General features: G+C 40.3%; 1 protein-coding gene across 3 annotated transcripts; it reads right to left on the bottom strand.

Moving 5' to 3' along the window:
• Positions 1 to 1000: 1000 nt before the first annotated feature.
• Positions 1001 to 20556, bottom strand: C2H21orf91 (chromosome 2 C21orf91 homolog). Of its 3 annotated transcripts, none has more exons than XM_074813779.1 (5): positions 20470 to 20556; positions 19927 to 20056; positions 6374 to 6907; positions 3090 to 3152; positions 1001 to 2030 (listed from the first exon to the last, which is right to left on the bottom strand). In XM_074813779.1, the coding sequence occupies exons 2-5, from the start codon at positions 20048 to 20050 to the stop codon at positions 1870 to 1872; spliced, it is 882 nt and encodes a 293-aa protein (XP_074669880.1). In that variant the 5' UTR covers positions 20051 to 20056; positions 20470 to 20556; the 3' UTR covers positions 1001 to 1869. The 3 variants fall into 3 exon arrangements, with proteins under 3 accessions (XP_074669880.1, XP_074669889.1, XP_074669896.1); XM_074813788.1 differs by having other exon boundaries at positions 20462 to 20522; XM_074813795.1 differs by lacking the exon at positions 20470 to 20556 and adding an exon at positions 20397 to 20416.
• Between the last annotated feature and the right edge of the window lie 51533 nt (positions 20557 to 72089).

Consider the following 72089-nt stretch of genomic DNA (forward strand, 5'->3'; position numbering starts at 1 on the left):
GAACCCCCCTCAACCTTGCCTGGATCAAACACCTAATCTAATGTTAATGAAAATAAAATACTTTGAGATGCAGTAAGGACTTAGTGTAGATGCCATGCTTTTAATTCCCACAAAAGCAAACAGAAAAATTCTCCTCACTATTGAGTGAAGTGAAATTAAGACCCTCAAGTGTCTGATTCTAGATCCTGCCTCACTCAGACTGTATGACGGTCATTTTCACAGCTATGAGTGACAACAGTATTTCTCCTTTCACCTTACACTTGCAGTTATCTTAGTCTGTATTAGTAAGATTTACAGTCAGCCTTGCACATGGAGATTAACCCATCTTCTGACAACTATAATTAGGGATTAGCTAGTGCATATTTACTTACAGGCCCACTTGCATACACAAGCAATGACGCTACTGATTTTTTCAGCTCCCGAATCACAAAATACCCAGACACAGACAAGTTCAAGTCCCCATTCATGCATACTCTCAAGCTGTTCTAAACTCCTTTCAGGGCCCTTCCGGAATGCATTATGGAAGAACAACAAAATTAATCAGCCTATTCTATATAGTCCAGATATCACTATAGGGAGGGCAATCAGTAAACCTAGTCTGAACTTCAGCTTACTTCTCAGTTCTATTTTAAAACCAAACGTAAACCTTTCTTCACGCCAGTCATTCCTTCAGCTCAGTTCTATAAATCCCTCCTTGCTTTCACTTAAAGCAATAAAATCAGAAAGCACAAAGACTTTAACTTTAGCAGGGGGGTTGGGGAGAAAGAGTTTTTCCCCCCACCCCTGACTTTTTCAGTGCAACTCAGCAACTTTCAAGTTACACAAATAGCTCTACAGTCTTTTTGGCAAAGATTAACTACGATTTCTCGGTATGGTAGACTGATAGACGTTTTAAAAAAGCAGAGTCTGTTCTGTTTTATAATGCATCATTACTATTTGCATTTCAAAATTAAAACACTTAAGTCCAATCCAACTTTATAAAAAAATCATAACAAGATAATGCAGTATTACAAATTTATTTAGTTTCATCAAAGTAATTTTTCAGCATTGAAAGTTTCACACATATAAAACAACTTCAACTTCTATGCATTAAAGTATGGAATTTTTTTCTGCATTTAAAGGAAGTGCTGTGCTTTTTTTTTTAAAGATCTCTCACAAACCAAATTCTTCAGTTATAAAGCTGATAAAAATAAGTGATGCACCACCATATTTTTTCTTTAGCATGTGAGATTCATTTCTTTGGGAAACTTTTTTTTTTTAAATTGTATCATGAAAGATACAGACCTGAAAAAGGATAAACAATCATACACAAGGCATAAACATTACACAGAGTAATTCTGACATTTTATAAAGAGATCTGGAAAAGTACCTAAAATAGTGGTATTTATTTAGTATAAAATTTCAATAATAAAATATTGCTCATAATAAATAAGAAAACATGAGTTTTATTAATACTGTTCTCCCCTTAAAGCTCTCTTGGATGTAACATGATCAGACCTGATCAAAACTCAAATTTTTATTTTTCTTCTGCATGAAGGAGGCATGTTTACAGGCTTCAGGTCATTCTTTGTTAGAAACAATTTTATCATCAACAAAACACAGAATTCATTTCAAGGCTCATGCGTAGTTATGGAAAAAAAAATAAATCCCTAAATGGGAATAAACCTTATTACAGTAGATTTTAATACCTAAAATATTTGCCTTTTTTGTTAAAACCAAAGTGGAATAAGACTTCTCATGGATTACAAATGCAAAGAGAAAGCTGCCCGTTTCCTCAAAAGCTTCTAAATATCTGTGCATCTGTTCTTAACGGTTATCAAAGCTGTTAGGGAAAGTTAGCTCTCTAGGGGGATAGAAGTTGTATCCCCTTTATATGGGGACATTTGATTTCATCCCTGCTCGTCCCATCTGTAGACACGGCAATTTGGAGTAGTTCTTCAGCAGCTGCTCAATAGCAATATGACGGACGTTGAGCTCCGAGGCCAAAGAGTCCTTTTCTTGGACTTGCTGTGTCAGCTCTTCAAACACATCTGCAAGAACATTACTAGGTTAACACACTTGGTCCCTGTACTTTCATAGAGTTAAGAAGCAGTGCTGAACATTACTATGAAAGAGGCAAAGACATTTAAGTGGGTTCATGCATAACACCACCACTTTCTCTGGTTCCAGTGCAGCTGTAAACTGAACAGTATCACCCATTTATAGTTTTAGGTTACCTGAAACAAGGTGGATCAGTTTAGAGACTCAAAATGAAGTTGATTCAGATTGTATCAGAAATAGCATGGCCAGCAGGGACAGGGAAGTGATCTTACCCCTGTACTCGGCACTGGTGAGGCTGCAACTCAAACACTGTTCAGCTTTGGGCCCCTCACTACAAGAAAGACATTGAGGTGCTGGAGCGTGTCCAAACAAGAGCAACAAAGCTGGTGAAGGGTCTACAGCACAAGTCTTCTGAGGAGCAGCTGAGGGAACTGAGGTTGTTTAGTCTGGAGAAAAGGAGGCTGAGAGGAGATCTAATTGCTCTCTACAACTACCTGACAGGAGGTTGTAGCAAGGTGAGTGTTTGTCTCTTTTCCCAAGTAACAAGCAATAGGACAAGAGGAAATGGCCTCAAGTTGTTCCAGGGGAGGTTTAGATGGATATTAGGAAAAATTTTTTCACCAAAAGGGCTGTCAAGCATTGGAACAGGCTGCCCAGGGAAGTGGTTGAGTCACTATCCCTGGAGATATTTAAAAGACATGTAGATGTGGTGCTTAGGGACATGGTTTAGTGGTGGACTTAGCAATGTTAGGTTTACAGTTGACCCCAATGATCTTAAAGGTCTATTCCAAGCTAAATGATTCTATGATTCCAGTCAAAAAAATCTGAAGAAAATACTGTATTCTTCAAGCGCCAGTTTGCAATACCCAAGGAGGTTACATAATAAAAGCACCTAGAAGTTTTTTTTTTTTTTACATGGAAACGTGATATATAGAGATTTCACTTCAAAACTTAACTGATAGGAAAGCCATCACGATTTCTTTTTTCGAACAAGATCTTTATTACAAAGCAACACAAACCCAAAACAAAGAGTATTGAAATATTCTCACCCTGGATTTGCTTGAGCAGTTTTTCATTAAGTTGCTTTAACTCTCCAGGAGTCATCATAGTCACTGTAACAATAAAATCTGTTATTACTACTACTGAAGTCATACAAGCATCCCTCTTATTTTCTCAAATTGTTGTCGCTTGCATCCTAATAATCAACAGATGTGTGGAAGTAAGTCTGAGGCAATATTATTTATCAGTCATTTGGGGAAAGTTTGAAAATTCTCTTCTATATTGACACAGACCAGGATTTACTCCATAAGAAAGCCCCCTCTTCAATGCCAAAAAGCTGGAAACTCAAGCCCTCAAAACAGTAGTGTCCAGGATCAGAATTACTCGTAAATTGCTTTACACTTTTAAACACCGTCCTCTGACTGCAAAACATGATTTCCACAATGTAATCCTTTCAAGTACGCCTGTTTAATTGCAGGCAAATGGACAATTCTGAGGTAAATCCTGCACACTTGCAAGCCTACAGGAAAGAGTTTACAAACAGAATTTTCACCATGCAGCTACCTGTTTTGGCTATCAAGTTTTGTGCTTTATGCATATAAGAATAACGTGTACAGTTTCCACTGAGTACCTCAGTGACAAATGAAGAAGAAACATCTCAGTTTGATACAAAGTCCAGCATATAAAAAGAGGTTTACTTCTCACTTCCTTGTGGTATGCTTCTAGTGAGAACTAAAAGATCCTCCGCATCATTCAAAAGTCCTTCTGTACCTCAGGTTATGTGTACATTGATCATCCTCAGAAAAAAACATATATTAAACCTGAGTAGAAGGAACTGTGAAAGTATTCTACACTGCCCTTGATCAACAGCAGCAAGTAGGGAAGCACTGGCCTGCTTCCCAGAAATCCCTCAACCCAGCAGTGGTGGGCACAGGTTGGTGCCATGCCTGCTGCTGAGACTCCCTCAGCAGCAGAGTGAAAAGCAAAAATCCTGATCACCACAGGAGGACACAGAGCATGGAAACAAGCTTTAAGACCCTGCAATTTTTAAATATTGTTTTTAAACAATGCTGCAGCTTAGCAAAGCTCTCACTTCATACTTGAGAAAAACCTATGCTGCAATCATGCAGCTTTTGTTCAGAGGTTTCTCAGTGCAAGAGGTTGCTATATTGTAAATTTAAAGCTTAAGTTCTGAAAAGGATGTTTTTTACCTACCCATATGACTATTTGATTATCGTAAGCCTTCTCTTTCAAACCTTCTCAAATCTTGCAGTTGTGGGTTATTACCTTTCTGTCGGTATTGCCAAACCAAAAAATCTGGCAATAGCTAAGATAGCCTACTTGGTACTCAAGACACAAGGCCACTTAAGAGTGTAACAGATTCACCTTTCTCCTGCAACAGCCAGGTACAGAGGTGCTCCTTCTCACCTTTGGCTATCAATATAACTGAAGATTCCTTTCTCACATCTTACCACCCTTTAAGCTCCATGAAAACCCCAACTGGATTAAATATAGCAATTGACAGCTTTATAAAAATGTCAAGATTTTTTTCCCCTTTTTATAACCAGTGGTAGGATGTTACTTTCCATTTCTTCATTATTTTCATCAACATTTTATCAACTGTAGCAGATAGGCAGGTTCAGACATTTCATGTGTGTGTATCAGGACAGGACTGTTTCATGTCAGAAAATTCTGATATAGAAGGGAAAGGGAGAAGGAACAGAACACTGAATTTAAATGCTAAAACATTATTCTATCCACAGCTGAGGTAAATTATAAAGAAATATTGACCAAGCTTTTTACAGTTACATTAACAATACTTTCTTTTAGTAGACTGCTATGTCATTACAGTGGAGGTACTGCAATGAGAAGGAACCTGATTCTGGTAGAGAAAGCCTGACTAAGTTTTTCTCTAAAATACAAACTTTATATAGTCAAGAGTCTCCAAATGAATGTCTTTTAAAGCTAAATATTGCAAAAAGATTAAACAAATACAGACAATACAAAGCAAAAATCCCTCAAAAGTGCATTATGCAGTCACAATAGAAGAAAAAGATCTGTTACTATGCTCAAAACAGCTTTGTGTTCCCCTGTCCCGAAATCAGAGATCACAGAGATAAATTTCAAGTCACTAACTTCAGTTAGATAACCCCATAAAACAGTTCAAGCTTTCATGATTCCTCTGTTAACTGCTATCCTGATTTATGTAATCCCAATTTATGACTCCAGAGGACAGGTGGTCAAACAGCACAGCATACCCGTTTTGATTTATGGCTTTAAGCTTACTAATTCACTACAAATGCAATATGAAGCATCATACAGCAGTTAAATAAAATCCTTTTATAAAAAATGAGAAATAACCGAACTTTGCAGGGACAGGTTTGTTAGTTTGTTAAAAAAAAAGGGAGCCTAAAGAAACAGATTCCAACTTTTTACAGTACCTCTTTCTCACTCTGTCTTCCAACATTCCGAATTCCATTATTGCCTTTTCATCACCTAATTTTCCACTGAATATTTTACCAGCTTTTTTGTCTTCTTTCTCAGGTCTTTTGAGATTCAGAAACCCTCTCTAACTACTTTCCTTACCAGTTTAGGACCAGGCACTGTTCTAAAAGCAGGACGGTAATTGCAGAGATCTCCAAGAACATAGTACCAACACATTTCATGTAAGCTGATTCCAGAGACACTACAATATCCTAGATTTTTCTAAAGACTTCTTCTAGTGACCACCTTCTTAAGTAATGGGAAAACTTATTTTTCTACTACTTTCAATATCAGAGTAATTTTCTTGCTCAATAAACAGAAAAAAAAAATCTAGCAAAATGCACAAAGAAAATCTGCTACTACTAAGAATGTTTAACTTTATGTTGTTTCACAAGTTTGCTCTGCTACCTTACCTCTAATTTCTCCTATTGCTTAGGGTACCTCTCTGTAAAATGTAACTCTAGGCACCACACAACTTCAACAAAACTGATTTTCAGGAGTTTAGTAATCTCCGCAAGGCAGAGCTGTGCAACTGCCAGGACCGACACATTGAAGTGACTGCAACCAACTGTAGCAGTAACTTTTCTGTATAAATTAGGCATGTCCTGTATCACATTGGGGTATAACTAATAGAAAAATTAAAAAAACCCAACCAAACAAAACCCCCATACCAACCAAACTCTCCACACTATTTGCTTAGCCATGTAGCCTTTTTCACAGCTTTTACAGTAACTCCCAAACTGTTAAAAGCTGGATGTGAATTACCGCCCTGTGGGAACATTAAGCGGTCAGGAGATATTCAAAGAATGCCCTTGCTTGCTAGGTTGTGTGCAAACAGATATATACTTACATTCTTCCCTGCTGTATTGAGGATGCCTTCTACGAACATTGGGAAGTGAATCACCTTCAGCTTTTTCAGCTTTCTGGACTTGGTTGTGACTAGACCACAAAACACTGCTGCAACAGAAGGTAGCACCTGTTTCTTGTAACACACCAAGTCTGAAATCAGTGGATTCTCTTTGTTCCAAAAGAGTTTGTGAGCAGCTCGAGATGCCTCCAGAATTCCCATCTATCCATTTTGCAGAGTATCTAGGTACTGGAGAGTCAAACTGCGGGAGTAATTTTCTATCAGTCTGATGCCTGAAGTTAAAAAGCTGGTGTTGGGATGTTTTTGAGCTTTCAGGATCAGAGTCTAAATCCTTGTTTTGTGCATACTGTATGATCCAGTTAATTTTTTTGCTCAAGATATTTTTTACTTCTGCATATGGACTTTTAGAGAGCTTTGATCGCGGACAGTCCTGATTTGCTATCAAGTGAAATTTCTCAAAGCAGTCTCTGTGCCCCCTTAAAGATCTTGTATGTAGAAGATCTGACTTTGGTACTCCTGTAAAGACACAATAGAAAAAAGTTCACTTATTGTATACTCAACCAATTTTTCAAAACCTTTACTTACAAGCAACCAAGAAAACAAAAACTTAACTGATGCTTTCCTATTAACAGTATAATCCCTGAAGTAAACGAGGATATGCGATACTCTAAAATTTTTGAAATTCGATGTGGTCCTGAGTCCTTAGCATACAAAGTGTTTAGCACACAGCAATCTCTAGTGTAGGATTTACAGATTACCTGCACGTGTCTCTCGGATGATAATGCAGATGAAGCAAACTGCTCTGTACATATGGCATTACACCTATACACAAGTGTACAAGCTGTAGAAATAGATAATCCCCACTATTTATCAGAAAGTTACACAGAACACCACCGAAGAGCATTTTGAGTGTAGTCATTCATGCACCTATCTTCTGTGGGTAACATTATGAGCCATCTGCTCAACATATACTGCAGTGTGCAGGCTTGTGTCATCCAAGTGGTCAAACATAATTCCGACTTCAGTCTTAGTTTATTATTTTGCATTGGTACAAGCCTGTAGTTTAGCTAGAGAAGCAAGTTCCAATACCGTCGACACTTGCCAATGTTAAACTATCCTGAAATTTGCTTCATGTAAGATGGTTGCTTATTCTCCTCTTTGTTTGTCCTTCAAAGATGATGCAGATAGCTACAGCAGGTAACTTACTCAAACCTCAAAGTAATTGATAGCGACTGGTATGTTAAAAAGGAACACAACCTGTTAAGATCTGCAGTTGGTGAGTGAACACAGATGGTATGAGAAATTACTATTTCAGAAAATTAATAATAAAGTACAAAATTACTTTCTGCAACTTCAGTGGATATTTTTTTTCAGATTCATCTATGCAGTAGACTGAGTACCCAAGTCCACAATACTGAACAGTTTGACATTTATCTCAACACCCAGTCTATACTTGGGAGGTTCCCAATATAATGAAAATCAGTTCTGTCAAAAGTTCCTCATTGCAAATAACAAATAATATACCTGTGAACCACTGGTTTAAAGCGCTCAATGTTTACTGAAGTCAGAATATTTAAATCAACATATGGTAATGTAATTTGATCTTTGAAACTAGGTGATATGAACCAAGCAGCAGCCATTTTACCTTTTAGCACAGAAGGATGTACCATAAAAGTGCTTAAAAGAAAAACCATGAAATGCAACAGGACACAAAATTTGGTAATAGAGACTTTAACAAGCAATCAGCAGAAAGCTACATATTACAACAATTCTCAGTTATATCTGACTTACCCTCTTAAATTCTTGTGGTAAACTTTAAGCCCGCCACCCCAGATGATTAACAAACGATAAGCTGTTTTAAGTGATTAAATGCTGCAAAATCACAAATTACTCTCCAAACTAAGCTACAAAGGCAAAATTGTTAACATGAAACTAGTGAAAACAAAGCAAAGCACTTCATTTTGATTATCTCACTTGCTGGTAACTGCTGTTTCAAGTTGGGGACTTCAAACATTTAGAATAGCTACTATAAATTTTTGATTTTCCACTCTTTGGGCAGCGTTGAAGCTCCAGAGCATTACTGTTCTGGTCAAGTTTGTAAAAGCGTATACAAAATTTATGGGAAAAATGACAAAAAGAGTGGAAAACACAAGAGGACAGCAGTGGAATTAATTTTGTTCTTGCAGCAGGAGAGAAAGGTAGGGTCACGGAAACAGACACTCCTTCAGTCTATGAACTAACTATTAGAACAAACAAAAAACCACATCCTAACCAGAGGCACCTTTTAAGAAGGAAGTTCGCAAGTTAAGTACAAAGACAGATTTTGTCTTCATGGGTACAGGGTCAAGATGCTCACTCTGCATCGCAAAATCTCTTTCAACCTCTTCCAGCAGATAGATGTTCACTAACTTTTCTTAAGTTCTACATGATCTACTGCCTACTTGCAAGGCTATTTTTCCCTCTCTATCTCTACAGACACTTTAAAGAAACCAAAATAAACATTTCTAGTGAAAACAAGGAAAGACAAGTCATTTGTTTTCATAACTTATCAGTAGAATTTAAAAGTAGCAAGTCTGCTTAACTCAAGCAGCATGATGGAAGCCCTTAAATCTTTAAACCATCAAGGAAGAGCAAATACTGTCAATTGAAGTTGTAAGGCATATATTCACAACACTGCAAACCCTACGAAAACAGACTCATCTGTTCAATGTTATTTGCTTTACCCAAGTGATTCTTCAACTTCCTATGCTGCTGATGCTTACAGTGCTTTCTTTTATTTACAGAAATATCATCAGATTGACTGAAGAACAAGCTTTACACAATTTTCTGTACAGTAACACTTGGGAACCCACCTAACAGACCATAAGATGAATGAATGAAGCCAATGTCTTCTGATCACAGGACAGGGTATCCTGTCTAAAGCAAATACCTGAAGATTTGGTGAAGAAGAGGGAAGGGAATTGCGGAAACCACAGTTAGTAAATCTAGGACACACACAGTTTTGCACATACTGTTTCTAGTTAATGGCTGCTAATAAGTAACTACATCTGTTTTGCTCTCAGGATGCCACCTTCTCCTAACTCAAAAATCAAACACCTAGCAAGTTTTCACTTCTCCTTGTTCTCCCTAGCATCCCCTCCTTCCCCCAAACTAGGGAAAACTACTGCACTGTTTCTATTAAAAACAGAAAAAAACCGTATCTTGTAAGTTTAATGAAATATTTCCAGAGCTGGCTCTAGAGGCATGGCCTCTTGCAGTTAGGTCCTCTGCCTGGCTCATCTGAAGAAGATCAGACTACATTTCCTCATGTATACACACTGTCACATCTGGGGCAATCACAAGAGAAACACCTGTGCAGCAAATGACAGAACACTGCAGTCTCACTTAAAAAAAAAAATCCTTTGAGGCTGCTTCATTATTTCAATGAAAATAACATGTTACTTGTCCAATAGGACAAGGGTGTGAGAACACAAAAAAAATAAACACCACACAATTTCAGTTACACAAAAAAAGAACATGTGCATCATGACATATGAAGCCCCATCTGATTTTTGTCTAAGCTATAAACTCAAGATTATTCAAGTCTTTCCTTCTGACAAATTTATCTTTAAAAAAAAAAAAAAAGAGTTAACATTGTTAACTTCCCCACTCTAGAGGCATGCTGTTCAAACAAATCTATTTTACCAGAACTCAGTAATATCAGGTATGCCTGAAATTAGCAACTATTACAGAAGAAAAAAATGTTACTTCAAAAATTTAAGTTTTGCTATTTATATGCCACATATTAGCCACAGCACTATTTCTGAACACAGAGCAAGGTATTACAAAACAGTCCCAGTATAGAAGAATAACCCCCGTCACAGACCAGAAATCCTTCCCCATCTCTTACTCCACTGAAGAAGAAGAAAAAAAAAAAAAAAAAAAAAAAAATCAAAAAGGGTCTATCTAAATACTCTTCAATACAGTAAGGAACAGAAAACATACAAAACCAAACTTGTTTTGGACAAAATTGCTAACAGACTTGCTTCAGCTTTTACATAACTGGTTTGTTTTTCTACCATAACAAACACATGCAAAAAAAAAACCAACCCCAAACCCGAAACAACCCTCAATCTTTCTTTTGTACTAAGGTAACAATTAGTCCTTTCCTATACATAGAATGTGAATAACATCAGCCACTAACTTTCTGGAACTACATCCCAAGAGCTGAGCATTCACAGCAGCTGCTGTTCCAGCACAAACTAGCAATGACATACCAGTATTACAGCGAGTACATTTCTCTGACACAAATCCTTCTGTTGTGGGCAATACCATCAGCTTTATGAGGCAGAAAAGATGCCTCTTTTTGGTACGTCTTAATATTCCACTCAGATTACTTAATTTTTTTCCTTCATCACAATTGCAGAAAAATCTACCAGCTGGTAAATTGGCATGGATCAAACAAATGATATATAAACATCATTCAGTTTTAGAAGACACATTACTTTATTCAACACTATACACAAAGAGACAAATAAAGCAAGGTGAGACTTCTGTACCCCACAAGAAGTAATACTGTAATTTTGATAAAAAGCTATTGTCCATTCTGGGGATTTTAACAAGATTTCAGTTCTGTCTCAACATTTCTTTTTGCTAATATCTCAACCTTTTTAATTTTTGGCTGATTTCCAAGTCAGCAATCATATAACCATTAGCATTTTATTTTTCCACATTTGTAGGTATGTATACATTTGTCCCTTGTCTTACTTTCCAAGAACAGGACTGCAGGCTATGTCCAAGTATGTCCCACCCTTCACACTTATTTTTTCAAAGGAAAAAGAATCTCAAAAACCATCAAAAAGCCAATAACCATCCAGAGCAGGAAAGTTTTATCTGTAGGGAAAAAAAAAAAATCCACCAAAATCCAGTAACATCTAGAAGACCATATCTAAAAACAGCAAGTGCTATCAGTAAACAAGCTCATGCCAGAGATCATTCCTCAAGTGAGCTAGACTCACATGATGGTGCCAAACCTCAAGATAAATCATAAAAGAATGGAAGTGTTTACCACTCATTATTTGCTTCTGATTCGGGTAACCCATGTGTCCTAGATGAAATATGAATGGTATCATTTTACTCAGCAATATCTTTGTATGTTGAGCACTTGTAGGAACAGGACTGCTTATTTAAGAGCCTAGTATTTAGACAAAAAAAAATTTTGACTATTTCAATTTATAAGCTATACAAGGCAGAAACTCTTCCTCTATAGTGGTACAGTTCTCAACATAATGAGTCCTAATCTGCTCCTGCAAACTAATTTTGTAAATGAATGACTAGCAATCAGGCAATTTATAAAGCAGTAGGCATTTCTGTAACTTCTGGTTATTCATAAGTGCAAAGTAGCAGAAAGCAGGGAGAATATTTACCGTTCACCAGTTATATAGTCACATCTCAATAAACTCTATCCCATTTTAAAGCATTCGTACTTGAAAGTAAATCAGTTTCCATCATATTAAAGTTCTGGGTTGGTTTTTTTTTTTTTTTTTTTTTGAAGGGAAGGCGGCTACAGAGACTTCATTTTTGCCTTTGCAACTGATTCACCAAGAACTATGTATAACTTTTCTTCATGATAAAGATACAGAACTAAACTGAAATGTTTGATCACATTTATATATAAAGCTGGCTAGAATAGTTGCCTTATTTGGAGATTATAATAATAAACAAGTTCAATTCAAAAGGAATGCTCTTGAATACAAAGAGTACTTCACATCCCTTCACAAATGAATGTTTTCATTAAAAAAAAAAAAAAAAAAAAAATCAGTGATCATTAGCCTGCTTACCTTCCACAGTGGTTTTTTTTATTTGTTGTTCTTTTTTAAAAAAGCTTCTTATTTGGTCTTTCAGCTCCATCAGTTGGAAATAATGTTAAAGAAAGCCTGCATTCCTTTCTAAGCAATTTGTAATGCAATGCTGGGAACTAATTGTTTTTGCAGTGGTGAATAACCTTAGCTTGAGCAGCTGAAGAGGGAAAACAAACCCCAGAATTTAAGGTGGAATGAACTAAAAGTAACAAGAATACTTCTAGACACGTGAATAGTCAATTATAAGTTTGTACTGCGACATTAGTAAATGAAAGCCATATTAAAATCCCTTTAAAGAATTTAAAAATACTTATGGCTAAGATTTATACCTGACCACAGAGAAAGGACAAGAAAAGCTGCCTTCTTGGTATAATGCTGGCATCCACCACACATACAGCTTCCATAAAGCAAAGTACAAGTGGTTATTAAGGACAGTCAAAGGAGAGTGAACGCACTTCATAACACAAATTTGTACAGTACTGGCAACATGGGTGAAATTATCTAAGTCAGAACACTTAGAAAAGGTACACCTCTAGCTTTAGCTAGCTGTGGAGACTGCCTTCATAGCCAGTGAAGAAACGCTTCTCAGGCACAATTCACCTCATCTTAAATAGTTAACTCGAGAAAGATTTGTCATAGGCACCTATGCTTTTTCCTTTAATTCTGTAACTAAGCAAGCCAGTCCACGGCTGCCTACTTGAAGAGCCCCGGCTTTCACTATACCTTCAGAAATGTTCCAGTTGCTGCTCCCCTCAGCTGCCCAGCTCACATGAATACAGTAGGGGTCTGTCCACAGGGATGTTAGCCAGCTCATGAAACAATGAAACAGGTCCTGCATGTCTGCTAGTATCCACTAGGAACACGAAGATTAGATGAGCTCAAGTTTGGGTCACCTGGTGTACAAGGCTGCAGCAGACAGGGAAATGCTTCACAAGACATTAAATGCTCATGTCTGTATTTTAAGCCCCCTCTGCATGTTAGTCTGCTTATTAAGAGTGCTGAAAGAGGGGGGCTCTTACAATAGAAAAGCAGATCCCAAGACCTGTTCAAAATACATTAAATAAAACCAGCCCATGATGACCTAAGATACCCAGTCATCCACACGCCTAAATGGCAATGGGTGAGGAAAACATACTCTTCAGTTGTACAATTCTGCCAACACTGAAAAATGGGATCGTTAGAGACATACATCTCCAATACATCTGCCTGACAAGACTTAATGCCAACTGCTATTTTTAAAGTGTATGCATGCAATTTAATTTGAGAGTTAAATCTTATGATTTGTTAGATTGGCCAGAAGGAAAACACCAGTGCCATTCCTTAACCTCCAAAACCAGACACCTGGTAAAGACTAGATAGTATCTTGTTCATAAATCAAAGTTTTCTCCTCGCTTTCGTACGATAAAGCCAGTGCATTCCACATCAAGTGTGCACACATATCATCTCCCACTGCATTTCTATTAGCTCATTTGTATTTTAGCACATAGCAAAGACATACTATATAAGACAGAGCAGAGATCCAATTGACCCTTTAAACATCTTCTCAAAATTCATGTTCCCTATAAACTACTGTACTATCTAAGAAGAAAGTTTTCCACTGTATTAGACAAGGCAATACATTCTGATGAAAACTTTACTACAGTTAAAGATGTCTTAGACTTTGTAAGAAAAATCAATTAAACTGACCTAGAAGAGAGTGGAAGCCATAAGACAGTATTTCTGTATTCTGGATGATGACAGGTAAGTAACATAACTGCTCAATTTATTTGTTTGTGTGTACAAACCTTCCAAATTTACACACAGAGAACTCAAAAATGTACTTTTAGAACTGGCCACACGGTCCTACTATTACTCAGCACTACTTATACCGCACTTAAAAGATTAAGAATAGAAACTCAAACTACATTTGGACTTGAATTTGTAGTTAAGAGGTTTACTGGAAACTGCAGCTAGTTCCACAAGTCCATTCAAGTTTGCAGAAATGAGTCATACCCCTGGACTGCAAATGCTACCTTGAAAGAAGTTCTCATCTGCCTAGCCTAAAGGGCAATGATAAATTTTTTTAGCTTTTGGTGCCAAAATGATATATTTTAGTGGTTACTATTTCATTAACATTGAAAAAATAAGAATGTGTAATATTTTGGAACAGAATGAAACTAAAACGGCTGTTTCCAATCCTTTCAGCTACACCTTACAACCCATTTTATTTCAGTGAGATTTTCTTCTGTAGGGTGTAAGAGGAAAAAAGTGAACTTCGGGTGCTTACAGCTTTTAACAACTAAACACCCCCTCCCCCCCCCCCCCCCCCCCCCTTTTTATTAAGATGCACACAAAGAACACAGAATTAAGATACTACACAAGATTTTATAGACCTTAACAGGAAAAGCAGCTAGCAATAAGACAGATTTGTTTATAGCATCTTTTTCTCAACAGGGAGACTGGGATGCACCAACCTGATGCTGAAATTGCCTCAAACACTGTAAGTCTATCAGCATTTGGAAGGGCCATGGAAATGTAACTATCTTAACACAAATCAGGGGAACAGATGCTCAGTACTTAACACTATCTCTTCTTCTATATTACAAGACCCTGGGATTTGCTATTCAGCTGTTGTTCAACTCTAAACTGAAATGGAAGCAAGCCAGTCTACTTGTCAGCTAGCACTCTCCAAGATGTTATTGCAGTTACCAGCACCAGATAATCAAAAGAGTGAATAAAAATCAGCTCAAACAATCAGATTTCCCCCTTCTGTTATGGTTTTGTCTCTACTACAAACCCTCAAATTTCCAGAAACTCACAGATTTTTAAATAATTCTGTATTAAAACACACCAGCATAAAACCACGTTAAGATAGATACATTTTCTACGACAAACAATGTAAAGCTAAACCGTAATTATTGCAGACTTTCAATTTTGAAACCTTCAGAGACAAGTTTGAACAAATACATTCAAGTATTAAGTTCCTGAAGCTGGGATTTCCACAGGCATTGCCCAGAGGATCACACAACGCCTTCCCATGTGAAGATATCTAAACAACTCCAAGCAGCTCCACAGGCAGCACAACTGCTTACCACTCCAGTCGCCTCTGCGGGCTCTGTGAAAACACGGGCTAGACAGCTACAGCCTCCTAACAGGAGAATTAGGGCACAGTCAGGTATCTCTCTACAGCACCACATTCTTACATGGAAACCCTAACTAGAGTTTCAAAGCAGCTCACAGGGCAGAGGGTTTTGTTTTGTTGATATATACACATACAGACAGTTTTTATACATCCACACATTCATATTTGTGTGTTCATGTATTTTCCCCCCACATTCCAGTTATAACTGCAGATCTGTTGTATTATATATTTGCTACCAGAGTTCAGTTAACCATTTTCCCATATTATAATGAAATTAAAAAGAAGAAATTTGTCTCAAACTAACACACAACACATGATTTCCTGGCTTATGCAATCTAGTTACATGTGAATTCAAAACATTTCCTGTTTCAATCCACAGATTACTGTGACACCTACTCAGAAAAACAAAACAGTACACAATCTCTGATGTTCACTTTGTCTGCACAAGGCAAACAGAAGCCAATATCCAGCAGACCCACACCACCAGGATATTCTAAACCCCATCCAGAACTTTAAAACCACTGTACAGAATCAGCTTAATTTCTCACATATGAAATACTAAAGTAACATTTTAAGTATTATGCATATTTTAAAGTTTAAGAATCATATTAGGATTCTGATGTGCTAAATCACCTGATAATGATCCTTCAGACACAAAAGCCCGTTTTGCAATAAATATTTATGTGTAGCTTAGTCCGCTCAGCTTCCCTGAGCATGAATACTCAAAGTGAGCTGTAAGAGCAAGCGGAACATGGACAAAAATACTGCCCTTTCGAGACACACTCCCTGCCCTGTTTAGACTGAAGATTAGCACTACTAAACTCTAAGAAAGTTACTCTTTCCCTGTTTCTCAAGAAAAGTTGATGACATATCCTAGTAGGAAGTTTAAACCTGCATCTTGACTTTCTGTTTCTGTATGCTCATTTTCCCTTTTCTCCTTACTCTCCCAATACTCCTTCAGTCAACTTCAAAGAAACAGGCCCTGTAATCCATATACATCACTCCTGAATAAATTCTGTAACAGACACCACAGCTCAACTCCAAGCTGCACTCAAACCAGTGGTTTCTGTGAATTAACTAAATTCGGTAAGAAGCGCATTCACATTTTAATCTAAACTATCATTTTATTTTATTGAAAGACTAAAATCTAGTATTAAATTATGGTGGAGACACGATTTCTGATAAAAAATGTAAAAGTTTTATGACACAGTTGCTAACTTCCTCATTTAGAAACTCAGCAGTTATTTAAGGCAGACCACAGATTAAGCTTTCTGTATACTGGTCTTCTCTATAAGGACTTTAAGAATAATTTGATTTGTTTTCCAATTATGTATCATTATCAAGCTATTGTCCAAACATAATAATAAAGGTTACAAAAGCCCACCCCAATGTCAGGAAGGTAAAGGCTGAGACACATCACAACACTGATCCAGGAAGACGTCATTACAGATGGGGATGGTCTCTGATTTGCTCATTTCTAATTACTCATCTTACTTAACCAAGACGATCAACAACATTACCATCTACACGTAAGCAAACCTGTACTGCTGCTGAACTCACAGATGTCTGAATACACAAAGATTCACCAATACTAAACTACAATGTAATTAAGTGTGGCTAAGCAAATGGTATTTCTGTAGTGTTACGTTTATATACCTTTGAGAAAGTCTGTTTCAGAGGGGTTCAGGTGGTTAAGTGTTGGGGTAGATCAGTTTCAAGTGCCTGTATTCACTTACCACAGACAGCTTTAAGCAATCAGATGCTGGCACAAAGGGCAACAGAATTGCTCTCAGGAGTTTTGCTAAAGCACTAGAATATGACACCCTTTTTTAAAAGGAAATTGGGAAACCTAATTCCAGAATTTCTTACATGGAAGCTAACAGGGTGCTGCAAACAGTGGGAGTACTTAAGCATGCTGCAAGATGCTGAGCTGTGACTAATGGCCTGCCTGTTCTTGAACAGCAGCTATCTCCTACTTCACTTAGGGAGAAGTTATGCACGTACATCACCACTAAAAATGAGCAAGCCTTAAGCACTGTCCTAGCTGTTGTATCTTTTTAGAATAGCATATTTCACTTCCTGAATTACTTAAATATATATGTGTGTTTTAATTGCTTGGATTTTTAAATATGATGCTAGATAATAAGGCAAACTGTTAGTGAGAATGACACTCATTTTTAAGTGTGGGATAGCACATTTACAGAGTTGATACAACTCACAGTTGATTCTGTTCAACAAGCAGCTATGTTATGATGCATCTGAACTTCATTAAAATATAAGCATGAGGTTAGTATGAAAACATCCAGTATAACATTCTGAGTTAGTGAATTATCCATTTCATTTCCTACTCAGGGCTGTCAAAAGACTGTTATTTCAGTAGTATATAAATCAGTCTTTGTCAGGACTGGACAGTACAGGAATGCAGTAGATGCAACAGTAGGAAGTGTGACCATGGATGGTAATGGGCTAGCTCACACAGTGGTTCAGCTAAAAAGTCTTATTATGATTCTCGATAAGGCCACTTCCACAATCTTTGCTGCCCTTACTGCTTTTATGGGGAGAGGAGACGTAACAGTACATCTTTTCAAACTGGTACACAGAAGACAGAGTATCAGAAATTGAGGTATTTTGATGCTATAGTGATCAAAGGTACTAATACTTTTCTTTTACTATGAAAAAGAATGGTTCATGTAACTTCAGGTGAGCTTTCAGCACTATTCTGTTCAAGCAGTTGTCTTTTAAAATTAACTGAAAAATTAGAAGATTATGTGAAGTAGTCTGCTGCACAGATTAAGTCTTTACTATTTTCAAGTCTACTTAGTTCCAGAAAAAAAAAGCTGTTCCAGCTAAATCACATAATAACTTTGTAAAGTAATATCCATAACAAGTAACACTGACAATTCCACAGCTTATCCCAAACAACAGAGCATAAAAACCATGCAGCAATTTTTTAACGCCTCCTATTTGTTCCAACACTTCCAAACCAAAACTAGATTCTGAACATAATCAAAGTACTTAATTCTTACTATGGCAATACAGTTTTTTTTCTCATTTTAAAGCCTAGAGAGAAACATATTAACTCCACTTCATATTGAGAACTATAAGCGTATCATTTTAAAGCAGTAAGAAAACTCAAGCAGGCTGACAGGCTGTTTTAAGGTTACATAGTTGCTTTGAGTTTTAACAAAAAGTGCAAATACACAAGCATGTCTCTTCTAACAAAAGCATAAAGCATGCAAATTACTACTGAAGATTGAAAGTACTGTTCAGATTAAAATACATTGCCTCTAGCAGCAAAGACCTTAAAGGCAGCACTTTTTTTTTTTTTAAATTGAAATGCAGAACTGAGTATTTAAAAGTGATTCCAATTCGCTAATGCATTTTTCAGATTTCTGTAGGGTAAGAACACAATTTTGTTACCTATACATGCATTAAAAGACAGATGCGCAATAGAAACCGTGTATGGAATACATATCCTTACAGCCCCCTACATTCCAGCCAGTTTTATGCTTTTAAGGTTCAGAAAAAGCAACTAGATCACTGGTTACAGTGCTCATATCTGGCAGCATTTTCCCTTCAGAAAGACTTGATCTTAAGACCTTTAGTGTACTCTCACATAAATCAAGAGACACAGCAAATCTTACTATCTGTGATCACAAAATAGGACTATTCCCATAATAGTGTTAAGATCTTCACATTCAATTGTCCCATATCAATACAGATTACTCTAGGTAGTCACATGCACGTACAACTGGCAAATACCCCTTTATATAACTGGAACAAATTACTTTGTTGTCCCAAAAATCAAGCAACAATATTTATACATTAAAAAAAAAATCCCTATTTTATTTTAAAAAAGGGAAATAACTAATCTGCTCATTCACGTCCAACACTTGATTCATACATGAAGAGCAGCAACAAGACAGGTAAATTCTTTAGCAAAACAGGGTTTAAAATTCTAAAAATACCATTTTGGAGGCCAGAGATTACACTTATTAGTCTTTTAGAAGATAGACTGAATTTCCACTTTATAATTTGCAAACTTTAAAAAGCTTTGACAATGAACTCAGTTTTATCATATTACACATATTATCACCTTATGGAAGCAAAAATAAATAATCCTCTGATTATTTCCTGTGAAACATTGATCTGCTTTCAAAAAAACCTATTATGCTTTAAAATTTGCAATTCAAGTAAGTTTTACACATAGACCCCTCTAACTACTAAACAAAAACCCTGAATAAAGGCAGGACAAACTCCTTCCGATCTGAATTAACACCAGAGATCTAATACCAGAAGGTGAAATTAACACCAGGGCATTAACAGGAGCTCTGGAAAGGCGGGTACATCTTTACATCTAGAGAAGCGGGCGCTAGAACAGCTGGGGCACCCACCTTTACTGGAAATGAGCTATTTAGGAACCTAACGAACTAGTCTGGCCAGCAAGAAAACTTTCTGTACATTCACGTTTCCAAACCCAAAGCTTTATGAAAGCTTTCTGATAAGCTTAATTTGCTTTCAGCTCCGAGCTCGTGAGCAGAGCTCGCACAAGATGACTTGTGTTTAAACGTTACCTTCGATGTTCAGCTCAAAACAAACGTGGCAAAACGACAGCGTCTCCTTCTCGGTGCCCAGCTTGCAGACGCTGCAGACGTTGTCATCGTCCAAGTCGATGCTCACAAACTGCTCTTCGTTCATAGTGCCCTGGGGGGGTAGCAGAGGGGGCGAGAGGGAAGGGCCGTTATTTCAACCGCCACCCAGGCGAAGCACCGGCCGCCTGGCGCCACACACCGCCCCGGTCCCGGCCGAAACCCCCGGCCCCGGCCCGCCCCGACACAGCCGAGGGCGGGACCGTCCCGGGAAAGTTTCTTCCTCAGAGCGCGGGGAGCGCGGCGCGGGCAGCGGCCGGGCGGCACGGCGGGGCCGGGAGGGACCGAGCCCTCCCGCCGCCTACCCCGCCCGCGCACCTCCGCGCTCCCCGCTGCCCCGTCCCGCCAGCTCCAGCCTCAGGCTCCTCATCCCCCTCCAACCCCCCGCCGCGCACCGGCGGCGCGGAGGCTCCGCCGCCACAACCGCGACCGCGCCGGCCCCGGCCGTGTCCCCGCTCACCGCCCTACCGCTCCCGCCGCCGCCACCGCTGCTGCCGCCCGCCCCCGCGCCGCGCTCCACTATTGTTCGTCCGCCAGCGCCTCCGCCGCCGGAGCTGGGCGCCAGGCACCGCCCGCCGCTTCCGGCCCAGACCACGGCTCCGGCGCGACGGGGGGGGGGGCGGCCGGTCCCGGAGCCGCGCTGCGCCGCGCCCCGGCGGCTGCCGCCGGCTTCGGCAGGGCAGAGCAGGGCAACGCAGGGCGGCGAGGCGGGAGAAGCGAGCGGCTGCCCCTCCCCGCCCCTCCCCGCGGCCACAGCGACCGGGAGCGCCCCTGCGCGCCGGCAACACTTGGGCTCTCCCAGAGCGCGGCTGCGGCGCCTCCCCCGCGCGGGGGAGCGGGGCGGGGGTGAGGGGGAGCGCGACCATCGCCGCGGAAACTCCGCTCCCGGGGGAGCGGGCGGTGGGAATAAGCAGTGGGACCCCTCTCGTATCTGGTTTGGGGCCTAATTCTGCCCTTGTCCCAGCGTACGTTTACATTTAATTAGCTGGTGAGATATCATACGGCGTACGCTCGGGATTCGTGTTGATTAGGTTTTGTTAGAAGTGCAAAAAAAAAAAAAGTGTATCGGGGTTGAGACCTGGGCGGGGGGGGGGGGGTGGGTGGGTTGGCGAATGGCAGGGAGGAAATACAGTCAAGATCTGCCACCACGAGTGCGTGCAGGCCTGGCAAATCGGTGCGGAATTTTCACTATGTCCTTTCATGGCTCAGGATGGGATTTCTCCAGCCTCAGCTTTCTAGGAAATAAAAATTGCTCATCGGGGATTGTTGTTATTTTTTACTTCATGTACTTATGGAGGAAGGAAAGAAAAAAGTTGCTGTTCAACAGGATTAAAAGTTAGCGTACATGAAAGGAAAAAGAGGAGAAGGAAGAGAAAGGAGAATGTCCATAAGAGAGAAACAGTCTTAAAGTCCCAAGTATACATATTTGACGTGGTGGAAAATATCAAGTACAGGCTGTAAGTATGACCTGAATGGAAAGTAAAACCAAGCCAGGTCTGTGCTTGCACTTTGTAGATGAAGCCACAACTGGTAGATTATGTCGTCTTGAGAATTTCCACAACTGACGGAAATTACGTACAACACATTCCTATGTGTCAAAGTAGGATTATTTATGAAAGAGCTAAGTAATCTTCCAGAATCTCCTCTGTCAAAACACATGTCTCTACAGTTTTTATTGTTTCTTTCACTGTATTTTCTTGGGGAATTTTCTTCAATTTCATCAAAAAGAAAGAAAAAACCCACACTGTGCTAGAGTCCTATCCTTCACAGCTCTTAAGTAGTGAGTCAACTTTAGATTTGCTTCTGTTGGACAGTGATGGAGAATATTTCATCCCAGAGCTTCCTAAAATCTTCCCCATGGACTGAGACTGGACTTACGAGAGGGGTTTCATTTCCTTGTCCCCTTGTTGTTTGCTTCTTTGATATGCATGAAAACTGGCAAAGAAGCAGCAGCCTGACTTCATTGCAAAAGCGATATTAAGACAGAAAAAAGGACATCAGCCTGGGGAAGAATATTTAGAAACAGAGAGACTGAACAGATGATGTTAGAGGCTTATAAAATCTATAAATATTAGAGTATTTTTCCCTCCAGAATCTGATGTAGGTCCAAAGGCTACTGAGTCTCAACAGCCCATCGCCACAGTGCAGCCTCAGCTGTGAAATCCAATGGCAAAAAAGTCATGAATCTTGTTAATAAATGGCATGTGGGAGACAGCATGGCTCTTGGTAACAGAGCTGCTTTTCTTGTAAAAAATTGCTCTAAAATATAGAGGTCATTGCAATAAAAATAGTGAAAGAGAACTAATGTTTCAGGTGCAAAGTTATGAAAAATACTAGCAAATGCCAAGAAGAAGACTGTGCAATCTTAACTACTGCCCATGATGTGGTTTATATGTGTACATACACATACGTATTTCCTCCCAAGACTCTTGGTTCATCAGTGCACGTTATTCTAGCTAACAGTTTACTTCCACTGGAAAGTTATTTTAATAGCAACAAATCTGTTCTGTCTTTTTATGTTTCTTTTTCCCTACTGAGTTTGCATTTTCATTATAAAGAGGCTTTGGCGGTGATCATGTTTTAGTAATTCCCACTGCTTCACCTTCCCCCAGCTGCTTGGTCATGTTCCCACACTATTTTCTCACCGTGTTTCAGTGTTTGTGAGATGACACAAGGGACTAGATCACCAATTTAAAAGAAAGAAAATTGATTCTACCTCAGATCGATTCACTCCTTTGCTTCACAGTGCAGCCCTATAAGCACTGGTGGGAAGCCATCTGCAGGGGTAATGCATAGATGAAAATCAGTACTCTGTCCCCTGTATCATGAAATCATGGCTTGAGCTTCGTTAGGATCTTCAAATAGCTAAAAATCAGAAGTGAAAGCTTGTGTCAGTGTTTTATGGACATGCTTAGTTCTAGTTTCCTGAGTGAAGATTTAGAAGTTCAAAAGGTAAAAGACATTTTTACTAAAAAATACAGTGTTAAACAGGAGTCCAGGGAGAGGTGGGGTTGCTTGGGCATTATCAACAATACTGCAGCAAATCCTCAGTGGAGATAACAAATAGGATTGGCACTGCTCAGATGAAAGGCTCCGTGTAGATTTCCATGTGTATATTAAGAGACTCTGGAAAGGAGAAAAGTTTATAAAGAAATTGAAACTCACAGTCTAGGTGAGGAAGGTCTGCCCCCCTGAAAACATCTAAAAAGTAGCATTTCAAAATCAGCCTGACTTCTTTCTCTTCCTTCTCTGCTCTCTTCATTCTGTCGTCCCTTGGCTTGGGGGTATTTATTCCCCTCTGTGGGTCAGGTGACTGAGGCTTTTCCAGGCACTTTGGCAGATCTTCATGTTCTTCTGTCTGCAGCTAATGAACACACATATTTTCTCCAACTCTTCTGTTTTTTTGTATTCTGCTGTTTTTTTCTATGTTTCTTTTATTTGTTGCTGTCTTTTTTTTTTTTTTTACAGATCTATTGTTTCTGTGTTTGCTAACCTCTCCTAGTGTATTTTGTCTTTCACCCCTGGAAGACTGAACAAATATAGTTAGGAATAGTTTCCTGTACCACCTATCTTTTCTATTTTGTAACCTGTTATCTCTTTTTATTCTCCCAGTCCTCTTCACTCAGTGCGCAACCTTTACTATAATGTATTATTTTAAACCTTTGTTAACAAGTCTTAGTCCCCTTAGTGTGTGGTATAAAACCTAACTGAAGAGAGATAGTTCCACTTTCCTTCTCCCTGCCATTTCCTTTGTGTTGGGTCTGATGACCTTATGGCTGCTGCAAGGTGAAATGAGTCACTGAGGTGATCCAAAAGAAAAAAACCAGACTCTAACACCCCCCCCCCCCCCCAACTTTTCTTGATCAACTCATTGAAATGACTATATATTCAGCTACATTATTGCTAGATTTGGTGTAAGGGTTTTCAGAGTGGGAATGTGACTGACCCTCTTATCAGTCTGAAATTGCAAAAAACTTGATATAACATCACCAGTTTTATCTTTTGCTCCTACTCCTTCTGTTCATTTATCCAGTCCCTTTGCTATATCTTCCCTCCAGGCTATGATCCCATGATCCTCTTTTTGGCAGCAGTACCAGCTGAATTATTCCCTGCTTCTATCCATTTTTTCCCGTTATTTTAATTTTTGTTGGGTTATGTGCTGAAAAGTAACCAATATCAGTCAGATTCCTGTTCAGTTGACTGTGTGATTGCCCATTCATTGTGGTAGAGCAGGGGTTGTATCAAGACAGCAGAAAGAGTCGAGAGCAGTGGTAGAGTCTATTTAAGCCAACTGTATGAATACGTGGGTAAAGACAGCCTAAGTCTTTCTTCTCTTGATTTTTTCCATTTTTCTCTTCTTCCCCTTGTGACCATTTTCCTCCAGTCCCTTTCCTCCACTTCTATCCTCTTCTGCCATATGAAACCATGAAGTTTCTCCACTGCTCATTCTGTAGAACACTCCTGTTTACGTTATGGCACAACACCAGTCTTTATCTCTTATACCACCTTCTTTTTCTTGCACTGAATTGCATGCCTTCATTAAACCGAGATCTTCTCCTGTGGAAAATTATTTTTGTTCACTAATCTGTGACAGAAGATGTTGTAGGGCTGCTCTGGACATTCAGTAAACTCAGCACTGAACTTGAAAAGACACTGCTAAGGAAAATTTTAAAAGCTAACCATGATACGACCGGTCTAATTCACAGATGTCATCATCTCAGTAAACTAGCTAGAAAAGGAGAGGTTGTTCATTGTTAAGGTTTTTGGCTTCATGATTGACCCCTGAAATTAAATATCCAGCTAGTGTGAAAAATTATTCCTTGGAAAGTCATGTCCTGTATTTTCTGAAGTTAGAGAAACAAATCTGCAACTGTGTACATCTAATAGGCCACAAAATGGAGGAAGCAGAGCCAACCTAAAATTACTGCTGAGTCACAGCATGCATAGGTGGAGCAACAACAATTTGTGTCTTATAAACAAAAGCTTATAACAGGTTGTTGGCTACAGTGGATCAGAGACATGATAAATCAGTATGTGGATATTCAAACAAGTCATGAATGGGAGACAGAGGAGAGAGGTGACTTCTCTGCCTTCACATTCTGGTAAAAGACTTCTAGTAACTAGTTTATCTGGATTTTCTATTCAGACGAACACAGAAGATTTCCTAATCTTAACAAGATCTCATTGATTAATTATAATGATGTAATAGCACTTAATTTCTAAGTGGTGTTTATGCATTCCTTTTTCTTCCACAGAACTAAATATCCTTAACAATGCCTCTTGCCCCTTTAATGATCAACAATGCTCTTTAAAGCTCTTTACACTTCTTTCAAGGTTGACCAAATGTGTTGTCTACTGCCACAGCCCTATTTCTCGTTTTTCTCCTTGATTGTCACAACAATCTACAAAGTTATGGATGTCTACAAGTCACTGAAAGTGCTGTCCCAAGATGAGCATGCCTTCCTCCTGCCGAGATGTCAGCTCTTCTATTCCACCTTAATCTCCCTTGACCTCTCAGTATGGTCTGACTGAGTGCAAGTCATTCCATCATTTCTAAAATCAAGACTTCATATTGGCTTTTGGGTTTTGTCTGATGTAACTTCTAATTCTTGGCTATTTCTCTTAAAGCAGCTGATTCTTGTTAATCAGCTTTTACTCAGGATCTGTAATACATCCCCCAAAGTCCTCACAGCTGTGAGCCCTGTCTCTAGTTCTTTTACCCATGAACTTGACATTGACTCATATCTTATTCTGGTGATTCATGCCTCTCCATCTCTACTGCTTGCCTGTCTTTCAACACCCAGTTAAAATCAGTACCTTTTTGTCACCTCCTTGATGGAAGCTACCACAGCTTACACTTGGCACGGCACATTCAGGTCCTGTTTTTTGTCTCACAAATGTCTTTCTCTCCCTCTTTTTACTGTGAATGCCACACTGCCCTTTCAGTCATTTAGGTCTTTAATTTGAATACCGCTTGCAGCGTAGCGGTGTCTCTGGATCTATACATGAAGAATGTGTCTATAGTATCTTGTTTCTTTCTACATGTCAATTAGAAGATTCAGCCTTGTTGACTGTCTCAGCACCCCTGTCACTTCACACCTCAGCTATTACCAGCTTCTCTCTCTGACTCCTGCGACTTCCACTGTGTTCTCCGAAAGCTAATTCAGAGTTGCACTGTGAGGATTATCTTCCTTGCTGACATAATGTCTATGTCTCTCTTCTGGCTTTCCGTTTCATCAGCATCAAAGGCAAACTCATTGTCCTCTTCAAAGTTTCTGATCAATTGACTCTGTACTGAATCAGCTTTATTGTCGCATTGAGCATCAGCCCTCATGTACCTTCTGTCAGTAATACTAGTCTTCACTGTCTCATTAGTGTATTTCTCACACAATCACCTTTGGCCTTTTTACAAAATACCTGCTCCTTTGCTGGAAGTTCCTTGCAAACTTAAAAAGAATTAGTTCATGCTGTTATCTCACCCAAGGCTTATTTCTGCATTGTTGCCTAGAGCTGTTGCCCAGAGCTGAACATGTAAAATGCAGTCATTGTGCTCTGTACCCTTCATTCGCTTCACCAGTGCTATTTATCCAGCTGTTCTACTCCTTGTATTTTTGCCGCCTATAAACTCTAGTCTTTCTTTTATTACAAATACTTATGCAGTTGTTATGAAAGCCTTACAGCTGCCAAACTGTAGTCTACTGAAAACCGTCTTAAGTAGCCTGCAGTCTCATGTTGCTTGAGTAAAAGTTTCATTAAACTCTTGGCTAATCAGTATATATTATCTCATATAATATAATATAATATAATATAATATAATATAATATAATATAATATAATATAATATAATATGAGAAATTTTGGGAAGTGCCAGAGTGCCACTGGCTCCCCAAATGTGAGGACCACTGAGTAGCACAGAAAGCCCTAATTTTTGATAAGGAGAATTTTTGTAATAATATAACAATATCAACATAGCTTTATGAAACCTACATGTATACCTACAGCATTATGAAACTTCTGTTGTCTATAATGGCTTTTCACATGTTGAAATATCAACCTGAAAAGTATACAAAAATACCTATCTTTTTACCTACCTGAGAGAGCAGAAAGGTGTATATGACTATGTACCTTACAGATTAAGGTGCAGCTTCTGAAGTATGCAGTGTTTCAGTATCTTAGCAAATGCTCTGTACTTACCTAGAGAACTGATAGCATGTTATTCTATCAGAATACGAGGTATGCTGTCTTCATACTACAGCCTTCTGTAACAGCAAACTCAAGGAGAACAGCATGTTCATGCTACTGTCCTCCCAATATTTTATTTATCCTGAAACTGCTTTTTAACAGGATATCAGAGTGGGCTGATCCATTAAGTGGTTCCTTCTGTTTATTTCCCAGAGTTAAAGTTCAGTAGACCAAAAAAAAAAAAAAAAAGAAAAAGAAAAAAGGAAAATCAACCACCTGTATAAAATTGTACAACAAACTAAAAACATTTAATGAAACTTGTCAAAAATGAGAACCACTTTCTCTTTTGAATGCCATTTTTTGAATTATTTCTTCTCTACACTCTGTATTTTGATGTTAATAATTCTCCAAGTGGTAGGTTGCCTCTGTGACGGTAGTGCTTGCCTCAAGAATCATATACCCAATTGAAGTGCCTGAATTGTTCACTGTGACACTAATTCCAATTACTGCTGCAGCAGAATCATCCTCTTTGGAAACTCATTTATCCAGTGACACTGTTTGCTGCTACTCCTGCCTCTTGTTGCTGTCACCATTTATGTGTTTATTCACATACACACACATATTTAAAAGTTATTGCTTCCATGAAAAAAGTCAGTAGGGCATCAGAGGAAATGTACTTGCAAAGCAGCACTTTGCAGCAATATGAATTTGTGCTAGTGCAGATGGTGAACTTACTATAATACTTGCTTCACTGAGGTTCCGTATTATAAAGGCTTTTTGTCTATATATATACAGAGAGAGTTTCACTGTATCATGGCTGTTAAGATCCCAGTGTCCAGGTTATTGGCTTAGCCTTGCCTTCCAGCTCTAATGTATATGTTTTGGTGCATTTGCACTAACTGTACACTCAGAAACTACTTACATCAGCAGCAGGAAGAGCTAGTGGCATACCAGAATGCTAGAAAAGACCACTACTAATCCAGCCAGTACCCATTGTCTCTTGTCTTGTCACTGGATACCACTATGAAAAGCCTGGCTTCCTCTTCTTTACTCCCCGCATCAGGCATTTATACACATTGATAAGATCCCTCTGAGCCTTCTCTGCTCCAGGCTGAACAGTCCCAGCGCTCTCAGTGTCTCCCCATAGGACAGATGCCTTCAAATCCTTGTGCCACTCCACTGGACTGTCTCCAGTGACTCTGTCTCTTGTACTGGGAAGCCCAGCACTGGACCCAGGAATCCAGGTGTGTCTCACAAGGGCTGAGCAGAGGGGAAGGATTGCCTCCCTCCACCTGCTGCAACACTCTGCCTAATCCAGTTCAGGATGCTATTGGCCTTCTCTATGCACGGGCACATTGCTGGATTATGTTCCATTTCTTGCCCACCAGAAACCTTGCCTCCTTTTCTACAAAGCTGCTTTCCAGCCGGTCTGCTTCCAGCTTGTATGGCTGCATGGGGTTATTCCTCCTGAGGTGCAGGACTTTGCACTGCTCTTTGTTGAACTTCATGAGGTTCCTGTCAGCCCATTTCTTCATCTTGTTGAGGACCATCTCTCCTGGTTTTGTGCCAACTGCAAACTGGCTGAAGATGCACTCTGTCCCATCATTCAGGTAGCTAATGAAAAAGTTAAACAGTATTGGCTCTGCACCAGCCCCTGGGGTACACCATTAAGGATCAGTTTCCAGCTGAACTTCATGCTGCTGATCACAACTTTCTGAGCTCCATTCCGCCAGTTTTCAGTCTACCTCATCTACTTTGATCTAGTCCATATTTCATCAGCTTCTCTGTGAGGATGTTATCAGACAGTGTCGAAAGCCTTGTTAAAAAAAGAACATCACTGCTTTTTCCTCATCCACTAACCTAGTTATTTATGGAAGAAGGCTCTCAGTTTGGTGAGGCATGATTTTCCCTTTATAAACCCTTGCTGGTCCTAGTCACCTTCTTGTCCTTCATGTGTTTGGAAATGATTTCCACGATTATTTGTCCCATCACCTTCCCAGGGATCAAGGTGAGGCTGACCAGCCTGTAGTTCTCTTCATGCTCCTTCTGGCCCTTCTTGAAGATAGGGGTGACATTTGCTTTCCTCTAGTCCTCAGAAACCTCTCCTGATTGCCACAACCTTTCAAAGATGATTGAGAGTGGCCTCACAGTGACATTGGTCAGCTCCCTCAGCAGTCGTGGGTGGATCCCATAAAGTTACAGGGCACTGGGTATGTCCAGGTTGTTTATATGCTTCCTAACCTGAATCCCCTCCACTGAGGGTTAAGTCCTCCTTGCTCCAGACTTTCCCACTAGTCTGGTGGGCCTGGGATTCCTGCAGGCTTGTCTTTAATGGTAGTTAAAGGCATTGCCTACTGTGGCCTTTTCCATGTCCTTTGTCACTAGATCCCCCACCCTGTTAAGTAGTGGGCCCACATTTTCCCTGGTGTTTTTTTTGATGCTGATGTACCTGTAGAAGCTCTTGTTGCCCTTCACCAGATTCAACTCCAGATCATTGTTGGGTTTCCTACCCCCATCCCTGAACATGCTAGATTTCTGTCTTATTGATTTAATTTATCAGTCTCTGAAAAATGCAGGCATTGCCCCATGCATCTGCCCAATATACATGTTGTCTCTATTAAACTTAACAAGAAGCAAAGGCTGCATTTAGTTGTGTCTTTTTACTTAATTAAAATTAAAATGACACATCGCTCTATGTACAGGCTGAGCCTTGATTTCCAAAGAGTGTCAGTTAGTATTAGGCTCATTGTTGACAGTGGCCTAGTTTCCATTGATGGATTCATTAAAAGTTTTAGTCCGCAAAGTCAGGAAAAAGTAGTGACTGATAGTCCTGAACTGAAATGAGGAAAAAAAAAAGCTCAAACCCAAACTGTTTTGTTAATCCATCCATGTACATGAAACAGCACAGCAGGATTGGGGAACTAATCCCGTTTCAAATCAGATGCCTGCTGGTTCTATTTAATGAGCATTATGTCTGTTTCTTTTTTAACCCTAAAATATCTTAATACATAAAACAGCATTCTGATGGTTTGTTTTTTTTTTTTTTTTTGCATTGTACTTTTGATCTATTTGGGTAAGGTACTTACTTCTATAACTGGACCAAAGATGGATTGCTAACTACCATCTTTACTGCCAAGCCGCATGCCGAACTTCATTCATATGGAAATACCCAGAAAATAAAAATTAGCACAGAGTTCTGTGAGCATTGGTACTAATGAAATTTCCTACCGATTTGTACCTTGTGAGTAAACTCTGGTGTGTAGGAAGGAATAAAGTCATGTGGAAGATTGTCTTAGGGTTGAGACATTCAAAACATCTCTCTCCTCACACATCTCTAGTAATTAAAAGATGTTTTATACTCTCACACTGCACTCTTTTCCTCTGTAAGGGCACTGTTACGATCTCTCCACCCTATGTGCTCACTTTCATTACATTTGCAAAAAAATGTTGAGACTGTTGTGTCTGAAATTGGAGAAAGATCTACAATTTATTAATAGTTATTAATAGTTATTAATAAAGGAGGATGACTGGACAGATGCATTCTTTGAACAGACCACCATAGCTATTTACAAACGTGGGCTGAGGCACTCTGATCTGGTGGTGCCCAGAAGTTAAGCAGGAAATGACATGTGTTCTGGAAACTTTCCCTGAAGAGCTTTGGCTCTGGTGGTAACAGGTGAAAATTTTTTTTACTTGACAATTGTGCAATATAATGAAAATGAACAGTTGCGTGTTACAGATACGACATGACAAATTCATGTGTTTCCACACTATGAAATGCAAATAAATGATGATTATGTGAAATTAGAATGAAAACAAAAACAAAAAATGAAAGAACAAAAGTAAATCAAGAGTAAAGTAAAAGTTGTATTATTTAGTAAAGCAAAATTTTTAATTCCAGTAAAGCACTGATAAGAAAATTACCCACTGGGAAAGAAATCTGATGTAATTTATCTAAATTCAGTGGACACACGTCAGAATCGGGCATCTGCAGTTGGAAACCTCTGCATGAACTGTGTGTTTAAAGGACAGAGAAATACATGGGGTACTTGACTTGTCCTTATATTGTCTTAATAATATAAAAAAATCTTGATTTTTACAAAATAATCAGATATGATTATACTATCTTAATATAAATAAGGTAAATTCACTCATACCAAACTGGCTGCAAGTTTATTTGCTACTTGGCCTTCAGACTGTTCCATCTCTTCTATCTTGTGCATGTGGGAGGCCAAAGCTCCCATATGTCTTGCACCTCAGATTTTTTCTGATACTATAACTTTTGCTTATCTTAATTAATGCTCAGTTGTCTTAGTCACTCTTGTAAGCTATATCATTATTCACATGCTATCACTGGTGGTTACTATACCCTATTTCCAATATTATATTAAATACTGTACTTAGGGCTACTAAAACCATTAGGACTGATAGATTTCTAGATGACGTAAGTCTCACTTTTATTAGAAGAGAAAATTTAAAAGAACAAAGCTAATATCATATGTCTACTTAACCACTTAACAAGCTAATATTCTTGCATACGAAGTGATTTTGGAAGATAATGTATTAAAGCACAGATTGTCTAGAATATGGAGAAGAATACTCAGGCCATTGGAGAAATATCAGCTATAGGTCATTCCCATTGTTTGTGACAGATCAGTTCTCTGTAGCATTTTTGGTGCTAAGAAGGATGTTTTCAGTAGTCCAGCCTGACATCATGCATAGATCAGGCTGGGGAACGAAATCCAGAAGTTCTTTTCTCAAGTATATGGATTGTTTAGTCGCTAGAGCTCTGGGCTTTAGACCATCAATTTTTATTAAGATGGCCATTTTCCCATTATTATAGAGAAGTATCACTTAGTAAACAGGCCAATGGTTAATCATCATCCCTGTTAACAACATGCAAATTATTTCTAGTCTAAAATGCCTATTTTTAGCCTCTGGATATTGTTGGGTGGATTCAGTGTATCAAAAATGATAATTTCACTCATTTGTACATGGAACCCCAGCAAAGGAATTAAACTACAAAATCCACATGACTTTAACAGTGTTTGAATGTTGCTTGTCTAGTCATCATAAGGTACTTGTTGTCTTATTAACGGAAAACAATCAATAGTAGGCAACCTACAAAAATTAATAATAACAATACTGGGGAGGCATTTTTCATTACCCTGTGCCAAAGGCCATGTCAGCAGAATAAGTGAGTGCCTAATGTACCATCTTAATTTGGCAATGTTTATATTCCTTGATATCAATGCTCACACAGAGTCCAGGATAATGAAGAATTAGGTTTAGGTGATCCAATTCTGTTGATTATCAATATTAGCTTGATATTAGTCTGATAGCTATATATTGATATGAGGGGGCATAGAAATATATTTATGTAAAGTATATTATTTAATGTAGTTTATTGTGTAATGTGTAAAGATCATCAAAGATTGGTTTTCTAGAACCGAACTGTATCACTACAGATATATCAGCTGGAAAAAGACATTTTAGAGAATAGGAGCATTTGTTGTTAAACAAAGTTGTAAGCTTTTTTATGCTGAGGAAAACTTTTGATTTAAAGCCGCCTCTTAAACTGGTCAAGCCGCTGTTGTGATGCAGCTTCTCCAGGCTGTCTCTTTAAGGTTTGTCACACAGCTCCCCTTCCATCGGCAGCAAAGCCCCTCAAATAAAGCAAGCATGACTATGTCTATGCTAGTGTGGGATTTTCTGATTTATACTTCCTGGCCAGCGAGCAGCCAGCTGAGAGCTGTGTTTTGGCAAGGGCCGTCTCATCAGCTATCAGGGAAGGGGTAGAATAAGCGCAAGTTTCTTCATGAAGTTACCACACCACAAAGCTCCTTGTCTCTGCATTTTAAGACAGTAGTTTGAAATTGTTTTCAGACATCAGCTGTTATTCCAGTACTGCTTATTCTCTCAGCATCTACTATATTGTAATTAATTTTCTGTTTCAGAATTCCTGGGAAAAAAAAATTAACCTTATTCCCAAAAATGTCTTCATCTTACATGTTATCCAGAAATACATTGAAATAATACACAACATGTTAAAACAGGTAGAGACTTAATTAAAAAATTGTTACCTACATATGCAGCTGTCTATGTAAGAGAATGCCTGCAGTAACAATTAGTTCAACATCTTCTTCAGCCTAGATGCCCTCAGCATCCTCTGTTGGTTTGTTTGTTTAATCTTCAAGTCAGGACAGCCTGTTCATATACACAAGAAGCCAAAAGAGTCTGCTCAATAGCAGGATATTTGCAGTATCATAGTTGCAAAATAAATGATGTCCTAATAACACTTGATGTCATGGATAGGAAACTATAACTTCTCCATTAAAGATCAGTTAAGTAAGGCTAGCGCATTCAGTCACTTCACCACATAATTGACAACAGACCAATTTTTATACTTTTCTTGCATTTCAGAATTTGCACATTGTGATCAGTGACTCATATATGTGGCCGATACAATAAAGATATGTATCATCATCCCAAATCATTCCTAATTTTCTATATAGTTTGAATGATTCTTCTTTCTTCTGTGCAACAGCTTAAAAGGTAAAACATTTTGGATGGATGAATCAAAAGCATAACAATTCTCCGTGTTACTATGATACACATTATAAAATTCAGAAAATAATGGAAGTTTGCAAATGCTGTGTTGTCATGATTATCAGAAGACTTAAAGGTAGATGGAATTTATGGGAGATTTCTACCTGTAAATATATGTCACATATAAAGTTATATTTCAGTAAACAAAAGCTATGCTGTATGGACTAGAGCAACGGAAAGGATAGACACACCACAGTAACAGCGCAGCAGTGCTGACCTACTTGAGCAAGCTGTACAGTAACTAGCATCCAGTTCTGGCTTTTTTTCAGTAAAGCAGTACGTGACCTCTTGTATCTGTGGGCAACACAGTTATTAAGTTGTTAACTTTATCTGCAACCTGCAAGGCCACCTCTTACATCACAATGATGCAACATCTAGTAACTGAAAGTCAATTTTGTGCCCGAAAAGGACACTGTCTGCAAAAAGCAGACACAAACATGTCCAGGGGGGAGATATTTTCATTATTTCTTCCTCTGGTTCCCTTACTCTACCTGCCGTCCATCTTTGCTACTCTCTCACTCCTCTCTCCCACCTACCCATGCAGAAAAAAACCTTAGAGCATAGCTTTATGGGGAGAAAAAAAAGTGGAATGATGTATGCTGGCCATATGGAATGGTCTCACTATGAGAAACTCTTTTAAATATATTCCTAGGATATTTCTTGGCAAAGTAAACTAGTGAACAGGTGTGTCAGATAGCACTGCCACTCTTTTTTTTTGAAGGGAAAGGTAACGACCGACTGGATGAAATCTTGAGGATAGTGAACAAATTCTGAATTAACCTTCTCTTACTTTTTGGTGCCCATTTACTTAGATGCTGTTTATATTCACAAGATCTGCAGTATTCAGACCTAACATTTCACAAGACTGCCATATGCTCTGACAGGTTTTACTATTTCTCATTAGAGCTTCTTTAAAAATCTAGTTCACTCCTTCACTATCATTCCTGATATATATATATATCTAGGGCACATTTTTGTACAAGCTATAAAAAACCTACCAGAAAAATATTGTTGACCTAGAGATTTTCTGGATCTTTAGCATTTAGAAATCTATTTCATAAGTAGAATCAAAGTATTACTAAGTGTAGGAGAGGCTAAGGCACTGTGTTTTTCTTCTGAATTGCTACAGGTTTTGCACATAGTGAGATTCAGAATGGAGCTATTCCTGACTGTTCACGTTGGAGAAAGCATCCAAGAGACATTAGTACCAAGATCTAGAGAGGACTACCTGTCTGAACAAAGGTAGGATGAACTAAAATTATTAGAACATAGTTGGAAGGACTAGTAAGGTATAGCTGGAAGAAAGTGAAGATCACAGTCCACGATGGGGAAGAAACTTCCATCACGAGTATCCCAAATTTTAGTGCCGTCAGATACCCATACAGCCCACTCACATAAAACCTCATTAATTCAATGGAAAGACACCTATTGATTTCAGTGGGTTTTGGCCCAAAAGGTAGCAATCTATTCAACTGTTATATTTTTCAGTTTTCTATATGCTCTGTCACTTGGATGTATGGGAACTTCCTGTTTCTTGCTGCAAATCACGTGGCTTCTCTGTCAGTGTGTTAATACAGAAAATGTGACCAAAACTGGAAAATTAAAATGTTTTACTGTATGAAACAGAAGGAATAGCGATATCAGAGGCTGATTTATAACTGTAGCAGACACAACCCTGAATTGTATGTCGCTAAGCTTTGGAGAGCTCCAGATCTTCTTCCATACCTCAGTAGTGTGACTCTGGCTCATCTTTATATTTCAGAGTATGAATGAGGCTTGTGTGTATTTTATTTTTAGGCTTTTTCTCATCTAGTAACTATGCTTCACCTCTTCATTTTCTTTAGGCAGAACTTGTCACCTGATGGTGATGTTCAGGAAGTGTAGTGTTAACATCAAGAGAAGCCTGCCTGACTTGCATGCTGATGTTAATGAAGCTGTGAATTGTGTCATATTAGCCTCATTTGCTTCCCATATGCTTACTCTCATTTTCCCCTCAGAAGCTGCAACTCAACTTTTCATCTTCATTTGTATGCTCAAAATGCAGCCGGCTTAATTACCAATTATAACCTTACTCATTTAAAAGCTAAATCAACTGGAAACAACACTAAGAAGTGTCTCCCTTGAGGAGAACTAAAGACTTTGTGTTAATTTTCTTCACATATTTTGATTAGTATAAACCACTGTGTAACTTACAAGTTAATCTCCCCAAATGATGTTAATTTTAAATCGGGATGACACATGCATAATTATGGGATGACTGTCAGAGCAACCTGCCTTTTCTTCCTCCTTCAACTCTGACCTGTCACACTAAAACATTTCTCCCTGGGAAACTGTTAATGAAGCACAATAGCACTTGGCTCTGCCAGCAGCTTTTTATTTATGTCCACCTTTTCTTGCTTTATTTCTTAACTGCCTAACCTGTGCTATTTTCTCGAGTTTGGAAGTCCCTTGTGGGTTTCTTCTAGATGCAGTTTCTTCCATCTCCATGGAAATGAGAAATCCATAAACTCCCGGGTAGGTTTCACGGGACCCTGTTAAGCAATATGAGGCATAATAGCTGTTGGGCTTGATATACTAGTGATCACCACAAAACATCCCTCCAATCAATACTGTAAAACTCTCTGACACTCTTTAGCTCCTGAGTGAATTTATAGTTCCTAGTGACATTCTCCATCACTGCAATAAAGGCCAGCGTAACTATATGAAAAGAAAACTAGATATGGAGAACTGCCATGATTATTTATGGAATATTTGCATGCTATAATTTATCAACTCTTTATCTGGAACATGCCACCCTGTCTTTATGGAATATGCAGGACGTTTTCCAGCTTTCTGTTTTACAGATCAAAAAGTTTCAGGTGTTGAAAGTATACCTTGTGTATACTTGAAAATATTATTGAAAGTTATTTTTTCTAAAAATAACCCAGTGTGACTAACAACAGAAAATACAAGAAATCTATGGAAGTGAGTGAAATATTCACACAGTGTTGAACTCAGTGCATTTACATTGCCCGTAGCTCAAGTGTGAGCAGAATATAAGACTGCCACATGTGTGGCAGTCCAGTCTCCATACAGACCCACCTGTACCCACCTCTTGCTTTCTTTTGAGAATGAAAGGCTCCAACCCTGCTTTCATCTTGGGGAAAAACTAACAGAAAGTATTCACAGCTCCCTTGTCTCATACGGCTCATAAAGGTTTTAGCCTCTGACTTACCAGAGAAGTCCTGGTTACATTTTCCCTTTCCTACAGCTAGAAATTACTAAACACAACCTTATAATAAGATGAATATGTTACTTTGCATTTAATGGTCTCCCTGGTTTACCCTTTTTGATTATTTGACCTACGAGTATTTCATGGACTGCCTGTGATAAATAATATTCTGATCCTAGTAAAATAGTTTTGCTGTTATTCCAGGCAGAGTTAGGATTTTGCCCTATATATCTCTCTTCCTATTACTTACACCATTTTTTCTTAAAAAGTATGAAGGTAAGCTTTTGCTCTGTTCAGCTTGCAGTAGGAAGGCCTGAAGGGATATGATTGGTTCTTTTTAATACAGTGAACAGATGAATGCAATGGAAGATGTTGAAAAACTGAAAAATAGTGGTTATTTGAAAACAAATGTAATAAACTGGCACAGTACATTTTGGCTTGAAACCTAGCAGAATGTTTCTCATAATCAGAAAAAATAAGTTACTTAAAGCAATGTGGTGAGAAACCTAGACAGTTTTCAGATGGGAGTTTCACAGAAATGATATAAATATCTGTGAGAGCAGGGTGCTGGATTCAGTGAGTGAAGTTTTCCATTCTTGTCTTATTTCTGTGGTCCTTTGTCCTTAACATCATCATGTCATACACATATGCAAACACAAAAAAAGGAGATGAAGCTATGGTGCAGGCAACATGTTTCCCTTTCACCAATTTATCTTTTTCACATTTCAGCCTCCCTTTTCTCACACCACCTGATCTTTTTATTTAATTACCAATTCCTGGAATATATGTGATTTTTATTTTTTTTTTTCTTTAAGCTAAAGGGCAGGCTCACAAATCCTAATGAAGAGCATGAGTGCACTGTACTGGTTGAAAAACTGACAGGCAAGAAAAGAAAATTTTTAACTTTTGAAGGTACCAAGGTGGGGGGTTTTCTCTGAAGATCTACACAGTGGCTTTAAATATTGGTTTTGAGGGAAGTTCTGCTCTAGCAGTTACCAAGGGAGCTTACTCTTAGGAAGTGCTGGTGCTTTTGGTAGCACTGTGGGAGAAGTTCACGTACATGCACCACTTACATTGCTCTGGAGACGGTGGTGTGGTTCACTAGCCGTCTTCTGGTCGTCTTCTATTTTTAGCATGGAGGAGATAACACTGTGAGCTGTGCCATGAAGTTCAGTACACAGTGTTTCAGTATGCTTCAAAACAACACATTTCAAGGGTTTTGCAGCAACATTGACATTGCCCTCACCTGTGCCCAACTCTGCAATATAGGCACGGACCATCTTAGTGCCTACTGACTTCTTTGAGCTTTCTACTTCATGCTACTCAGCACCTTGTGGAAGGATTAAATTCTGAAACACAGGAGCAGGTATGTCTCTGAGTTTAGCTGCTCTATTTATAGTGTTTTCCTGTAAGCCTAACACTGTAATTGTCATTCACGCTGTCTTCCCCCAATTCAGTGTGGCATAAGGCTGGGGATGTTGTAAACATCCTTTTATGAACATGGCTTCTTGGAGAAATAAAAATTAATTGCCTAAACAACATCACATGTAATTAAACAAAAAAAACTTATTATGAAAGAACTTTAACATTTACAACATCAGGAAATTATGAGCTGAATTTTAATATAGTAATACATTATATTTATTAATTTTTACTTTAAAGTGATTAATTTACAGCAGATTGCCTGTGAAAATGATGTACAAATTCAGCAGGACAGATTTTCTGTATAATGTAGTGAATAAAAATAAGAATACAGGAGTATGATTATTGCATTTCAAAATTGGTCATTAACTAACAGTTAGCTATCAGCCACTGTTAGGATAAGTTACAAGAATAGATAGACCAGTGTGATCATTTTTTTTTCTGAAGTTGGTGAAGCGCAGACTGTGGTAAATGGTTTAGAGGCAAGGAACTGGAGCAAGAGACAAGAAACCCCAAATCTTATTTTAATTCATGTTTTGTGTACAAGAAACCATAACAATGATGTCTCATGATACCTGTTTACAAAAGAAAGGCTTGTGGACCCCTGGAAGGAGGCTTGGTCATTATGCATTGTACATTAGTACTGCATCAGACACAGATGACTGAGGGAAAGCCAGCAGAAAACAGTTAGCTGAGCTCAAAACAGGAAATCTTTTGTGCACGGGCCACGTCCTTGCCCTCTGAGGAGCCTTACAACACCTCAGCAATGTAAAAAAAAAATACTAAAACCAAAAATCGTGTCAGTTTTTTCAAACCATCTTTGCTGCTCAAGGAGAATGATATTTTATGGGTTTATACTAAGGTGATATTTGGAAAACTTTCTTCATGGCAGAAACTTAATCTGTTGTTTGAGATAAAAGCTTAGATTGTGGAGCACAACTTTATAAGCAGGAATAGAGACTGCAGCTAATTTTACTGCAGCTAAATTACAGAAAACATGACGCTCTGCCTTTTAAAACAGAGGCTCACTCCATTTTTTCTCTGTAGTGGTGACATAACATTTACATTTCAACAGATAACGAACTAGATCTCGCTATCAGACCAACCTCACAGGAGACTCATTCCCAAAGCTTAAGTATTATTTTTCTTTCCATCTGCTCCACATGGAACTTGAGGTAAACTATTCTTAATGTCTTATGAGGATCAGCATTTCCTGAAAGCAAATGCACTTTTCGTTTTCTTCTTTAAACAAGAAAGATCTTATTACTACCTGTCATGGCTTCTTTGCTGCAGTCACCATTAGTGCTTTTAATTAGTAATTCACTAGTTTTGGAGATGAGGTTTTTGAGCCCATAAAACCGCAGGGAGTTAGCTCTCAGTCTAAATGGACCTTCTGAGGATATGGGAAGCCTCAACAATGTTGCTCACATCTCATAAAAGTCCATGAAAAGCAGTGTCTATTAATTTTAAATACTGCTCCTTCCCATAACTATGTTTATTTCCTATTAGTCCTTAAGTACATTCCAGGTAGGAAATGAAATAAATTCCAAGGAAATACACAGCTTCTTTCTGCCAGGGATCCCTCCCAGACCAGTTCCTTTGCCCTCATCTACCTAAAGTGTTTATACAGCTGCCTTAGTCTCTGTGAAGGATTAACATAAAAATCCGTATTAAGGGCCAACAGATCTGTCTTCCAATTATGGAAATGGGATCAGTGGGAAATTAATAGCATACAGTTGCAATGCCCTCCTGATTCAAAGGTCTCTTCAAGGGCTGAGCCTCCAGGGAGATTTTTGCCTGTGGCTCTTCCCCAGGAGGCTGATCCTTGGTCGTGCCTCCATTTTTAATACCCACCTGGCATAACCAGAGGTGCTGTACTGTGACCTGTGTCAAAGGAAAGATCCCGTTGACTGATGTGGAGCAGCAATCAGTGAGTGCAGTGGGTCAGCAGCAGAAAGGCTAAAAGCAGCTCAGGCGATGGCAGCTCCAGCTGGCAGCCAGTTATGCCTTAGATGTCTGGGTGTGAAAAAAAGCTGGGCTCACCACTCAGCCTGATGGCAGGGGAGTTTATGGATACCAGTGCACTGGAAGAGGAAGGTCAGTTGCTGTTTCTGCTGACTCCCTGCACCCAAGACATGTTTACAGCACGATCATCTGCTACACAAGCTTTTATGTACTGGAGTATTTCCGTGTGTTTCAAAACACCTCTAGGCACACCTGAGCCCCCGCAGCCTTTTCTGGGCTACAGTACTCTGACCACAGTCCTAAAGCAAGCCAGGGACAGCTCCTGGCTTTTCCTGCTGTTTCTTCCCTGGGCATCCTGCATCGCTATGTACTGTGGGCCCTTTGCCAGACTCAGGCATGACCCATGTGGTCTAGGCTATACCTGAACATGTGAAAAAGTTGCATCACTTGCCTGAGTGGGGCAAGTGAAGGCAGTTTAGTTCCCCAGGGAACCTGCAGGTGAAACCATAGGAGAGTGGCTGACTGGGAACCTGCAAACGCTGTATGTAAGGAAAAGTGAGGAGAAGGGCTGCACTGACTTTTCTTGCTGTTCTACATCTCATTGCAACGCCTCTGAGACCTCCGTTAGACATTGCTTTTTGTTTTGTACTCAGGCTAGTTTCCTACCTGTGCCAGCCTTTTAAATGCTTTTTTTCCCACTGAAAGTGGGAAATGAAAGATATATAGAACTATGGTAAAGAAAACAGGCAATTCACAAAGGAAATGAACTGCTTCCCTTTCTTCACGTTACCTAGGTTTTCTAAAGAAAACAGGTTTCAGTCACTGTACTGCAACCTAGTAGCTTGGTATAAACACTGTTGCTAGTAACTAGCCATAGGATTTGTCCTGATTTTGCAACACCTCAGGACGAAGGCTTGTCAGATTTGCTGTGTTTAAACTTGTCTTGACCTGCCTGGAGCTTTGTCTTCATGTGTTTTAGATGTAACAGCAATCTTTCTAATGATCAGGTAGCTATGCCCATGGATTTTGTCTTTGGTTATCTTTGTATGGTTCAGCTGGGATAGAGTTAATTTTCAGAAGAAGCTGAGAGGGGCACAGCCAGGACAGCTGACCCGAATTAGCCAAGGGGATATTTGATACCATATAATGTCATGCTCAGTATGTAACTGGGGGAGCTGGGCAGGGGGAGATGGAATCATGGCTCAGGAACAGGCTGAGCACTGGGTTCTGAGCAATTGCATTGTGCATCACTTGCTTTATGTGTTCTTTTATTAGTATTGTTATTATTATTACTTCTCTCCTTGTGTTGTCCTATTAAACTGTCCTTATCTCAACCCATGAAGTTTTACCTTTGGCTTCCATTCTTCTCCCCACCATGGGTGGGTTAGGGAGGAGTGAGCAAGTGGCCACGTGGTGCTTCGTTGCCAGCTGAGCTTAAACTATGACAGTATGGTATGACTGTAATTTTACGTAGATAGTAGTGACAAGCAGTTATTCTGCACAGGTCAAGATGTTTATGATTAACACAAAGACACAGTGTAGGGAAACAGCCCTGGTACGACAGCAGAGGCCTTGAGAAGTGGAGCACAGGGTGCTGTGCAGAGGTGCACAGGCGTGGGATGGTCAGAGATGGGACACAGGCTGACCCTGGGGCCTCACAGCTGTACACAGCTCACCCACAGTCCATTACAGAAATACAGACCTGGAGCTAAACAAAACTGGCTTTAGGGTAACAAAAAGCACAAAGAAAAAATGTCTAAACTATATAAACCACACCATATATAGTAACTTGAAATGCAACAGGAACTGCAGACCAATGAAGGAAAGAGCAAGGTCTGAAAGCATTTGCAAACATAAAAATGACCCTAAGGGGAGGAAGAAGACATCATCAACATCAAATTCCTCCTGGCAAAGGAGTCAGGATGCTGATGACTCACTATACCCTGCCACCCAGACTGAAGCCACTGACCTTGGGAATCAGAGGGGCAGTGACAGGGTAGCATAACACCAGAAAAAAAGAAAGGGTAGATATTAAGAGGGTGTGCATAGCATTTTTAACTGTATTACATTATTGTTGTTATTATCATCATCATCATCATCATCACCAAGTAACTTCTGAACCTACTGAGACCAAAATTAAGTCTCAAAGTCTCAAATATACCATGCCCCTAACTAGTGAAACTTGGTGAAAAACAGTGCTTAAACAGAGGAGAGACCCTAATTCTCCCACCGAGGAAAATGCAAGAGAACAGTGTCGTCGTCTGTTTTCTTTGGCAGCAATCAGTGCACTGCTGCAGCACACGTTATGACCTGCCCAGTGCACTGGCACAAGGAACTGGAAAGAAATGGGGAGGCACTGGGGTTGTAATAGTGAGAAGAGATTCTTTAAAGGAAAAGGACATATTTCTGTAGGAAACCTGGCTTAGTGGTTCTACTGCTCACAGAAACACTATTCTCATGATACTTTTGGACATTATATTACATTACATTAAGTCATTTAACTTAAGGAAAAATTTCCTCTAATTTCAATGACATTTCAGTTCAGGCCCTGGGTTTGCAGGAAGCTCAAAGATACTTTCCTTTACGACATCAACTATATGAATTTAATGTTATGTAACCCCCTGCTGTTTTTTGCTTAAGATCAAGGACCACTGAATATAACAGTCATTGACTTTTATCCTTTGATTTCAGTGACTTCATACTCATGCCATAATAATTTTTTAAGAAGACTAATATTGGGGGAGGGGGGGCATTTAGTTAGGAAATCTGAAACTACATTTCAGCAAGGATGCTAAAGAAAAGAGTATCCTTTGAAGTGCAGCTGAATGCCCCAATTACTATAATTTTTGTAATTACTTTTTTCTCTTTTGAAACTGAAGCAGATTAATTGCAATTTCCTCTCACTGAAACAGTGGGAAGAGAAAAAAATCATATCGAGGATAGGTTCTCTTCACACAGCCACAGCATGATCCCATAGCCCAAAAGTCTGAGGGCAGGATGTTGCTCTGGCATCGGAAACAGCATTAAAAGTGTTTGTAATATTATGCCTGTGGAGAATTGAAAGTCACTTATCAGAGCATTTAGGTCTTAATGCTGATAAGAAACCTTCTGCAGGACTGCAGAAGTAGTCCATAATCTCCTACAAGGACAGGATAATGAGCCCTATCTATCCAATGAGTTCAACAGCAGCAGACCTAGGCCCAAAGTCCCTTGGCAGAGAGAGATACTAAATTGATTTCTATACTTATATCAAATAGCCTCATTTGATTCCAGTGGGGATAATTTTTCATTCAAGCAAAGATCTTGGCTTGAATGCAAGTGTTCCTTCATAGGCATTCAATGAATGAAAGCACAATGATGTATACATGGGCTTCATTAGTTTATTACTAATCATCTAGCAGAAAAGTGAATCTGTTTTCACTTGTTCTGATGCAAGGATGTCACCATCACAAAAATGATGCAAATGCAAGCAGAGCTTGATCCAAACTATCCATAGAATTACTTTGTACTGCATAGTATGTTTGCAGCATTACAGTGCTTGAGGTTGAACATTGCTCACTTGCTGTTGACATAACTAAATTGCATTTCAGCCATCCAGGTACATTATTTCTTCACTGTGAGTTACCTTCCAGTAAAATACTGCAGCTAATGGTAATTAGTCTGGAGATAAATGCAAGACCTCTGTAAAAAGGATTAACTATTGTATACCTAACAGCAAAAGCAAAGTGCTTTTTCTCCAATATCAGATCTTGTCAGGGGGCATATGTTACAGCTTTCAGGAATGGCCAAGAGCTTTGACAAACCTAGGTGCTAAGGGAGAACCTGTCTGTGCCATATTTACCTAAAAAATAATGATAAATCTTTTTTTTAGATCCAGTCCAAATCTCCTGGTGAGACTGCACTATTGCCAAGAATATAGTCAGCAAGGGTTATGAGAAGGACTACATTAGACTGGGAGAGTTTATGCGTCTGGGATTTTGGTCTTTTTTCCCCTAGCCATATCAATCCATCAGATAAAACACAGCTGCTTCTTTGTATTATTATTCCTATTGTTTATTATTGTTATTAGTATTATTATTATTACTACTACTACTTCAAGCAAGTTAAAAGCTAGAAACATAAAAGTGCATCTGACTGTACAATATGTAGTAGTGCAACATGTAACCGTGAGGGCACCTGGTCTCCCAGAAAAATCAAAGTCCTGAGCTGGGACCCTAGGCTACCTATGTGATGCATGAGAAGAATGAGATACCCAAGATGATACCAATGTGTGCAAAGCAGGAAACAGCCACAGGCAACACTGAAAAACAAGTGGGTCTGCCATTGTCTTTGCCTTAAACAATTTATTCTGTGTTTCTCAAGTCTGATTCTTCCTCTTCAAGCTCTCTCCAAGTTTCTACTTTATGAAGAAGAGACTATTATATAAAGTGAATGTAAGGAGACAGATACAGGAACTTTCTTTTATCTAGTAGCTCAATCTTTAAAATTTTCGCCAAGATAACAAAAAACTAGAATAATTTTCTTCCTCTGCCTGAAAGGTTGTAAATCCTTATCTCTCACTTCTTGCAAACAGTCTAACAATTGGACCAATTCAGAAAGGAGGATCTTTACTGCCTGTGGGAGATGACCCACAGCCGCTGAAGATGGGCAAATATTTTTTCACTAGACTGTAGGACGGAGCTGGGAGGAGAGGCCCAATGGTCAGCCTATGGTTGATAGTGATAAGGCCCCAGCAGTGTGGAAGAAATACCTCTGTCGCTCCACTCCCTTATCTCATAGCCTAGCACTCATGTCAAGAGCCTGAGCAGCCACTGGAAGTACCCATAAAGGGGAAGTTAAAACAACCAGAGAATGAAATAAAACCAACATTAGTGGGTAAGATATCCAAACAAGGTACCAGAAAGGGCCCCAGTATGTACAGGGGAAAAATCTCTGGAGGGACAATGGCAGTCTTGCTTCCTTTTTTTTGTAAAGTCATGCTTGTTGGCTTGAGAGCAGTTGAGGGCAACTCTCCCCACTTATCACAAACACCACACGTAAAACAGGTATATAATCAGGAAAACTGAAGGTCTTCCTCGGACCTCTCTCTCAGCTGGCCTGAGACCTTCCCACTATGCTGGACATCTTCCCTGATGCATTGTGACGTGAACCTGTGGAAAAAAAGAAACGTCAACAGGTCATATCACCTTCCCTATGCATGCATTAGTTATTGTTTATGAGATTGTTTTAACTATTTCGCAAAATAGTTAAAACAAGCTTGTGTACGGGCTTTTGCCTATTTAATAAACTGCCACCGATAAACATCTACCTGGGTCCGACTCCAGTGCAGTGGTTGTAACTGGTGCATGACACTGCCTCTCCTTGAAAAGGCTTCAATTTGCAGGAAATTATAAAAATATATTTGTCCCAATAGAAGGGGACAATTTAGTATCAGAACACTTCCCTGCGTGGAAAAAAAGACCTGGATTTCTGTCCTGCAATATTCTATGTGATACCTGTTTGATATAAACTATATAAACTGTAATTGAAACTGTGCCAGAAACTGATGTGGTAAGTATGCTGTGAGATCGTCACTTTACATTTGGCCGTGCAGCTGAGGGAAGGAGTGAAAAGTCAGGTCACTGGTTTACATTTAGTCTGGGATGCTTATTTGCACAGCACTGTGAAACCTTAGGCAGCTGTAGGCACAGGTTTGGTTTAGGTGCCTTTGGAACTAGGTATCTTGGTGCTTCAAAGGGCTGTTGAGCAGAGAAGGACAATTTTTTTAGAAGCAATATTTCACTTAGCTGCCGATATACCTACTTGCATCATCTCTTGTTCCAGTCTCTTCAGCATCTTCACCTGAAGTGTGAAATCCTGGCTCTGCTGAATTGCAAAATTCCCTTGGTTTTAACAGGGCTGAGAACATACCTCTGAAGCAGAAAGAATAAGGACTAGAGAGTAAGAAAGAATGACCATCAGTTTGAGGAACAAGAATAACAGCATCAGTGAAGGCAGACTAGGCCATTCCTTTTCTTCTTTCAGATGAACTGAATTATGAAATTTATCTTCCCTGTAAGTTAGCTTTATGTATACATGGGCTTCATAAGTTCTGCTTAAGCCATCTCAAGTGTTCTGCTGACTTACATTATCAAAATCCAAACAAAAATAGCAAATAAAATATTCAAAATAAAACAATATTGAGAAATGCAGCAAACTTGATCAAGACACTTAATTACTTAATGACTTAATTTTTACAGGGAGAGAATGAGTAAGTCAGAATGCTTTACATTGTACAGCAAACATGAGAAGGCTGAACAAAGGCATACTGTATAATAAAGGATAGCGTATAGGATATACAAAGGATATAGATATTTCCCCTCCCCTAAAATGAAACATGATAGTTCAGAATTAGCAAGCTGATTACCCACGCACACACAGAGTTGTAATGGAGAACTCTTTGCCAAAAGATACAGTGATGTTCAGGCACTTACACAACTTATTTAAAAACTAGAGAACAAACCAAAAGATTTCTATTCTAAGAGCAATGAAGAGATCCACAAGTTGCGTTTAAGGAGATTAAAAGCACAAACCTCAAATTCCTTCTGTGTGTGGGACGTACGGACTCATACACAGTGACCAATGCAGACATAGTCACTAAATGCCTGAAGGTCAGAAGCAGCCCTTACTGGAGATGTTGCTGGTAGCTGTCCACTGCAGAGACTCCTCTGAGGCCTCCAGTGCCAGGTAGTGCCAGGAACAGGCTGTTGGACCAGATGGACCCAGTGTTTTATGTGTTATGGCAGCTCCTACATACTTGGAGCTAAGCACTGACACTGTGATATGAAAGGCCCATGGGGACTTTAGTTGGCTGTTTTGACAAAAGTACCAGCTTTTAAATATGTCAGAGTGTGCACTTGAGAACTGGACAAACAATGTTTGATAGCCTTGAGGGCTCATTAAAAGGGCTCAGTACTTTTCGAGTTAAGCTTTTTGTGTTTTCTACTGACAATGCAGCTTCGAATGCTGCTGTCTAAACTATGAGTCTAAGCATGGCAAATATGTGCTCTCTCGTCGCTTGGCAGTGATTTGGGGATCCAGGCTAAATCATTACCAGTCAGAAAAAAAGCAGTTTAACATGTCTATTGCAGCTTTTCTTCTAGTGCACAGGCAAACTTCTTAAAGATCATGTTATATATTTGTTTGGATATAGGATACTAGAAAAAAGAAATCTATTACTACAAGGTAACTGAACTCAGGGGTGAATAAGGAAGATATTTAGATGTAGAATGTCTAACAAAGATTGCCAGAGTGAAATTTCTGTGTTGACATCTACAAAATTAATTATGAGCAATGTTCACATTCTTAAGAAATAAATCGTGTCACTTCAGTGCCTCTATGTCAATTTAGTATAAACAGCAAGGGAAACGGATGATGACGCTGCATACCACAGCTTTTTTTCTGACAGGTTCCCAAAGCCAAATCCTATTGTTGTGTTATTTAACAAAATTGATCCTGAATGCTGGAAGGACAAGAAAATGTTTTGCCATCAAAGGGAGATGTGCAATGAGGCAGAGTGAGGGCCTGGCATTTTACTTCAGTGAAAACAAAGCATACAGCCACTGTATTGTCCTGTAGGCTGGCTTCAGGCACCACTTGTTCAGCCAATCTGCAGTGAGAAATTAACTACTAAAAACGATATTTTGTTTCAGAACCCTTCTACCAAGCCTGCACTGTCAGCCCAAGCTGAAGGCCAAATCATAGCTTTCTACTGTGAACAGAGAAGCTTGTGAATAGATGGAAATGTTTTCCATATATCAGTGTGCAGGTAGGTGATGAGGAGGCGGTTCAAAGTGTAGCTGAAATATTAAGGTACTAGATTTATATGAACACACTTGGACACATAATATCTTGGAACACATGCTGAGGCCTCTGCTGTGCTGACCACACTTCTCAATAGAGATGGAAAGGGCTTTAAAACACAGTATATGAAAGAAAGACCTGCAAGAAACATAAAAGTTCCTCTCGTTCAAGCAGATGAATCGATATGGCTTGTGACTTTTCTGAAACTCAGCAACCAAACAGAAGCTCAGATTTTTACAGCAGTACAATGCAACTCGGTTTCTATAGGTCTTCTTTGTGGGGTGGTCTTACTTCCATTGCAATTCACATAATATCTGTTTGGGTAATATGGAAAAAAAATATAAACCATAGCCCTTTCTAACTTGTGTACTTATTGGTTGAATACATGATTTTATAGCATTCTGAAATATTTATAATGTGGATTTTGGTTCTGAAAAGCCATCAGTGTTCCTTTAAGTATATCATAAAATACTTTGCCTCAAGTTACTGACAAAAATGAGAGGCACCAATGGTAAGAAGCTGAGCTAGACTGAGCCATGGCTTGACTGAACTGTAGCATGATATATAATTTCTGATTTACCAGACTCAGTAAAGCAAATATTCTTTCATTAATACCACGTAAACCCAAAGTAATTAGATGCAAATAAAAATTGTAGTCTAAGCTATTTGAACAATCCCCTGCCAGTCTAATTTTTCTTAAAAAGCATATATGTATAACTGAGGATGTTTCATAATCCCGAGTGGATTAAACCTTTTATCTCAGCATGCCATAATGTCTCAATTTCTTCTTTTATATTAGTATAACAGTATGAATAGGAATTTTTAATGCACATTGATTGAAATAAACCTAAACATTGGTGGTCACAGGATCTCACAGCCTTTGCAAAGCATTTTGGATTCTTAGGCAATTTCCAATGATCCTTTTTGTGTGACCTGATGAAGTGCCTTACAAAAGACAGGCCTGGGTTCCTGTGCTTCTGTTGGCCTTTATGGTCTAGGTATGGTATGGTCTTAACTGCGTTGGTTGCATCTCTTGTTAAAACAACATGGGCGAAAAACTCAGAATAACTATTCATGTGGAAGACTATGACTTCAAGCACTTAAACAAGAGGAGAAACTGTTGGACCAAGATGGAATGAAACATCTCAACATTTTAAAATTCAATTTTCTCAAAAAAATTCATTTCAGGAAAAAAGAACAAGCTTTGACTCCTCATGCTGATTTGGGATGAAAAGATTTTTAAATTTTCCTCGCACTGTAAATTGGAAATTTGAATATCTCCCTGCAATATCACAAATATGTATCGTATGGGATTTTAAACTTCTTGCTGCCCTCCTGTGGATGAAATGAACAATTACTTAGTAATGACGTGGAGAAAAAAACAAAACAACAGGGAAATAACTGCCTTAGAAGAAGGTAAATTCCAGATACATGAATAAGATTGTTTGTCTTGGGACATGAATGTGGATTCCACTCTTCAAGAAAACTGTTGAAATCAGACAAATCAGATTTAATCTCTCACACTTTTCTGTATAATGTAGACAAAAGTTGGCTATGAAGATTAAATTAATAAAGTGTAAAAATCCTTAGAAAAAAGCCAGACAGAAGTGCAAAACATTTTTAAGGAGCATATCGATGGTAGACCAAGCCTGTGATCAACCAACAAGTTCTAAGATGACTTGTTTCTCCAGTCCTCTGCAGAGGCAAGGATTTCATGCCCTGTTCCTTAGTGGTGCTTTGCATGAGCAGTGGCACTGGAGGATTTGTCAGGTGCTCGATGGTCTCCCACAGATGCCTGCATCTTTCTTTCAGCTGCTTGGTGAGGACAGCTGGCTTAGCACTTTTCTGCTGGAGCCTCTCTGCCTCCTTGCACCCTTCCGGAAAGCTTCCCTTGCTCAGGAGGTGGTTCTCCATCTCCAGGGCACCATGTTGCCTCTCCAGGCCTTCCAGGGCACACTGCAGGGAGGCCTTCTGCTCCAGCAGCCAGCTGCATGTGCTGTCAGGAAGCACCAAGTCTTCCCCGCAGGCTCTGGCACCTGGAGCAGAGCATCCGCCACAGCTTGGCATGTTGTCCGCTGCCCAGCACTGTGGCTTTTTGGGGGTCTCTCCTGTAGTGCCAGTCAGAAAGACGGAGGCTCGATCTGACAGCTGGCCACTGCCAGGGCCCAGGGCCTGTTTCCATCGGGGGAGCAAGACCTCTGCATCTCCTGATGGCCCTGGTGCCCAGGGAGGGCCTTCAGGCCGGACCCAGCAGCCCAGATTGTGGGAGCTCAGCCCGCAGCTTCTCCAGCTCCCTCCGACGCTCCTTATTCTGCACAGGGCGGCCGGGGACCTGCGCTAGGCCCAGTGGGGCGAGAGGCAGCTTCACACTGCAGGCCCCGAGCCCGCACCATCCCACCTCATGGCTGAAGGCATGGGGAGTGGGCCGTCGGCCACCAAACGCTGCTGCCAACAGTCACCAACGGTCGCCTTCCCTGGGTCTGCAAGGGGCAGCAGGCCCCTGACCCCATGTCAGCTGCTGCCTGCCTTCTCCATGCAGGAGCAGAGACAGCATCTGCCACAGATCAGGGGTGGGTGAGTGAAGGCTTATATGTGTGGCCTGACCCTCCTGCACACAATGGAGGGATGGGGCAGTATGGCCTTATATGAGATGCCCTGGGCCCCCTGCAAACAATGGAAGCGTGGGGCAGTAATGGCCGTTGTGGTGGGCTGAGCTTGACTGGTTGCCAGGTGCCCACTCAGCCGCTCTATTTCTCCCCTCCTCAGCAGGACACAGGGGAAGAAAACAAGATGAAAAAGAACTCATGGGATGAGATAAAGGCAGTTTAGTAAATAAAAAGCAAAGGCCATGTGCAGAAGCAAAGGAAACCCAAAAGATTTATTCTTTACTTCCCATCAGCAGGTGATGCCCAGCCACTGCCTGGGAAGCAGGGCCTCAGTATGCATAGCAGTTGCTCTGGAAGACAAACACCTTAGTAACGAATGTGCCCCTTCCTCCTCTTTCCCTTAGCTGAGTAGACATCAGACAGCATCGAATATCCCTTTGGTCAGCTTGGGTCAGCTGTCCTGTCTATGTCCCCTCCCAACCTCTTGCCCACCCTCCAGCCTACTGGCCTTTGAGGGGGTGAGGGGGGGATGTTGAAGAGATGGCCTTGATGCTGTGGGAGCGCTGCTCAGCCGCAGCCAAAACACTGGTGTGTTATCAACACCTTTCTACACATCACTATGAGGGCTGCTATGGGGTAAGTGAACTCCATCCCAGCCACACCCAAAACAGCCTCCACCCCTGTCGTGGTTTGAGCCCAGAAGGCAACTGATCATCAGTCAGCCGCTCACTCACCCTTTCCCCCTCAGGAATGGGAAGGAGAAAATACAACAAAAGGCTCAGGAATCGAGATAAGAACAAAGAGAGATGACTCACCCATTATGGTCACGAGCAAAAGACAGACTTGTTAGGGGAAGAAAAAGAATATCAGTTTAATTCAAACACTAACAACAACAACAATTAACAAATAAAGTAGGACAGTGAGAAGTATTACCGCATCTCAGAAACACCTTCCCCCCACCCCTCCCTTCTTCCTGGGCTCAGCTTTGCTCCCAATTTCTCTACCTCCTCCACCTAGAGGCACAGGGGGCAGGGAATGGGGGTGTGTGGTCAGTCCCACCACTCCTTCCTCCTCGGGGCAGGACTCCTCACATTTTTCCCCTGCTTCAGCGTGCGGTGGGCTTCCTCTTACAGGAGACAGTCCTGCACAAAATTTCTCTGACATGAGTCCTTCCCATGGGCTGCAAACTCTTCCCAAGTTGCTCCAGTGTGGGTCCCTCCTGCGTGTTGTAGCCCTCCCAGTGCCAAACTACAACAGTGCGGGCTTCCCTCAGAGTCCCGGCCTTCTTCGGGTGAAACCACCTGCTCCCGTGTGGGGTCCTCCACAGGCTGCAGGTGGGCATATGCTCCACCAGTGACCTCCACGGGCTGCAGGGGCACAGCCTGCCCTCTCACCACGGGCTGCAGGGGAGACTCTGCTCTAGCACATCTCCCCCCTTCCTCCTCCTCCTTTCTTTCACTGACCTTGTTGTTTGCATAGGTGCCTCCTTCACAACTCATCCTCACAAGTCCCCCTCCTCCCCGCAGGTTGCCCTTCTTAAATACATTGTCACAGAGGTGTGGCCACCACTGTTATTTGGCTTGGCCTTAGCCAGAGGCAGGTCCAGCTTGGAGCTGGGGTAGCTTCAGAAGCTTCTCACAGAGGGCCACGACTGTAGCCCTCCTCTGCTATCAAAGCTTCCCACTGATGCAGAGAAATGATTACTTGTTTTAAGACTTATTTACTTATAGAAAACTGCTTAGCAACTTATTTACTTACTTCTAGCAAGTTATAGTATTACTCATAGTATTTTTGAATATTGCTAAGAATCCTTCTTGCCCAGACTGTTCTGTGGAATTTTACCAAGGACTACTGTGTCCATCAAAACAAAGCAGTTTACTGTGAAAATCTACCAAGAACTGCAGGGTTCAGCACAATATCATGCTTTTGTCCTTGAGGAACAGGTGTGCTCTAACTAGTTGGGCCTCGGTAATGAGTAAAGATAGCCATATACGGATTGTAGAAGTTTCATTGGTTCCCTTACATAAGATAGGATGAGTAAACCAGCTGAAAAACATTTTTGTTGTTCAAGAAATTGGCTAAGAGAATCTGCGCATGCTCCGGGGAAAAAAAAAAACAAGGTGAGAAAGACTACGAGCCTTCCTCCCAAAGATCCCCGAAGATGACCACCAGTAGGCAATGCGCAGGTGCAAAGAGAACATAAACTGCTGACACCAGCCTTTCGAACTAACCCAGCCTTACTCATGCATATGTATGTTTGTGTTATGTAATCCAATGAATATGTATATCCACACTCTATAAGTTTTTGGTAAAATGTGTGGTGGGTGTGCAAGCTTTGTGGAGAAATCCCCTTGCACCCCGGCGCCGGAGTAAACATACCTGCTTTATAACTCTATTCGAGTTGTAGAGTCTGTTTTCCGCAAATCACCACCACACACACAAACCCAATACAACCCCTTATTCCATACCATTTCAGTCATGCTCAGGTCCCACATAATTTGATACGTTTTTATATTTTCTCACCGTCCCATTGTATTTAATTCTCATTAATGAAATTACTTCCTACCAACACATATAACTTATATGGCGTACGTAAACCACCTTTATATCCAACATAGAGATTCATACATTCTCATTAACTACTATTCCCTGTCCCTTAACAGATAGATATTATTCTCCCATTCCATGGGCTTCCTCTACTCCTCCAAATGTTTATAAGAACAGGCTATGACTTAGGCCCCATATGTCAAGATGGGTGCTCAGGACAGAAGCAGCAGCATATTCAATTGTTGCAGGCCAACACCCAACAAAAAAAACCTTCTGAAACCTCTCAAACCCTCTTCATATGTTGCTAGTATCTCTTCTTCAGTCAGGGTGTAGTGGGATTCTACTCCTCAAAACCCCCAGCTCCAAAACCCTAGTGGTTTTGCTCAGGTTTCTCCTGATGTTTTCTGCCAGAGGCTCCAGGTGACACCATGCTCCCTGGCTGCAGTGTGGAGTACATTTTGCACATCTGGTCCTGTCCAGACATGCCCAAGAGCTACCACATGAGCTATCTCCTGTTTGATCTGCTCAAAGTCTTGTTGTGGCTCAAGGTCCCACTCAAACCAGTTTTTCTTTCAGGTTACTTGATAGAAAGGACTCTGAAGCTGACTATAACCTGGACTATGCATTCTCCAGAATCCCACAAGGCCTAGGAAAGCTTGTGTTTCTTGCTTGTTAGCTGGTGGAGACATAGTTGCTATCTTATTGATCACATCCATAGGGACATGACGTTGTCCATCCTGCTGTTTTATTCCCAAGAACTGAATCTTTGGTACAGGTCCCTAGACCTTGCATCTTTTTATAGTGAAACCAGCTTTCAGAAGAATCTGAATTACTCTTTTTCCCTTCTCAAACACTTCTTCTGCTTTGTTGCCCCACACAATGACATTGTCAAGGTATTGTAGATGTTCAGGGGCATCACCCTGTTCCAGTGCAGTTTAGATTAGTCCATGCCAAATGGTAGGACTGTGGTTCAACTCCTGGGGCAGCTGATTCCAGGTATATTGGACACCCCTCCACGTAAAAGCAAACTATGATGTGCATTCTGCTACCAAAGGAATTGAAAAAAAATGCATTGGTAATGTCAGTTGTAGCATACCACGTGGCTGCCTTTGACTCCAATTCGTATTGGAGCTCTAACATGTCTGGTAAAGCAGCACTCAGTGCTGGCGTGATGTCCTTCAGGCCACAATAATCTACTGCTAACCTCCACCCTCTGTCAGACTGCACTGGCCATATGGGACTATGAAAGGGTGAGTGAGTCTTGCTGATCACTCCTTGGCTCTCCAGTTGATGAATCAGCTTATGGATGGAAGCCAGGGAGTCTTGGTTCATGCAATATTGCTGCCGGTGCACCATCCTTGTAGCAACTGGCACCTGCTGTTCAACTCGCAGAAATCCCCCAATGAAGGGATCTTCCAAGAGGCCAGGCCGGGTAGATGGCTATTTGATTTCTCTGTGTTCACAGTGGCTACACCAAAATCCCACTGGTATTCCTTTGGGTCCTTGAAGTACCCTCTCCTGAGGCGGTCTATGCCAAGGATACAAGGGGCCTCTGGGCTGGTCACAGTGGGGTGTTTTTGCTACTTGTCCCCTGTTAAGCTCACCTCAGCCTCCAGGACAGAAAATTGTTGGCCTCCCCCTGTCTCACCAGAGATTGGGATGGGTTCTGCACCCCTATATCCTGATGGCACCAGTGTTCACTCTGCACCAGTGTCTACCAAAGCCTTCTACTTCTGTGGGTCTGCTGTGCCTGACCACTGAATCCACACAGACCAGTATACCCAGTCATCCCTTTCCTCTTCCTGGCCAAAGGCAGGGACCTCCTATTCCTGTTCCTGGTTGGGGTATTCACTGTCTGAGCCTTTCAGACCAGAATTCCCCTCACTAGAATTGAAGGAGGTGATCTCAGTACTTCTATGTCTGGGAGATCACTGATTGACTTCTTGTGTCTCTACAGCAACTAAGCTGACAGCCTTCTTGGGTGGCTCCTTCTCAACAGCTGTCTTCCCTCTCAGTTCATGTACAAACACAGAAGCTGTCCACTTAACAACAGGTATAACTATAGCACACTTAATACAAAACTGCCATTGTCTTGTGCCCTATGTTGGGTGCCAAAAAGGACTGGACTGTGGTGGGTTGACCTTGGCTGGCTGTCAGGTGCCCACCCAGCTGCTCTATCACTTCCCCTCTTCAGCGGGACAGGGGAGAGAAAATATAATGAAAGGCTCATGGACTGAGATAAGGACAGGGAGAGATCACTCACCAATTGCTGTCATGGGTAAAACAGAGTCAATTTGGGGAAATTAATTTAATTTATTGCCAAACCCAAGGTCAGAGTAGGATAATGAGAAATAAAACCAAATCTTAAAACTCCTTCCCCCCATCCCTCCCTTCTTCCTGGGCTCAACTTCACTCCCGATTTCTCTGTCTCCTCCCATGAGCAGTGCAGGGGGATGGGGAATGGGGGGTTGTGGTCAATTCATCATATTTTGTCTTTACCACTCCTTCCTCCTCACTCTCTTCCCCTGCTCCAGTGTGGGATCCAACCCACAGGAGACAATCCTCTACAAACTTCTGCAGTATAGGTCCTTCCCATGGGGTGCAGTCCTTCAGAAACAGACTGCTCCAGTGTGGGTCCCCCACGGGGTCACAAGTCCTGTCAGCAAATCTGGTTCAGCATGGGCTCCTCTCCATGGGGTCACAGGTCCTGCCAGGAGCCTGCTCCAGCGCAGGCTGTTCACAGGGTCACAGCCTCCTTTGGGCTCAGCCACCTGCTCTGGTGTGGGGTCCCCCACAGGCTGCAAGTGGAGATCTGCTCCACTGTTCCCCTCCATGGGTGCAGGGCACAGCTGCCTCACCATGGGCTGCACCACGGGCTGCAGGGGAATCTCTGCTCTGGCACCTGGAGCACCTCCTCCCCCTCCTTCTTCACTGACCTTAGTGTCTGCGGAGTTGTTTCTCTCACATATTCTCACTCCTCTCTCCAGTTGTTGTTGCGCAGCAGTTTTCCCCTTCTTAAATATGTTATCACAGAGGCGCTACCACCTGAATGGGTCCATCCTGGAGCTGTCTGGCATTGGCTCTGCTGGACATGGGGGAACCTTCTGACATCTCACAGAATAAATCCCTGCAGCCCCTCTGCTACCAAAACCTTGCCACGCAAACCCAATACAGGTAGTCTGTTAGTCTGAAATAATTGTTTCAGTCCTCCTATGCCTTTTGGGAGGATTATTTCTTTTCAGTTATATACTGATCTGGTTTTCTTTAAAAAATATTTGGTGCACATTTAGTTGTATAGATTTCTGTTTAAATATTTTCTAAATATTATAATTCAACACAACCATAAATTAGTTCCAGTTGATCAGGAAAAAAATGCAATCAAAATTAACTCAGTAATAAATACAGTCACTTGAGCTTAATTAATTAATTGTTTAAATCTAATCTGATCAATACTTCAACCAAATCATTGGTACTAACAATAGCAAGGTTTGAGCATTTAATAAATTTTGATCCTTTTAAGCACACACAGGATGTGTTTATTCAGTACTGGATCATAATAAGATTGTGCCTTTATTCATAAAAGGATAATATTGAAAGTCAAAAGAAAAAAATAGAACTTAAAATCCACAATAATGACTCCTGAATCTGCAATATTCAAGCAACTGTGTTGACTCTATTAGTCCTCTTCTGTGCTTCGCAAGACGTGCTCTGCCCTCTGCTGATTATATGGATAAGAAGACTTATTTCACTCCAGTAAGAGAATATATTTAATTTAAGTAGTTCTTTGGCACTATAGCAACTCACTTCCGCTAATTTAAGTTAATGGAAAGGGATTCAGTTTACTCAGTCAACAGAATAATTTCAGAAATACTTTTAACATTATATATTAATGACCAATGAAAATTAATACTACTTATTTTTTCCTCAGTAGTACTCAGTAGCATTGTGTGCTAAGCAGCACATATTCCCTCTCCCAGCTTTAACAGTTTGCACAGAAGGAATGTGTTTCTTGCAAATTCCCACCACCAGTATCTGTGTAAATGACCCTAATTATGCTGACAATTTCACAGTCTTTAATATCCTTTGTATTGCAACACCCCTATGAGCTAAGGAAACCCTATTGTTTCACACACAGAAATAAAGATATGGAATGGATTGATTTTGTCAGACACGCGCCTACTAAGAGCGAGGTGGTAAACTAATCCACTAACCACTGCGCAGCTTTACTTTAAGTCCAGTATGGAGTGTTTAAAAAGCTTTGCTTGCAGCACTGGGATCTTAAACCAACAGTGGCTTCTTGACAAGTAAAGAAGAGGAATAAAACCAGGTATGCACTTCTATACTATTTAATAGCAATGATAAAGCAAGCACTGAATAACTCTGGTCCTTCAACTTTATCAATTGGTTCACTTCCTCAAGGCATCCCAGCTGTAAAATGCCAGGGGTGTTCTCAAAAACGTGTGGAATTCCTGTATCTGGTTCATCACTAGTACTACAGTGGTTTATTTTTATGAAGTTTAAAGTCAAGGTAATCTTGGAACAAACTGGTTGCTTATCTAGACACCTTTGGCCTAGAAACAGCTCAAGAACAATATCTTGTAGCTGTTTCCAGTGAAACTATGTTGGCCAGGACAGGGAAATCTTCCCATACTATTTCAGATCTTGTATTCCTCCAGAAACAGGAAATGCAAACATGTAAGAAGACTGAAAGAAAACAAAAGTAAACTTTTTTAAGTTTCCACAAATGTTGTGGTTTGATTCTTACCTTAGTTGAAGTAGTTAAAATATTAGAGGTATCAAGGTGTAGAGGTTTCCAGAGTTAAAATCAGATTAAATATTTTGGGATGAGATGTCTGCACTATGATTGGTTTCTGGCATCCTTATAGGTCAGGTGCCTATGGAAAACCTGGGCATTTTTGTTCCTTTGAACAAAACTTTCAGAAAGACAGAACATCAGGCTGGATCGATGGGCCAAGGCCAATTATATGAGGTTCAACAAGGCCAAGTGCTGGGTCCTGCACTTGGGTCACAACACCCCCATGCAATGCTACAGGCCTGGGGAAGAGTGGCTGGAAAGCTGCCTGGTGGAGAAGGACCTGGGGGTGCTGGTCAACAGCTGGCTGAACATGAGCCAGCAGTGTGCCCAGGTGGCCAAGAAGGCCAATGGCATCCTGGCTTGTATCAGAAATAGCGTGGCCAGCAGGGACAGGGAAGTGATCTTACCCCTGTACTCGGCACTGGTGAGGCCACACCTCAATTACTGTGTTCAGTTTTGGGCCCCTCACTACAAAAAGGACATTGAATTACTCGAGCGTGTCCAGAGAAGGGCAACGAAGCTGGTGAAGGGTCTGGAGCACAAGTCTTATGAGAAGAGGCTGAGGGAACTGGGGGTGTTTAGTCTGGAGAAAAGGAGGCTCAAGGGAGACCTCATTGCCCTCTACAACTACCTGAAAGGAGGTTGTAGTGAGGTGGGTGTCAGTCCCTTCTCCCAAGTAACAAGCGATAGGACGAGGGGAAATGGCTTTAAGTTGCACCAGGGGAAGTTTAGATTGGATATTAGGAAAAAATTCTTCACTGAAAGGGTTGTTGTCAAGGTCTGGAACAGGCTGCCCATGGAAGTGGTTGAGTCACCACCCCTGGAGGTATTTAAGGAGGTATTTAAATGAGGGTGTGGCATGTAGACCTCCCTGCCTCTGCCTTGCCTCTCCTGTCTTTCATGTAAAAGGTGAGAGATTTGATTGACTGAAGTTCATTGTACTTTGAAGAAATTCATACTTACGTAGATTTGTCACGTAGGGACATGCTTTAGTGGTGGACTTGGTAGGTGTTAGGTTCATGGTTGTATACTCCGTGATCTTAAGGGTCTTTTCCAACCGAAACGATTCTAGGATTCCATCATTTAAAGGATGCTGTTCAGTTAATGTTCAGTTATTCAGAGCTGTGAAAGCAAAAATAATAACAATAAAAAAGCTTTGGGTTTGTTACCAATTACAGTAAAAGATCTCGAATGTTTCTGAGACAGGAACACTGTTAAAACACAGTTTTGCGTTTGGTTTTGTTTGTTTGTTTTTTAATATGTAATTATCTCACTGACTGTATAAATACGTTGTTGTTCTGCATAGGACAGCCAGAGCAGAGCAGAGAGCACTCCCCGAGCTGACACTGTGCTACAGGGAGGACTGCCTCACGACAACCCGCCTCGGGCGCCGCTGTGGGGCGGGGCGGGGCGGGGGCGCGGGGCCGTCCCGCCCAGCCGCCGCGGTGAGGGGCGGTGGCGGCGCCCGGCGAGGCGGCGGCTCGTCCGCAGGAGGGCAGCAGGGCCGCGCCGCCGGCTCCAGCGCCGGCAGCCGCCAGCCGCGGGGGAAGGCGCCTTCCCGCTCCCCGGTGTTTGGAAAATCTGAGCCAGGCTCCTTTTCTAAATCCTGCTGGGCGTGTGCGGACGGGCAGGACGGGGTGTGGGTCAGCCCTGGCTGTGATGGACTCAAAGGATGCGGTCGATTTAGGTCGATTTGCATTCATAAATCTGGCACGTTTGGGTGTGGGGTTTCTCGCACATAAAACTGACACGTTTCTGCAAAACCTGTTGTCTAGGTGGTTTTAAAAGAATACCTTCGGGGGACACGCTTCCCATGTGTCTAATATTGTTACAATTAAAAAGAATATCAAATTTGAAAGCATGTTAAACGTCCTGAACGAGCCGAAGCTGTGGTGATACACATATAAGGTGATGATATGTCTATAAGATCACAGGTATGGACCTACTCTGTGGTTCTTGCTTTCCTCCAAAATGCCTGATACAGATGACTGTCAGGAATTGGATTCTTGATCAGACAGGTGTGAGGCCTGATCCATTGGGGCAAATTCAGCATTCCTGGTCCCAGGCCCATTTTATAAACTGATCTGCTGTAGCTTACAGAAGTGAAACAGTCCATTGGAATCAGCCTGAGACAGCCTGGAGTTTCTAGACCATGTTCTACCTGTGCCAGTTAAAGGAAGGACTTCCTAGAGTATGCGTCATATTCCAGGGTGCTGAGATTGTTTTGCCTGGACAGGAGTGACCAGATGGAGAGTGGCTGTGGGGCTTTTCTTTCCTCTGTTTGCATTCACTTCCTCCCCTTTGAACTACCAGGTCATCTTTGCTAGACCTTTAGTCATTTCCAGCATTAAAATGCTAGGCTTTGGGACAAAAATCGTATTTGAAAAATGACCCACAGTTTGTCCCTCCTCCTCCCCTTTTTTTTTTTTTTTTTTTTTTTTTTTAAGTGCACAGACACTGGACAATATTTCATGTTATTGCCACATTTAATATGTTTACCAGGAAGAAAATCCTGAGCTTTTCCAGCAAGTACATTTCACATGCTTTCGTTTATCAAATACTATTCCCGGCTGCTCCCCCACTCAGTCTCTGATGCTGGAAATCAGCTACAGATCCTGACTGTAGCCCTTTAGGTGAACTTCTCAGTAGTATTAGCATATCTAACTAAAAAAAATTTAGATGCTTAACTTGCACAACAGTACCAAATAGGAATTAAGTACCCAAATGCCTTTGAGGATCTAGCTTTTAAGGTGTATCTGTGCGAAATTTAAGAGCCATGCACAGATCATCAAACTGGTAACGATCAAGTTAATCTTGAAACAGGAAACAAGTCTAGCTGAGTTCATTAGACTTATTACTTGCCCTAATGGATGCAATTAAATAGCTTACAAGCCAGCCTGATGCATCTGGCTGGCTTTGTGGGGGGCACACCCTGTGAAAGTACCATTGCAGGTAGATGTCATCTCAGAGACCTTGTCTCTGTTCTCCATTGCATTATGTAGATGGATCCTTGATTCCAGGTTTGAAGATCCTGATTTTAACCTTGTTGATTTACAGTTCAATTCCCACTTACGATAAAGGCTTCAGTTATTACAGTGTTGTTCTCTTTCATCATGAAACAGTCTTTCTAGGTAGGTGATTGGAAATCATCTAATGGAATCAGTCTGGTGAGACTTAGCTGAAAGGGAGAAAAGCTGCTTCCTCATCCCACGTCCCTGTTCTCCTCCAGTTTTTGTGCTCCTTACTTTTGTCAGACATCTTCCTACAGTGTGTGAAGGGTGGGTTATAGGGAAGGTAGAGCCAGTGTCATCTCAGAAGTGTACACTGAGAAGAGGTGATGGTCACATGCTGCAACAGGAGAAATTCTAAAGGACATAAGGGGTGCAGCAGATGGGAGGAGGTAACAGGCTGTGTACAACAGATATGGGAGGACAAATGGTACCTGGTTTGGTCTAAATTTATAGCGTAATGGGTAGGCAATACCTGACCTCACATGAAGCCTCATGGTACACTAAACTTACATGAGTATTTTGAATAAATTTGAATCATGAGAGTGAGTTTATAATGGATCAGAGTTTCACATCATGTTATGGAGGTGTTTTTAATCCAGAATAAAGGATTTGTAAGTGGGAGATACTGTATTGTTGTGCTACAGCCTGAACATAGCCTTTCTCCCATCTGCTGCATTATTGACTGCACACCCACATAGGGCAGCTTATCATGACTGAAGAATCTACAAAAGTCTTGGTTAGAGAATGATGCACATTGTAACAGACACCTGTGATTGTCTATGTTCCTAATTAAAGCAGGAATAGCTAAAGTTTTGTTCTTGTACAAAGAACTTATGTTTTACTATGTTTCTACATGGGCATTGTGTGTATTATTTGATTATTAAGTGGACAGGCCCCCTGATTCTGAGCTCTCCAAACCACATTTATTAATATTCCATTTATTAATATTTCACATATTAATATTTCATCCTTAAACTGGTCTTTTAAAATTAGTATTTTTGGTGCTTTGTGAGTAGACAACACGAAAAAGAATGAAAATGGGAGGAAACATACATAAGGAAGAGACATTTCATAGGTGGTGCTGGGGCAAAGCTAACATTACAATGAACTGTGATTAGGAGTCTTGTTATGTGACATAGTATTTGAGAGATAGCCATAGAAAATAAATGTTATTGAACTGCCATACAGTCTTCAGGTTTTTTCACCCTTTCTCTGGTTTGTTTTGGTTTTTTAATACCACAGCTTGATTTTCTGTACTTGTTGCCAAATTCTTATTCCCTTATGATCAAAAAAGTAGTATCTTAAAAGCCAATTCGTGTCCGAGTTAATGCAAGTTTAAAGAACTGCATATAGAGCTATAGAAACCTGTGTTCTATATAAACCTGTTTGTGTTTCATAAAATGGATAGCACTCCTAAAATGAATAGTAGGTGGGTCCTTGAAAATCACTGTCTGTCAATTAACAGTGTAAAGGATACAGGGAAAGGAAAGGCCAAAACATATTCTGCTAGGCCTGTGCTTGTCAACTTCTGAGGTGTAACTCGGCAGCAAGACAAAGGGAACTGCAAATGAAGCATGAAGCACCTCCCTACCCATCCACCTGCCAGGGGCTGGGTGCTATGCTGAGGTGCTAATTGACTGTGAGTCACCTGCCTGACATGTAGGCACTAGAAAGAGGGAGATGTACTATACAGATGTATTTTTGGTTTCATTCAGCCAGCTTATTATTTTATGGGTTATGAGGTAGCATCATCATTTATAATCTAAGGGAAAAATCCTCTCACATCTGCTAGGCATTTGTCATATGAATGAGAAAAGACAAATCTTTTCTTAGCAATAGCATGAAATTGCTTCTCCAGATTCCCTCTAGCTTTAAAAATAGCTTTGTGCTACAAACACCATCACATCAGACTTGGCATCAGGAAAATTCTTTAAGAAAGGAAGGAAGATTTGGTCAAAAAAGGGTCACTTTTACCCCAAAGCACAGCTTTCTTTGGATTCTTTCTACTTCTAGTTAGTAGAAAATAGGGAGAGGATAATCTTTTTCTATGAGATAAAGGTAAATAAAGAGACCTTAGCCTACTCAGAATTGTAAAAAGAAGAGTAGGATATTTAAAAAATGAAAATATTTTTAATATTTAATATTCATCAAGTGAACACTATGTGATACCTTTAATTGTGTTCATATTGCTCCTACTAGATTACAGAAAACACTTGTCCTTCAGAACAGTGCACAGATATTTCAAAAGATTCAGTTATCAGCTATTTAAATGATTCTCTATAAACATACACCCCCCCAAAAAATTGCCACTGTGAGACATGATGAGTAACCTGCTGCATGTTGGTTTTTTGTTCAGGACCAGTATACCTATATGCAATTCACGTTTTCACTCCAAATTTACTATTGTTTTTGGCAAATATTGTTGAGTACTATGTTTTTATTGCAGCAGGATTGTTTTCATCATTGCATTGCAATATGATTTTCACAGCGTAATTCAGATATATGATTTATCAGGAAACATTTTGAGATTTTGGGTTAGACCTTCAAATAACAGAATCACAGAATTGTAGAACAACCCAGGTTGGAAAGGACCTCGAAAGACCCTCTGGTCCAACCTTTCATGAAAAGGGAGCCTAGATGAGATTATCTAGCACCCTGTCCAGTCACATCTTGAAAACCTCCAGTGGTGGGGACTCTACCATGTCCCTGGGAAGATTGTTGCAGTGACTGACTGTTCTCACTGTAAAAATATTTCTTTCTTATATCCAGATGAAACCTCTCCTAGTGCAATTTGTACCTGTTGCCCTTTGTCCTCTCCATGTGGCTCCTTGTGAAGAGAGCCACCATTCTCTTTGTAGCCACCCTTTAAGTACTGGAATTCTGTGATGAGGACCTCCAGAGCCTTCTCTTCTCTGGGGTGAAAAGACCTAACACCTTCAGTCTTTCCTCATGGGGCAGCCCTTTGATCATCTTCGTGGCCCTCCTTTGGACCCTCTCCAGTCTGTCCTTGAATTGTCCTTTTGAATTGTAGGGACCAGAACTGGACACCATGCTCCAGGTGTGACCTGATAAGCACTGAGTAGAGTGGGATGATCACATCTCTATCTCTGCTGGTAATGCCCTTGCAGATGCAGCCCAAGATCTGGTTTGCCTTCGTTGCTGCAGTGGCGCACTGCTGACTTACGTTCAGCTTCCTGTCCACCAGGACCCCCAGGTCCCTTTCATCAAGGCTGCTCCCCAGCGAGACAGGTCCTAGCATAGCGTGGAGTCCATTCACACCAGTGGAGCTACACTAATTCTCAAAGACAGACTACCAGCCCCACAGAAATTAATTTTCCTGTCACTTTCATTTTTATAGTAGAGGCACATTGATAAATAGTAATCATTCAGCCAACCCTTGCCAACTAATGTTAATTACATTTAAGATTAAGTATCATGAACCATTCCTTTATTTTAATTATAACTTTAATGGAAAAATTGCACTGGTGATTTTATTGCTTTTATTATTTACTTTAAGTCATTCACTTTGATATACATTACAGCCGTCTGTTTCATTTATTAATTTCCCCATACTCCCTTCTATTGTGCTTTTTTTACAGTATTTGGTTATCAGTTTTACTCACTCAATATAATCAAAGAGAGTAAGTTACACAAAAAGACTTTGGGGTTGTGATGCTCACAGTTACATCATCTGACTTGTTCTGATGTTCTCAAAAAAATCTATGGCTCTTGGACAATATTTGACTGATCTTTAAAAGGCCTGGGAAGAGTAAGCTGCCTTGGATGGGGGCGCCCAAATAAGCGAGCCTTTCTCTTTTCCTCAACCTAGCTGTCTAACTCAGGATGAATAGGCAGGCATGCCCCCTGTTGCAATACACAGTCCTGAACCCTTGGCTTAGGCAGGTCTCTTTTTCCATCCCCTCAAAATAAAGCAAGAAGGTCCTTTCTTTTAAATATGCCTTGGTAGCTGTTATCCTCTTTTATACAGTATCCTCCTGTGTACAGCACTGACACAGACTCGATTCAATTTTCAACATCATTCCACTTCCCTAGGCCCTTATCCACCTGATGTCTGGTGGCCTGGCTCAGACTCCAGTGCACCTTGGAGATCACATAAATGCCACAGGTTTTGATGGCCTCATTACCTCCAAAAGGGCTCAGTGAGAATTCATTTGAAGTGTGGGTCATGACTGGCATATTGGGGAGAATCTCAGCTGACCAGTTAGAAAAGCTAAAACCTGCTGTGTATCACCAGCATGGCACACAAAAATGAAACTATAAACTTGGGATTTGGTTTGACGCCTGCTTAGAAGACAGGTGTCTCTGGACTTCTACAAAGACTACAAATCTCTTTCGCATAGAACTGGCCTCATAACTTCCTGCACTGCTTTTGCTCATTTTCTTCCTTTGGAATGTACTCTGAAATTTTTAATCATTTGATGTCAGTCTTCCTTTGGGAGGATCAGAAATTTGGAGATACACTTTCTTTAAATTTTGACCTCTTGTTGAGATCTGAGTTTATTTTTTTTTTTAAACTAAAATGTAGAAAAGGCAGAATTAAGATAATTAATCCAAACCTTTGTCAATCTTTACTAACTGTATATCCTATTAATTTTAAATTGCAGGCAAATTGACTGTATCGCATTTCCGTGAGAGAGGTTTGCAAGTTATAAATTATCAGACTCTTGAGAAGTACAGTCCACAGTGCTCCAAATATTCTACAGGAACAATGCTGATCTTTTATTTACTATTACAATAAAAAGGGCAATTTCTCAGCCCATTTTAAGTCTTAGTTCAACAATGAGATATATAAATAGTTCTTTAACCTAAAAATATTTAAATCAGAGTGGCTATCAGAAAAGGAGGTGTTTTCTTGCTGACAAGTAAGAATTATCTAACAGTTTCATATCAGCACATGTGCCTGGAGAGATACACATTATTTTCGTACTCTTTTCAATTATATTGACTAAGTAAAAATTATAACCAGGTGGGAATTACTGTCCTGCTCCCATCTGGAAAACATAAGATGTGATTTAATTTAAGAAACTTACTGATATTACTTTTATTCTTTACTTCCTTCCTGCCATTTTTGTTATGCTGACTATTACAATACAATATTTTATTGAGCCTGGATTTGAAATTATAGTCATAGCTTACCAATTCCCTACAATAAAAATTAAGATCTGAGATAATGCTTAGGAACCTATTAAAAGTGTGCCATTTATATGGCACAAAATGAGCAGCAATGTTCTTGGTTTCCAGGTTTTCCATTAATAGTTTCATGGAAGCACAGTGACAGGTAATGTGATATCTTCTGGTTTTCAGCTGAAGCACATGCTTTTATAGCTTTACCTGACCAGTGAAAGAAAAAATCCTTAAAAAGATATCTTAAAGATATTTCCATGCAGTACAAATGGTGTGGTGAGCTGGAACACTGTCCACTGCTGAGCTGCAGGGACAGCCTTGCTAGGACTCTGTTTCAGAGGTGGCAGAGAGCCATAATCTTCACTTTCAGACATGTGACATTAAAAATGTTGGTGGCTGCTAGATCCTTTTCTGTAAGCAGATTTTTACATTGCTCGTGTAAATATTTAAGTGAGCACTCAATTCTTTATTTGGATCTCACGCTCTTCAATTAGGTTAACAGTGAGAGAGCAAGTAACAGTATAAATATTAAAGATGGGAATGCCAGCTTGGTATTTACATAGATTTAAGATGAAACTAAGGGCATTGAGCTCAGAGGTGTTATGTTGAAGTCACTATATAACTTCTTAATGAATGGGCTTGAGAAGGTAAGAGTTATGCTAAAGCAGACCTCTCGGCTACATCCAGAACGCTACTCTAGAAACCACTGATATTAATACTTATGCAATATACTGATTGTGCATCCCTAATATTTAAGTCTTGCTCACTGGTATGTGCTCTGAATTTGCAAAGTAGATGATCAAAGGTAGGGGTTGTAGCAATATGCTTTGTGACAACTAAATGTTTGCTATGCTACTCCTTCATGCTTTCTTCAGCTACAAGGTCAGGGCCTGGGACTCTCAAACAACACAGGGCAAAATCTTGGTTCTGAAGAAGGTATGCTCACAATCCAGCTGAGCAAGGAGCCAGCACTACTTGTAATAGACTGAAATACACAGTAAACTGCATTAACCTCTACATATTGTTAAACAAAACAGGCCAGAAACCATTCCCTCTTAGGCAAGTGGCATGGCCTGTCTGCATCCACACTTTAGCTCCACATTGTCCTCTGTGGTCCTAAGACAAAAGAATAATACTGTTATTCAGTTGGAAGTATCTGGAATAATGTGAGTGCTGTGTTGTCACATGATGCTAATAAAATTTATTGCCTGCTCTGGGATAAAACGTAAGGGCAAGTAAAAGGTGCAAAGCCTAATGGGATAATGTTGGGGATTGTAGTGGATGGAGGGACCCAAATCAGTAGACCCTCTCTATACTTTATATTGGAAATAGCCCTTGAAGTGCATATTTTCTCAAACATACACTCCGCTGTCTGGGAGTGTATTAGCTGATGCAGGCAAAAGCTGGGCTGGGGAGCACACAAACAGTAAGCAGTCTGGATAATCGCAGGCCAGAGCTTCAACCTTAGCCTGTGTCTTTATTTACTAGCACAGACATAGCCTCAGGGCCTGATTAGCTCAAAATAAGTCTCTCTGGTGTGTCGCATTTGCTCCATGAAGGAGACCAGATGACTTTAAGAAATGCTGTGCTATCACAGAAATGTTAAGTGATGTCTTGGGTGTCTTCAGATCTCCTCCTGTGTATTCAATTGTTCATAAATTTTGCTGTTCTATTATGTTTTAGTTTACATCGTCAAGGAGGCTGCAAAATATGATTTGAGGTATGCATGCAGTAGGTGTTCTTGTGGCCTGAATGTCTGTTGTATTGTGATTGAGGGGGGATTTGATAATGCAAATGGCTCTTCTAGTCTTGAGTCCCTAGAACCTCACATTGTCTGATCCAGAGCAGGTCCCTGAACCCCCATCCTAACTTACTTTTCTTGACATTTGACTATTGGGCACATCCATATGTGCATGACAGGAACTGTCACTTTTATATTCAGTCTGATCTCTGACAATTTATTAGAAACCTGAAAACTCTGATGCTGGTTCTTTTCTTCGAAGATGGGGTGAGGGAGCAATTTGAGAAATCATTATGAAAGAGGTATGTTTGAAACAAAATAATTATGGGTAAAAAAAGATTGGAGAGAACAATATGAATGATTTTCAGGCTGATGATTACACGAAACTACTTTGCTCTGGCTCAGCCATCTCACTTCAGTTTTATTAGAATAGAGGTGACAATAAAAAATGTGCAAATTGCAAGAACCAATTTTTCTCAATACTTTTGAGAGTGAACAGAAATGTCTGCAGTAATTCTCATTGCAGAGAGTAAGGGAAAAGAAACCTAAAAAGGGTGTTCATAAAGTGTGGAAGAAATGGTCCACTTAGTGGTACATGTACCAAATTGTTGTCACGATCTAATTTTCACTCCCTTGAAAGTAATTAACCTGTTAACTCATTGTGGTTGTACAGACAAGAGGATCTAAGACTTTTAAATACATGCCATTCTTAATTCCTTTTATTTTATTTTTATCCTCATCTTTTGATTTTATCTGCAAAGCATTTAAGAGCTGCTATTCTGAAGGCTTAAGTAGCCTTCCACTGGCTCTGCACTGAGAGTGACTTCATTTGCTGTTGGTACTAGGCCCAAATATGTGCAGAACATTTTGACGCTGAGGAAAATTACTGCCCACAAGATCAAGTCAAAATGATAAACCCTTCCTCTTCCAACATTCATAGTAAGAGAAGCTTTTACCTGTAAGAAAACAGTGTCTTGCTATCTAAGAACCATTAATTATTTTTAGCAAGTCTGCCTCTGCAATGGTTTGAGGCAATCCGCCTACAGAACTTATGAACTCCATGTGAAAGTATGAACTCTGTATATAACACGACCAAACTGCCAACTGCATTTTCAACACACAGCCTTTTACCTTCTCTGTTGTCTTACCATCTCACATCAACTGAAATCCCAAAGGGGCATTAAATAGAGAAGCTTGGTAATTCGGGTGCAAGCATCCTGAATAATAAGATAGCTGATCTGGAAAAGAACCAGTTGTCTGCAAGACAAACCTGTCACTGAGAGAGACCTGTGACTCCCTGGGGAGGTGTGTGAGGCTGCCTGACTGAGGGACTGAAGGCTGTTACAGGCTGAGCACTCAGCCGCTTCTCAGCTTTACCCTGGGGAAAGGGTATGCCAAAGGGTCCAAAAAGGAGGATGGGCTAGGGAAGCCTTAATTTTCAGAGCATGTTCTTTCATTTACATGTACTTTAACACAGCTCATGACATACAGAAATGTTTGGAACTTGCAGAAGCTGGACCTGGAAGGCACTGCCTGGTGTTCACACCTCTGCAAGCAATGAGTAAATGGAAGAAATGCTTGATCATGAACAACACTGCGTGTTTATGCTCTGACAGTAATGCTGAAAAGGATAAATCCTATTTGCTATAATCGGTGACTCTGACTCTGCCCGTGTACCTCTGCTAATTTATTAATTTTATTGGAAAGGTAAAAATGGATTTAGTTGGACAATTGTATTGATTATAGACAAGAAAGTCTTGTTCTTCATCATTTCATGAAAAGAATCTCTCCAAGCAGCTATCACAACCCCTAACTCACTAGGATTCAATTTTATTTCCTAACAGTATTTCATAACAGTGTTTCTCAGTTATAGTGAAAGTTTTATTTCTGTTAGTTTTCTTGCTCTAAGACACTGAGAGCTGCAGTTTTCAAATGAGACCAACTAGGCTGGGTTTCTGAAAGTTTCTGACTTTGTCAGGATTTAGTCACTGAACCTGATTGAGCATAAGGCCACTAAAACCAAGAGTAGTATGATACGGAATTCAGGCACACTAGAAACACACTGGAAACATATTCTTGTACAATTCAAATAATGAGAATTTTCTACTTGGTTCAGTAAGAATTTTGCCATGAACCCTCTATAGTGGTTATGGGTTTTTGTATTTCTTTTATAAGTGAAAAAATGTCTGTATTTGTGTTTGCATGTTTAATAAATTAAATGTGAAGTCTCGAGTCTCATGTTCAACTCTCAGGTTCCTTTATCAACATATCCTTTCAATAAGAGGCCCTTGTTTTTGTATGTCCTTCAAGTGCTCATTTGCTCTGTGTTTTACTTTACGTCCATCCATATTAATTTAAGACCAAGAAAAAAGGGGAATTATTGCTACATAGCTTACTCAAGTTTTATTGTCTGTAAAATTTGTTCCTTGTCTTTTGGGTATAATGGAATTATATGTACCTTTTTGCTGATGCCTGCTATTACTATACACATCTAATATATCTACCAAATTTTTTACATTTATGTATAAGAAAATTCTATGGTCTGATGTTATAAGGCAGTGAAACTGAGATCAAAACTGTGAAATATGGCAAAAGAAAACAAACCGGTTCTAAGCTAATTTGACTATCATAACATATTTCAGCTCCATTTATAGGATCATATGGCATACAACATTCAGCTGAATGGGACTACCATCAGAGGCAGCTAAGAGGCCCTGTCTCAGATCACTTTCAGTATAAAGTATGATATATAGGTCCTCTGGGCCACAGATTCATCTTCCCTGTACTAGTACCATTCATATAAGTGGGTAAATATATAACATGCACATCAAATGAAGTCACGAGGGACAATGGCCAAACGTGGTCTCACCGGATAAACTCTTTTTCTCCTCTAACTTCAAATACAGCAAAATAAACAGCAAAGACTAGTTAGGGCTTTCAGATGGGATTCATCAAACTTACTTTAGCTTGTTCAAAAGTTAAACATCTGGTTGAAGATAGTTTTTCAGCCTATTCAGGGCTAAAATGAATCACTGTCAGGAGGTACATGCACCTCCAGCAGGTGATTCATCCTTTGCCAAGGTAAGTATGTGATACAGATGTGATGAAGTGCTGCTGAGAGGTCCCGGACTTTCCACAGGCTCTCAAGGGAACCTAGACAACTAGTGTTCTCTCATTTTAAGTGCGCCTTTAGATGTCTAAATTTAGTGAGATGAATCTCTGCCAAACTGACTAAAGAAAAGCACAGTAATGATATTAAATTACACAGACTACCTCTTTGCTTATGAAACCCAGAGATAACAAGAAAATGTGAAGTTCACCAAGGTTTGTCTTTTGTAAGGACACTAGGCTCTGCAGGAAGCTGGTAAGCATCTCCAGTCTCAGGGTTTCCAGGATCAAACCATGATGAGCCAGAAATAAACACAGACGCAGAATCAAAATGATTCATCTATGCAATGTTCATAATTCAGAGTGGGGTTAATGTTATGAAATCTTTCTGATCATTGAAATGAGAAGAAAAATCTCTGTCTTTGTATTCCAGCCCCATTCATTCACCACTCACAATCCTTTAAAGCACTTTTATTCTGCTATTCAATGTTCAACCGCTAAGCAGAATGTAAAGGTATATTCCTGTGCACAAGATGTGCTGAAAATTATGTTAGGGGTATCATGGTTCATCACAGTCAGGAAACATGAAATTAAGGCTGAAACCACATGCTTGACCCATTCTTTTCTGCTCAGATACTGAGACTCTCTTGAGGATGATTTGCTGATTGACCTCAATGGCAGTAAAGAGAGGCATAACAGAGACAATGTAAGAGAGAGAAATAGTGAAAATGAACAACCAGTACTGTATATAGTCTTCATGGACCTTCAGATACCTGTTTTCTGTCGCACACCTTTCTTTTAGCATGCTGCAAGTTTCGGTACATTTCCTTTAAATAAATAAATAAAAATCCCGCTACCTTTCCAGAGAATAGAGAATTCCTGA

This window comes from Strix aluco, chromosome 2 (genome assembly GCF_031877795.1).
Source record: "Strix aluco isolate bStrAlu1 chromosome 2, bStrAlu1.hap1, whole genome shotgun sequence".
NCBI classification, from domain to species: Eukaryota; Metazoa; Chordata; class Aves; order Strigiformes; family Strigidae; genus Strix; species Strix aluco.

What these genes read in the sequence shown, in the direction of transcription:
- C2H21orf91 (XM_074813779.1), bottom strand. Translation starts at nt 20,050, where the DNA reads ATGAACGAAGAGCAGTTTGTGAGCATCGACTTGGACGATGACAACGTC. An exon ending in TTTTGAGCTGAACATCGAAG is followed by an intron (nt 6,908 to 19,926) that starts GTAACGTTTAAA and finishes GTGTCTTTACAG; the next exon opens with GAGTACCAAAGTCAGATCTT. An exon ending in TCAATACAGCAGGGAAGAAT is followed by an intron (nt 3,153 to 6,373) that starts GTAAGTATATAT and finishes TTATTGTTACAG; the next exon opens with TGACTATGATGACTCCTGGA.